General features: G+C 43.3%; 2 protein-coding genes and 1 non-coding gene across 4 annotated transcripts; all 3 read left to right on the forward strand.

Moving 5' to 3' along the window:
- The first annotated feature begins 782 nt into the window (after positions 1 to 782).
- On the forward strand, positions 783 to 859 carry LOC125401390 (small nucleolar RNA SNORD126). Its single transcript, XR_007232335.1, has one exon. It is a non-coding gene; the product is annotated as a small nucleolar RNA SNORD126 (small nucleolar RNA).
- Positions 860 to 6,414: 5,555 nt separating this feature from the next.
- Positions 6,415 to 14,672, forward strand: Ccnb1ip1 (cyclin B1 interacting protein 1). Its single transcript, XM_048435591.3, has 4 exons — positions 6,415 to 6,559; positions 7,955 to 8,276; positions 11,248 to 11,581; positions 13,963 to 14,672. The coding sequence occupies exons 2-4, from the start codon at positions 7,980 to 7,982 to the stop codon at positions 14,160 to 14,162; spliced, it is 831 nt and encodes a 276-aa protein (XP_048291548.3). The 5' UTR covers positions 6,415 to 6,559; positions 7,955 to 7,979; the 3' UTR covers positions 14,163 to 14,672.
- Positions 14,673 to 18,097: 3,425 nt separating this feature from the next.
- On the forward strand, positions 18,098 to 37,586 carry Ttc5 (tetratricopeptide repeat domain 5). Of its 2 annotated transcripts, XM_048435584.3 has the most exons (10): positions 18,098 to 18,240; positions 22,609 to 22,741; positions 26,905 to 27,116; positions 27,458 to 27,608; positions 29,322 to 29,413; positions 30,952 to 31,008; positions 32,757 to 32,903; positions 32,994 to 33,208; positions 35,095 to 35,239; positions 36,946 to 37,586. In XM_048435584.3, exons 1-10 carry the CDS (start codon positions 18,109 to 18,111, stop codon positions 37,063 to 37,065), a joined length of 1,404 nt encoding a protein of 467 aa, XP_048291541.1. In that variant the 5' UTR covers positions 18,098 to 18,108; the 3' UTR covers positions 37,066 to 37,586. The 2 variants fall into 2 exon arrangements, with proteins under 2 accessions (XP_048291541.1, XP_048291543.1); XM_048435586.3 differs by lacking the exons at positions 18,098 to 18,240; positions 22,609 to 22,741; positions 29,322 to 29,413 and having other exon boundaries at positions 26,935 to 27,116.
- The last annotated feature ends 33,762 nt before the right edge of the window (positions 37,587 to 71,348 follow it).

The following is a 71,348-nucleotide window of genomic DNA, read 5'->3' on the forward strand; positions in this document are numbered from 1 at the left end:
TGCCACTAATCTAACAACAATTTTAATGTTAATTGCTAACAATGTGAAAAATTCTAGTTCATAATTAGGTGAAGGATAGGAAGGTTGGAGGTTATTTGTGGTAATGAACTTTATTTCCGGTACAAGAAAGCTCTTATGGCAGAGGAAGTTAAAGCCTCCTTACCCCGCCATCCTGTGAGTGTGCTGCCAGAAGAGAATGGTGGACTCACTGGAGCTGGACTCACTGGGCTGCCTGATGTGAGCGTTAGGAGCAGAGCTCAGGTGATCTAACCCCATCGTAATTCTTAAAACCCTAACTTTGTATAGAGGTCCTTCCCCAATTTGATGTTGGCTTAGGGTTTTGTTGAAAAATTTATATTTTGCAGATCCTTTGTAGCCTAAGCTAACAGACCTTAAACTTGGTGTGTGGCCAAGAGTGATTTCATTATTCCATCCACTTGCTATGATGGCAAATGCGTGCCGCACATGGCCTTCAGGTAAAGATGAGCGTTATCAGTTTCCTCGCGACTTGGCACATAGAGCGTGTTGGTATGTTTTATGTAAGTGTAATGTGTAACCTTTGTGTGTTTTTATTTTCCAGGGATGATGCTAAGTAATTTTGATTTCAGCATGGATTCCTAGATTAAAGCTGAATTCATTTAATAACAGGTAAATATTACAATAATTATATTTACCATGAAAGATAAGGGATGCAATGTTATTAGAGGCTGAAATTTAGTTGCAAAGGCCTTTGAGGATTTCTGGCTTGAGCAGCATCAACAGTTTGCCTCCCTCAGTCAATCAGTTTGCCGTGATGAAGTACATGTCAAGTCCGTGTTTCAGCTGATCACACTGATTATACACATGTGCTGAGCAAACACGTAAATGAATTCAGCTATAGATTTCTTACTTGGCTTTAGCCCTTCGCTTCCAGGAAATTTATAATTTAAAGGATTTATACTGTCAACATTTTGTGTTTTGATCTTTATAATCATGTGAGATAAATCTAGTTGATCCTACCGGAATCACTACAGAAAAAGCACTGCGAGCTGGTGTGATTCTGTTAGCTAATGAGTTTGACAGTTTCATTTCAAATTTTTATTCTGTGTATACTGGTACTTTGCCTTCCCGTATGCCTGTGTGCCAAGGACAGTGCCCACAGGCCAGAAAGGGGCATTGGATCCCCTGTAACGAGTTGACAGACAGCTGTGAGCCACCGTGTGGTGCTGGGAATTGAACCTGGGCTCTGGAAGAGCAGCCGTGCTCCTCAGAGCCATCGTGTAGCTCTTGGGTCTCCCTGTCATTCAGAAGTACACACAACTTATAAACAGTATTTCTCCCCCCACCCCTGCTTCCCCCCCCAAAAAAAAAAACAAAACTAAGGGCGGGATTCAAGAAATTCAAAGAGAGAACTCTAAGCTGGTCTCCTTCGTGCTGTAAGTCATGGGTGTACAACAAATAATGAATGTCTACATTCTCTTATGGTAACGATTGAGACTGAGATTTTTTTTTTCTTAAAGATTTATTTCTTGGGCTGGAGAGATGGCTCAGTAGTGAAGAGCACTGACTGCTCTTCCAGAGGTCCTGAGTTCAATTCCCAGCAACCACATGGTGGCTCACAACCATCTGTAATGAGATGTTGCCCTTTTCTGGTGTGTGGGCATACATGGATGCAGAATGTTGTATACATAATAAATAAATCTTTAAAAAATATCACGGGCGAAAATTTAAAAAATGTATTTCTTAAAGATTTATTTATTATGTATACAGTGTTCTGCCTTCATGTATTATGCCTGCAGGCCAGAAGAGGGTACCTGATCTCATTATAGATGGTTGTGAGCCGCGATGTAGATGCTGGGAATTGAATTCATGAACTTTGAAAGAGTAGCCAGCACTCTCTGGTGTGCACAGCTCAGTCTTGCTGTACTGGGTTTGAGTATGTGTTCTGTCACTTAACAGCATGTTTCCTGGTGTCATATCTTAGATGATCATTGTATACGACAAGTAGGTATTAGCTGTAAAGGATAACCAGGCTACAGTCCACACACCCAGAGAGGCTAAGTAACAAGGGGGGCTCAAAGGGGGTCACCTGGATCTCACTGAGGGTGGACTGGGGTGAGGTGGAATGGGAATGTGGGGGTTCAGATGCGGGTGTAGAGTGAGGAGGGAGAGGACTGAAAGCCGACTGGAAAGGGATGGGGGTCATGTCAGGATCAGGTAGAAGTCCAGTGCAAGGGATTCTCAGCTGTAGCCTGAAATGGCCACCTCTGACCAGGCAAGACTCCTGGTGGAGGGACTGGGACATCAACCTTTGACCTACAGTCTGTCCTGCCAACCAGGTACTGGTTCAGCCTGAGAGCCATGAGAGCCCACCCTGCCGCTGGCTGAATGGTCCAGAAACCTAGGATAGAGCCAAACACAACAGGAGAAAAAAAATATCAATATAACGATGCCTAATGATATTCTGGTATACTTACAGACTGCTGCCTAACCCAGCTGCCGTCAGAGGTGCTTCCTCCAGCAACTGATGGAAACAGATGCAGAGACCCACAGACATACTTTAGATTGAGTGTGGGAAATCCTGCTGAAGAAAGCTAAGCTGGCTCAGAGGAGCTTACAGAGTTTGAACTGACAACCAGAAAACCTGTGGGATTGAGTTAGGCCCTCTGTGTCCATGGGACAGTTGTATAGCTTGGTCCTCTTGTGGGTGGGAGCAGGGCCTGTCTCTGACTCTTTTGCTGGCTTTTGGGACCCTACTCTCATACTGGATCACCTTGTCCCGCCTTAATACAAGGCGAGATGCTTAGTCTTACTGCAACTTGATATTCCTAAACAGAAACTGAGGAGGCAAAGGACCCATACACAAAGTTAAAATAAATTCTGTTCCCGCCAGGTGGCGTATTCAGGATTGCCACGACTATCAGGCTCACAAAGCATAATTTAATTCTAAAATTAGGCACAGCATGGAATGAGAATATATTGTGTTTCCCTATACAATTAAGTAATATTTTCTTAGTGGATTAATCTTGGTTTGACAGTAACTTGTCTGTCATAATTTTGTAAGGTAATTTAAGTTCCATGTGCCTGATCCCTGACTTATCAGAATCTTCTAAATGCTTCATAATATGGTTGCAGGCCAGCTTTGTTCCCCATTGCCGAGAGCCTAAGTCTCTTGTCTTCTCAGGGCTTCATGAGGATGGGCTGGCTGCCCACGGTAGTGCGTATTCCACAGGACTGTAGTGACTGATCCTGGGATTTAAATGATTTGCTTTCCAAATAAATTTTTTTTAAAATTTGTGTGTGTGTGTGTTGCTTGGATGTATGTCTGGTAACCAGTTACACTCCTGGTGGAGGCCAAGAGAGAGGGTGTCAGGGTAACTGAGCTGGAGTTAACAGGCAGTAGTGAGTGGCCACCTGAATGCTGGAGATCGAGCCCAGGTCCTGCAAGAGCAGCAATCTAGTGCTCTTAAACACTGAACCTTTGTCCAATTCTCTTTCCTTCCTTCTTTCAGAGATGGGTTTTCCATGTAGTCCTTGCTCTGTATGTAGACCAGGCTGTCCTACAACTCAAATCTGCTTGCCTCTGTCTCCCAAGTGCTGGGATTAAAGGGATGTGCTGCCACCATCTGGCCCAGTTGATAAATATGTTTCAAAGCAGGCTAAACTCTTGAGTGTGAAGGTAGAGCATATTCAAAGATGAAGGTTGGCTCAGCAGAACCAACCACAGAATCAACTTGCATTTCATTTGAAAAGAGCACAAAGCAAACCTTGATAGCTCTACATGCTGCTGAGTGAGCTCAGTGTCAGGGAATTCGTGGGTCAGCATATAGTTTACTTGAATTTTATGTTAATGCAGCTCCTTCGTATTCTATAGTAATTTTTTAAATGTCCAGTCAAGGAGACATACACAGGCTTAGTTTTGTCAGTAGTGTTTTAATTATAAAAGTCTAGGACCAACGTCTACTAAGAATAAGTAAGGCTGTGTACTTTTACATAAGTAAAGGGAATATGTGTATTACTGGATACATGTCCAAGAAAGGTTTGGTAAGAGCGACTCGGAAGTAAGTTCACAAAATATCCTCCAAAAGTGAGATTGTACTTTATCTGTACTCTGTTTGGGACAGTTAAAAACAGACACTCAAGGCTCAGTTATTGTAAACATACAGTAGTAGGTAGTGTATGGTTTACTCGTGACCCTCTCCCCCAAGCTAAGGCCCTAAACTGAATTCCAGGAAGCAGGAAGTTGACCCCAACCCCAGACACTCAGTGAGTAAATAAGATAGCAGGCCCTCAATTTCAAAACCAGCTTGTTTGGTTCCCTTGTCCAGTCTGTCCTTAACCTCCAGCAGCCCCATCTTGAAGCATTTAAGATGCCAGCCACTGACTGTAGTCTGAGGCTGCTACCTTCTCACCTTTTCTTCTCACAAGTTTAACATTTACTTTTCCTTCTCCAGTTTCCCCTAATTTGTCCCCGTAGGGTTAAGTTGTGGTGGGGTTGTCCAAAGGGGTAGGGGACAATGTTTTGGGCTATTTCTTTAATTGAAGGGATAAGGTTTAATGGCTGTAGCCTAGTTATTTTCCTAACATGTATAAGAACCAGGTTCTGTATCTCCAGCACACACTTCTGTTGAGGAATGTTATTTTCAGGTGTTGCTTTGTTTACGCTTCATTTGTTTTAACTCTGAAGCTGTGTTAATTACTGTGCCTGTCTAAAACACCTGATGTTCTAATAACTGAATGGCCAATAACGAAGCAGGAGCAAGGAGAAGCAGGGCTGGCAGGCAGAGGATAATAAAAGGAGAAATCTTGGGAGGAAAGAAGAGCAACAGAACAAGGAGAGGAGGATTTCAGGGGCCAGTCAGCCAGCTACTCGGAGTGTGGCAAGCCATGGAGAAAGAAGTAAAGAAGTAAAAGAAATACAGAATTAAAGAAACATAAAAGCCCAGCGGAAAAAGGTAGATGTGTTAACATAAGAAAAACTGGCCAGACACAAGCCAAGCTACGGCTGGGCATTCATAACTTAGAATAAGCCTCTGTGTGATTTATTTGGGAGCTGGGAAACAGGTCCCTCAAAAAGCCAAAAGAACAAAAACAACACACAACACACTCCCCTGATACCAGCACTTAGTCAAAGGTCAGAAGTTCAAGGTCACCTGCTATACAGAGAGTTCTCAAAAACAGAGACAGAGCTTTACTATTGGGAAAATCCACTGTTGGAGTCCATTGTGTAGATATAATTAGTTCAACAGGCTCTTCTGAGAAGGTGGCTGGGAGAGAAAGGTGTGGTTTGCATCCTAGCTACCTTCTAGCCCTCTTCCCAGCTTTAACTTTCAGTTAGAAAAAAGTATTGACAGCCACAAAAATCACCCAGGTAACCTCGGAAGGGCAAAGTGACAGCAGTATTTAGGAGCTGGAGAGATATTTCTGCAGTTGAAAGCACTGACTGCTCCTCTTCCAGAGGTCCTGAGTTCAGTTCCCAGCATCTCGTGGTGGCTCACAACCATTCCATTGGCTTCTGTGCCCTCTTATAGTGTGCAGATGTACATGCAGACGCGTACATAAATTACATAAATCTTGAAAACAAACAAAATAACCCACTTAACTATTTGAATACTACCAGCAAAGACATCTGAGGGCCGCTTCAGCAGTTACTGCTGTCTAGAGCAGCCGGCCATTCTCAGCAGCTTAAGGTCTGCAACTCCAGCTCTGGGGCATCCAGCACTCTTCTCACTACACGGGCACATGTGGCACAGATATCAATAAAATAAGAGTAACTTGAGAAGGGGCCTCAGTATGTGGTCTAGGCCCGGAACTCAATGGTCAGTGTTCCTCTCCAATGCTGGGATTGGAGAAATGCACCGCCGGGCCTGGATAAAGATCTTACATACATACATACATACATACATACATACATAATACATACACACATACATAGAAAAAAAATGGCACTTGTTCCTGCTTGATCCTGTTGCTTTTATTTATTATCATTATTTGGCTTTTGGTTTTTTGAGACAGGTTTTTCTCACACAATAGACCATGTTGGCCTCGGACTCAGAGATCTGCCTGCTTCTACCTCCCGAGGGCTGGGATTAAGGAGTTGTGTGGTTAATTGTTATGCAGATTTAAAGCAGTTACCTCACTAAACATATGTTGTGTAAAAATGGGAGGTTAAGCATCTGGCTGGTTACCTCAGCAACAAGATGCAGGTGCCACCCAGCACCCTGCCCCGTGCCTGCCTCGTGCCTCCCAGCACCCTGCCCCGTGCCTGCCTCGTGCCTCCCAGCACCCCGCCCCGTGCCTGCCTCGTGCCTCCCAGCACCCCGCCCCGTGCCTGCCTCGTGCCTCTCAGCACCCTGCCTCATGCCACCCAGCACCCCGCCCCATGCCTGCCTCGTGCCTCTCAGCTGCCTGCCTCGTGCCTCTCAGCACCCTGCCTCGTGCCTGCCTCGTGCCTCCCAGCAGCCCCCTTGCGCTACCCAGCAGGCCCTGCGGTCGCCACGCATGCGCCCTGACAGTGTGGCCTCACGCAACCCGCGTGTCTCACGGCGGAAGGCCGCCCCTTTAGTTCGCCGTGCAGCAGGTATTGTCCGTCGTTTCTCAGTGGGAATTGAGAGCTCTGTGGGTCTGCTCGGAGGAGCCAGGGCCTGAGGCTGTCTGGGAGCTGGCAGGAGTCTGTCCCTCAGAAGCCGGCCTGGGGCCCGCAGCGGCCTCGGGCGGGACAGACGTGAAGGTGTCAGCACGTCCGTTACCCAGCTTTAAGGCGACGTGTGATTGTTTGTTTGATGTTTTATTTTTGGGGAGAATTTTTTAAACTAAATTTTTAAAATTTTATTTTGCATACCAACCACAGTTTCCCATCCCCCCACCCCATCGGTTCAGAGAGGGGCAGGTCTCCCGTGGGCGTCAACAAAGCCTGGCACATCCAGCTGAGGTAGGGCCAAGCACCAACCCTGAATCCAGGCTGGGCGAGGCATCCCAGCATGGGAATATATTTTGCTTTTGAATCAGGAGCTTGCTTGTAGCACAGGCTGACCTCGAACAATGTGCACACTACTTCAGCCTCCTGAGCACTGGAATTACAGGTGTGGCTATCACTGCTAAGGAAACATCACCGCTATTATGCAATACATGACTTACTAATGCAATTACCCCCTATACTGAAAAGTAAGAATTACCAGTAAATGTGTTAAACTATAGCAATATTAATAGATATATTACTTAACTTTTATTAAGCAAACATTTTAATGTAGAGTTTCAGACTTCATCATAGATGAACTAGCTTAGTTTTTATATAATTTTATCAGGCAGCTAGTCTTTTAAAATCTAGGCAGTTCAGTTAAGGAATATGAGAAATTAAGATGTACAAAAAAAACCTAAGAATGTCAGTTAAGGTTTTTACTGCAGTCATGTGCAGCCTCGTATTTGCAAAGCAGGAAGTACTCTGACTGTCCTGGGACTCGCTGTGAGATCGGCCTGCTCCTACCTCAAGTGCTGCCTTACAAGCAGAGTGCGTCTGTTCTGGTGTTGGAAATGACACAACGGGCGATTTCGTTTTTATTTTTTTGTGATGTTTGTAGGCATTTGCCATGTTCATCGTATTCTTGGCGTTAGTAAGAGTTGGAATTATCTGTGTATAACTGAATTCTCAGCCTTTGTATAAGGAAAGAGCACAATATCGAGGCTGAGATCAATATAATTTTTTTTTTTTTTTTTTGGTTTTGGTTTTTCGAGACAGGATTTCTCAGTGTAGCCCTGGCTATCCTGGAACTTGCTCTGTAGACCAGGCTGGCCTCGAACTCACAGAGATCCACTTGCTTCTGCCTCCCAAGTGCTGGGATTAAAGGCATGTGCCACAACCGTCCAGCTAATATCATTTTAATAAATACAAAAAATGTCCACTTTTGGTCAAAATAAAAGTACATATAAAAATTTCATATTCATTACAATTTGACTTTTTTCATTTATTCCTTGTTAGGATTCTTCTTCTGGAGACTATTACCATGTCCTTGTACGAAGACATGTTGCTTTGCAATTATCGAAAATGTCGTCTCAAACTCTCTGGCTATGCTTGGGTTACTGCCTGCTCTCACATCTTCTGTGACGAGCACGGCAGTGGTGAGTTCAGTCGTTCACCAGCTCTCTGCCCTGCCTGCAACAGCACCCTTTCTGGAAAGCTAGACATTGTCCGCACAGAGCTCAGTCCGTCAGAGGAGTATAAAGCAATGGTGCTGGCGGGGCTTCGGCCAGAGGTTGTGCTGGACATCAGCTCCCGAGCATTGGCCTTCTGGACATACCAGGTTAGTGCTTAGGGGCTGGGAGATGTCTCCATGGGTAAAGTGCTGTGTCCGTGGAGAGTGGGGCTCTCACATGAGGGGAAGGTGGCTGATGGCAGGCGTCAGTCTCCATGTGCACAAACACACATGTACATTGAAGTATAATCTGAGGCCTATGTATGATCTTTTTTCCTCTTGGTGTGGGGTAGTGCCAAATCTAAGGTTTTGTACTTAAAAGGTACGTGCTTTACCATTGTGCTAAATGTCTACTCCCTTCTGAGGGATTTCCTTAAAATGTCCCTTCACTGTTATATTTGTATTTCTTATAAACACATGCATGTATAGAAAACTTTTTTTAAATATTCTCACCTAATTTTTATTGCAAGTATTTATCATGTGCTAAGTAGATATTTTTGTTTTTATATTTTGCAAGTAAACTGTCTGTACTTATACTTGAATTTTATTGTCTATACTGTGTGGCAGTTACCTACACATTTGTTCAACCCCAGCTTGAGATTATTTTTTTGTCTTTCTAGACAGGGTTTCTCTGTGTAGCTTTGGAGCCTGTCCTGGAACTCACTCTGTAGACCAGGCTGGCCTCGAACTCACAGAGATCCACCTGCCTGTGCCTCCTGAGTGCTGGGATTAAAGGCATACACCATTACCGCCAGGCGAGAATGTTTTTGTAGTGCTAACGATCAAACCCAGGGTCTTGCATATGCTAGCCAAGCACTTCTTCAGCGCTGACCCTGTTTTTTTGTAGGAAACCCAACTGTTTTCCAGAGTGCCTGCACTACAACTTTGCATTCCTGCCCAAAATGACAGATTATCATTTTGACCATTTTAATGAGGTAGAGTGGAATCACTTTACATTTTCTTGAAACATGACAGGAACCTATGCTCATTTTCTGCCTATTTTTACATTTATTAGTGTGTGTGCATGTTCCTGATCCATAGGTCAGATAACAAGTTGTGGGAATTGGGTCTGTCCATCATGTGCAGTCTTGATGTTAAACTGAGGAGGTCTTCAGGCTTTTGTTTAAATTTTGGGACAGGTCTCATGTAACTAGCTGGTCTGGAATTATCTATGTTGGCTATGCTGTAATTAAAGGCATAAGCTACCATACCCTGACTTTGCCCATTTATGTTGTGGTTTTGTTGTTATTGCCATTCAAACGATCTTTCTTATTTTGGGTAGCAGCCCTTTTTCAGATCTTTTACAAATGTGTTCTCCCAGTCTGTAATTTGTCTTTTTCTTACAACAGTGTCTTTCATGGAGTACAGATTTATATTTTATAAACATCTTAGCAGTGACTTTTTTGGTGTTGTCTTAAAGTCATTGGTGGGGCTGGAAAAATGGCTGACTGGCGAAGAGGACTTGTGGCTTTCATGGAAGACCTGGGTTTGATTCCTGACACACACAGTAACTCACAGCCGTGTCTCACAGCCATGCAGCGCTCTAGTTCCAGGGGATCAGAAGCCTCTTCTGACTGGTGCACATATGTAGGCGGAGACTGCTTGTTCGTTTCTCAGCTGCCCAGACCTGAAATAGTCACACAGAAACTATATTAATTGCAACACTGCTTGGCCAATGACTACATATTCCTAGGTTGCTCTTACATCTTAAATTAATTCATTTCTATTAAACTGTGTATTGCCACGTAGCTGTGGCTTACCAGATAAAGTTCTGGCATCTTGTCTCTTTAACTCTGTCTACTCTCTCCTCTTCTATCTGCTTGGAATTCCCACCTTGCCCTGTTCTACGCTGCAATAGACCCAAAGCAGCTTCTTAACCAGTGGTGTTCACAGCATACAGAGGGGAATACCACATCACTCATACGTTCAGGCAACAGAAAAATAGGTAATGTAAATGTCATTGCCGACTTCAAAGTCTCTAGATCTCCCTTGTGGGTTGTTTTTTGTTTGTTTATTTGAGACAGGGTTTCTCTGTTGCTTTGGAGCCTGTCCTGGAACTAGCTGTTGTAGTCCAGGCTGGCCTCGAACTCACAGAGATCCACCTGCCTCTGCCTCCCGAGTGCTGGGATTAAAGGCGTGCACCACCACCATCCGGCCAGATCTCCCTTGTGTTATCGCCTACAAGTTGATTTGCAGTTTGTATTCAGGTCTGATTCATTCTGACTTAATCTTGTGGGACTCAGTATTTTGCAATTGCTCCCATTCTAGGTTTTCCCATCAGGACTTCTTTTTCCAGTCAGCAAAGAAGGCATCTCCAAGGAAGATAGACTTTGCGGTCTTATGTACCAGAGAAGTGACCTTCTGTTTTGTTTGCTATGTTCTAGTTACAGGTTCTGCCCAACATGGGTTACATGTGTGTAAATTTTAGGAAATAAGAATATTTCCTACAAGGATATAGGGGGTCTTATTTTTATAACTCTGGATTTTTCAGAAATTGGACTTCATATGTGTGCATGTATCATGTAAACATGTATTTTTTTCTTGGCTTTGACTCCTGTTGCCCAGATGGCCTTGAACTTACCATAACTGAGATGGCTTACCTTGAACTGATCCTCCTGCACAGTTCCTATGTCTGTGACTACTACATGCATAAACCTTCACACCTAACTTGTGTTGCATTTCTTTAGAACTTTTAGGATATATGTTACTCGCAGATAAGGCATACTTATTTTGATATGATTTTTTGAGTAGCCCATTTTCTGTAATCACCTCGCTGTATGTTGTAATTATGGTTTTTTTTTGTTTGTTGTTTGTTTTTTTTTGAGACAGGGTTTCCTTGTGTAGTCCTGACTGTCCTGACTCACTCTGTAGACCAGGCTGGCCTCTAACCCACAGAGATCTACCTGCCTCTGCCTCCAAGTACTGGGATTAAAATGTGTACCATACTGCCCAGCATGATTATGTTTTTAACCTGGTTTTAAATATTGTGAAAATGGTATCCCTGTATAAGCATCCTTTCCACTTGAGCTTGAATGAGGTTTTAAAGTGTGTAATGCTGTGCTGCTTCTCTATTGCACAGGTGCACCAGGAACGTCTCTATCAAGAATATAATTTTAGCAAGGCTGAGGGCCATCTGAAGCAGATGGAAAAGATATATACACAGCAAATACAGAGCAAAGATGTAGAATTGACCTCTATGAAAGGAGAGGTCACCTCCATGAAGAAAGTTCTAGAAGAATACAAGAAAAAGTTTAGTGATATCTCTGAAAAACTTATGGAGCGCAATCGCCAGTATCAAAAGCTCCAAGGCCTTTATGATAGCCTTAGGCTACGAAATATCACTATTGCTAGCCAAGAGGGTTCCCAGGAACAAGCTACGATCACACAGTCCGGTGTCTTTGGCTTTCCATTAGGTAAGAAGGGATCTAATACCCAACACCTAGTTTTTAAACTATAATTTTGCACACTTTGAGGGTGGTGAGCCGTGGTGAGCTGTGGATTCCTTGCTTACTCTGCACACTATTGCTCTCAGTTGTATTTGCATACATTTAAATTACCTTTTTTTTTTTTTTAATTTGAGACAAGGTCTCTACACAACTCTGAATGTTCTGGAATTCACTGTGTGGATCACTGTCCTCAAACTCAGATCTGCCTGCCTCTGGCTCTCAAATCTTGGGATTAAAGCAGTGTGCTACCATATCTAGTTTAAATTATTGTCAATTTGAGCAGAATTAATTAATCTCTGTAAAACAAATGTTGAAGTTGTGCACGGCTAGCTATTTGATGGTAGTAGTTAATCCGAGCTGTAACTTTTTTGTTGGGGGCGCTAAGCACTGCTGTTTCGTGTTTTCCTGTGATTCCCTTCGCCAGCTCCTGTCATTAGCCAATAAGGCCGTGTTCTAGTTTCTTTCACATGCCAAAATGTGTTTTTATTTCATTACATTTATTTACTTTGTGTGTCTGTGTGTGCGTGTCTGTGTGTCTGTGGGGCATTGTGTATGTGCCACAATACGCATGGACAGGTCAGAGGACAACGTGCATGAATCTCCATGCACCAAGTGGTTCCTGGGGACTGAACTCAGGTTGTCAGGCTGGGTAGCAAGTGCCCTTACTCACTGAACCATCTTCGTGGTCCAGACTGCACAGTTCTTGTTTTTGCCTTTTGATCATTTAATTGCTTATTCAGTCATGACATAATTACCGAATATATTTCCTGTGCCTGACTCTTGGGCATGATTCTAAGTAGTGAGGATGCGACTGTTGTTCAAGTAGGCAATTTAAAATCTAGGCTGACTCAGGATCTTTGTCGATAGGTGGGTGACTCATTCCCACTCTTTGCCTTGATAGCAATAGAATCTAGTAGTTTTGTTCTCAATATTAATATAATTGTATAAATTGGCATACAAACATTGAAGTCTTTGGTGGTAGACTTTTCCGAGTACTCAAATTTTGACGTTAATTATAGGCTAAGAAAAAAGGTTCAGTGAGAGAAAATGATGTTCTAGAATGGGGATGAGGTGGTAAGAACAAACAAACAAAATGTCTCGTGGCCAGGTCTAGTGGTGCAAACCTTTAGTCCAGCCCATGGGAGGCAAAGGCAGATGGATCTGGAGTCCCAGGACAGCCAGAGCTACATAGTGGGACCCTGTCTAACAAAAGCAAATAAATAAGGATGTTCCTGCCTGACACTGTGCTTGTGCACCTTTAGACCCAGGACTCAGGAACCTGAGGCAAGTGGATTTCTGTGAGTTTGAGACCAGCTGGTCTGCAAACTAGTTTCAGTACTCAAGTGAGATCAATCTGAAAATGAGGTTTTCTGCTTAGCTTCTTTATGTATAAACGGCAGTTTTGTGTAGCGAGTCTTTCTCTGTATGCCAGCTCCCACGACCCAGAGACTCGTGATTAATTATGAAAGCTTGGCTATACTTTAGGCTTATCCCACTAACTCTTATAACTTAAATTAACCCAGTTATATTAATCTATGTTTTGCCTCATGGCTTTTTACCTCTCTTCCATCTTGTACTTCCTCTTTTCCCTGGGTCTCCACTCCCCGCCCCAGGCTAGATTCATCTCCTCTTTCTTTCTTTCTGCCCAGAAGTCCTACCTAACCTCTACTTGACTAGCCAATCAGAGGGCGCCTTGCCAAAGACACATCTTCACAGTGTACAAAAAGATTATTCCTCAATAATTTAGTCATTCCAAATGGCTGTTGTACACAGTTTTCTTGTCCTTGTATGTGTTTCTTTATTCTTTTTTGTACATTTTAAGAAAGATTTCTTTTTTATGTATATGTGTTGCCTGTGTGTACCACTCGTGTACTGATAATGGAAGCCAGAAGAGGGTGTTGGATCCCATGGAACTGGATGGTTGTGACCCACTCACTACGTGAGTGGTAGGAGCCAAACCTGGGTCTGCTGCAGGACCAGCACTGCTGCTAACCCCTGAGCTTCTCTCTAGCCCTGTACTTAGCTTTTGACCCCTCTTATTTTTAGGAGATACAATCAGCTTTTTCCTCCTCAGTGAAGTCCGTTAAAGCCGAGGAAGGGTCTGGTAGGATTAGCCAGATGTTTATTCAGTCTGTTTGATTTTCACAGAAGCTATTGTGTGTTCTGTGGTAGGGAAGAGCTGAGTGACATCGTCTTTTTTATCTTATCACAGGAGATGAGTTTAAGATAATTATTTTCTCCATCTCATAGGAGTTAAATTGTGTTAAATATTTATTCAATGGCTATTATTTTGTACTTAGAGATCTATTAGGAATATTCTTACATTCTTCCTTAATTCTCTCCCCTAGTGAACAGCTCAAAGTTTCCTCTGGACCGCACACCAGTTGAAAGCCGAGGTGGTGGAGACGAAGATGTTCAATTCAGACCATTTTTTGTGGATTCTCCTGCAGTCCTGGAACCCACTAACAGCTTCTTTAGTTTTGCTTCTCAGAACCAGGAAGCAGAGCAGCAGGTCTGCAGCAGGGCCTTTAAAGCCAAGAGAGTCTAGTCTAGCTCGGGTCACGTTCCAGTCATCTCTGTTTGCATACTGAGCTGGCGTGCTGTGGGTGTGTGCCTTCCGGTTTGGTTTCATCCATTTATTCCGTGAACCTCATCTCTAGTTTATCACTGCTCACTCAGTCACAACCCTGCCTATCATAGATCCCTATCAGACCAAGCTTGTTTACGCTTCTGTGAGCGCCAGTGTTGTATTTACAGAGTGCTTTGGATTCTAGTACGCATATGTTAAGTGTGTGCATTGATTTTCTCTACCTGCCAGTATATTTAGGTAAAATGATGGTCTTGGAAAATAGTGTCTTGCTCTTTGCTTGTGTTATACACAGTCATGTGTTTTCATTGTATTAGCTTGTTTTGGAGGTGTGTTTGTACCAGTGAATGAATGTGCAATTTGATACATATGTGTTCAGTTTCTATTTAAAAAGAATTTACCTTGATAAAAGCTATTTGCTGATTTAATTGGTATTTGTTTTAAAATAAAGCTGCTTCTTAGCCTTTTTAACAGTTGTTGGCATGTTTATTTGGGAATGCATTTCCTTTTTAATGAGATTTATATTTATTTGTAATTTTGTATGTCTCTGTGTGGGCATGTGCACAAGAATGCAAAGACTTAATCTCGACTGTTCTAATCACCTAATCTAAAATGCTGAACAAAGGTTGTCTTTGCTAAACTGCACAGCAAATGTGGTAATACAAAGGAATGAGGAGCTGGCTGTGGTGGTACACACCTTTAATCCCAGCGCTTGGGAGGCAGAGGCAGGTGGATCTATGAATTCTAGGCCAGTCTGGTCTACAGAGTGAGTTCCAGGACAGCCAGGGCTACAACCAGGAGCTTTTGTCTTAATCTTTTATGTGAATCTCCTAAGGGAGAAAATGGTTTTTATGGCTCTGCTGAGTAAGAACAGCACCAAAATTGCCCGTTCTGCTGAGCTTGGAGTTATGCTGGAAGTCCAGAGTACAGTAAGGTGGATCACAGTGTTTTCTTAGGTCAGTTAATTCTGCACAGAGTGGATGTAGAGTCTAGATAGAGCAGGTGCATGGTTATAAATGACCTCAAAGTGTGTTATGAACTTGATCACAGATTAGGTGAAGGTTTGATTTGTGAAGGCGAACTTGAAACAGCATTTCTCAGAAGCCATTCCCATGCCAGTGCTACCGACCTTAAGAGTTATGATATAGTAATTAACATAATTTCCAACACTTTTCCTGGGACGAATTACAGAATTATCCTAAGTGCTAAGTCAGATTGCTGTTGAGGTAGTAAGAGTCACATTGAAGTCGCTTGAGGAATTTTCATGTTTAGTCACCGTAGAAAATACTATTGCTTTACACAACAGAGTTTACTGTCTTTGGTTCTTCTCAGTCTAGCCTGTTTTGTGAACAGATTCTCCTGCTTCTACTTCCCAAGTCCTGAGGTTACACGCTTCCTTAGAACAATAGACCAGTGTGTGTGTGTGTTTAAGACTAGATTTCTTTGTGTAGCCTTGACTGTCCTAGAACTCACTCTGTACGGCAGTCTGTCCTCAAACTCACAGAGATCTGCCTGCCTCTACTGGAGTGCTGGGATCAAAGGCGTGTGTCACCATTCCACCACCACCTGGCTTAAAACTTTATTTTATTAAATCTCAAAGTAAAAATGGTGTATAGTGAAAAAAGATTAAGCATATCCAGCTTGAGAGATGTGTAGTTCAATTCCTTGTCCCCATATTAGACAGTTCATAACTGTTTGTAACTCCAGGTCCAAGGGGTCTGATCCCTTCTCCTGCTCTCTGAGGGTACCTATACTCATGGGCATGTATCTACGTGCAGACACAGACACACATATACATAATTTAAAAATAAAATTTAAAAATCCATTTTTCCAGATTTAATTCACTTTTATTTTTCTTGTATAAAAGCCCTGTATGGTTGCCACAGCTGGAGTCTTGGTCCTCTGAACAGAAACTGGTATGGACTTTCACAAGATGCTCAGTAAAGTCCTGATAAGGAGACTTGGTGAACACAATCTTTTTCCAGAGGTCAGGTCTTGGAGATGGCACCAAAGGTGGCTTGGCAAAGTTGTCCAGGGTGGCAGTGCAGCCCCTGGCTGGTGTGTAGTAGCCATCAAAGTCAGTCATCATCAGTAGTTTCTTGGGCACAGAAGCAAAGACAAAGCCAGTGCCTCTGGGGACAGAGATGAGACACCAGCACAGAGCCACAGCAGCCTGTCCACTTGCATGGAAGGAACAGTGTGGGGCTTGCCAATCTTGTTCCCCCAGCAGCCTTTCTGCACAGGGACTGTGGAAGGATGAAGATGATGCTTCTCGGATGACAGTGCCTACCTCCTTGGGGCACTTAATACCAGGACCAAAAGTAAAAAAAATCCATATTTTATAGCTAATGAAATATATTTTACAGGTTATAGTATAAAATAGAATTTTTTTTTCTAATGAGGTTTTCAATTTTGCTGGGAAAGGGTATGAGGAAATAGGTATCTTGAGCATTTTGAAATACAACAATAGTTGAAACTAAAAATATAAACTTTCAGGAATATTGTTTCTTTAAAATTGTTCAAGAGTTTAATTTGCATGGTAGGCTTTTTATTTTTATGATGTATTTCTTATTTTCTGTGCATTTGTGTTCTGTCTGCATGTGTGTCTATGTGGGGTGTCAGATACCGTAGAACTGGAGTTACAGACAGGTGTGAGGGGCAGTTTGAATGCTGGGAATTGAACCAGGGTCCTCTAGAAGTACAGCCAGTGAGTGCTCTTAACTACTGAGCCATTTCTACCGTCCCTTAGAAGGCTTTCTCTCTTTCTCTCTCTCTTTTTTTCCTTTAAAAGGTAGGAGAAAAGGAGAGGGAAATTATCCCTTCTTTGTTTCTGCTGCTCAGCCTCTTTGGAAGTAATTACTGTTGGAAGTGTCTAATACCTCTTTGCAGAGATTGTCTTTTAGCAAATGGTTAAAAAAAATTTTTTTTTCATTGCAGCTGGATGTGGTGATGCATGTTTGTAATCCCAGTATTTAGAAGGCAGAGACGGGGGTGTCCATGAGTTTGAGGACCTGGTCTACATAGACTACCAGACCAGCTGAGCCTAAATAGGTAGATCCTGTCTTAAAAATTAAAATAAATGTCAGCTATAATAATGAAAGGCTACAGTCCCAACACTTGGGAAGTGGAGGCTGGAAGATCGGGAATTCAAGGTCATTTTTGGCTACAGAGCAAGTTCCAGGTCAGTTTGAGATACCTGAGACCCTGTCTCAAAAAGGCAGAAGATTTAAAATGTTTATTTTTGAATAAACATTTTAAATAAAATTTTAATAAAAATTGGAAAATACAGTAAGAAGAGTTTTCTTGGCCCACCTGTTTCTCTCGTCAGACTGTATCTTATGTTCCCTTTCTGAAATAATGAATATGAGAACATTATAGTGGCATGCCATCCCAAATGTAGTAGACTTATTAGGATAATGCATTAAAAATGCTAAAAATTACACGTGCAGAAATCTTCAAAGTTGCGAAATATTCAGATAAGTTAGCCTTGTAGTACCTTCCCTTCCAAAACACCACCCAACGCGTGTGCTTTCACACCGCTCTCGGTTTTCAAGAGCGATAGAAGCAAGGGCAAGAATACACGAAACAAAAATTTGATTATAATTAATCTAAGAACATTTTGATTTCGGAATTTGGGAAGGAAGTTTATGAAACAAAGTGATTACAAACTCAGTATGTGCTTGTTATCCCAGCTGGGAGGCTGAGGCCAGAGGATCGGGCTGTCCAAGCCAGCCTTGACTACAAAACCACAATGAGGGTAGTCTGACCACCACCACCACCACCAAACAACAAAAACGAAGCAAAGCAAAACCCCAAAGCGGTTGTAGGACGTCTCGGAGCAGCACACTTTTGGGTTAAGTTGGCAACAGCCTCGTCTCCGGGGGCAGGTGGGCCTCCAGAGCCCTAGATGTCGCTGTTGTTTCATCGCGAGAATGGCTGGGTCTCTGTGGTTACAAAGTTGGGGGAGGAGAAGCCGAAGGTGGCTGGAATGATGGCTGATGAAGAGGAAGAAGAGAAGCGCGTCTTGCAGAAATTGCAGGTGAGGCTGTGAGTTAAAACTCTTTCCTGGTTGCTCTGGAAGCGGGGGCGCAGCGGTCAGAGCAGGCGGCGGAGAACGGGGCTCAGCGTAGGCTGCGGACTGCTCGTTGGGAGCCGGAGGAAGTCCGCCCACTCGGGATTCCTGGGTCACAAGCCGCGTGTAAATGGAGTGGCGGGTCGCCTGACTGTTAACGGAGTTGTTTTGGTCTCCACAGCAGCCATTTCTTTAGCATCTTTCTGCTTTGGACTTGGCAGCACTCGGTGATGGACTGCAGAGCAGACGTCCTGGTGTTAGCTTTAGGATTTACTCTGCTAATCTCTTAACCCCACCCCTTCCCCAGGTGGCTGTTGTAGAAAAGCTGAAAGGACTTTTCATCAAGTTTCTATCTTTACTTTTGTTTTAATCATCAGTATTTTCCTTAAACCTTAGAAACTCAGTTTGTGTTCTAAGACATCTTGAAATTTAAACTAGAACTATTCTTAAATACTTTTAACAGTTTGTTCCTTTTATTGAGACAGGGTCTTTCTTTTTTGTAACTCTAGTTCTTCTGGAACTGGCTTTGTAGGCCAGGCTGCCGTGAACCACCATGCTGGGCTATTTCTAACAAATTTTAAAGCATTGATCAGGTTTCTGTGTTTCTTGGGTGTGTTAAAATAACACTCAGCATGGACTTGATTAACCTTATTCCTTATTGTGGTTGGCAGAAATCAGATTTTTTTCTCCCGAGACAGGTTTCTGTGGGTATCCTGGGCAGTCCTGGAATTCACTGCAGACAAGGCTAGCCTAGAACTGCCCGAGATCTGTCTGCCTCTGCATCTGCTTCCTGAGTGCTGGAATTAAAGGTGTGCACCACCAACGACCGGCTAGAAATCAGATTCTTGATCCTATCCTCAGAGAGACTTTAGACACACTAAGTACATTTGCTGGTTCAGAAAAACAAAACAAAACAAAAACAAAGCTTTATGCCAAATGGTGTTTCTTGAGGCTGTTTGGAGCGGTTGTGAATCACTTCCTCTTCACGTTTCCCTGCTCGCAGGTAATGACTTATTTATATCGCTGTTGCCATCACAGGAAGCTCGTCAGTCCCCAAAACCCAAATCAGCTAAAAAACAGACAGTAAGACCTCATTCTGAATTTGCAGCCGTGCTCATTGCGTGACAGTTGGTTGTGACTTTTGCTTAGAACTCTGTTTAAAAAAAAATTCCAAAACTGTGTTCCACAGACCATTTGACCATTTTTATTCTAGAACTTGTTGAAAAGTCTGACTTTCTATATGTGTTCAGATCAGACTCTGCAGGACCTGTTTTTCCTGGGAGTTTTATATAGGAGGGTTTAAAAGCACTGCAGAAGGTGTCACTTGAACTACACACAGCAGATATGGATTCTTTAGTACCACAGTGCTGCATTAGTTAGCTTAATCGCCCTATTTAGTGAGAGCCTGTTGTGATCCAGCCCCTTGTGGAGCCCAGGGAACTAGGAGTGACCATTTGTGGGGGAGGGGAGCTCTGCTTTGGTTTAGGGAGTGTGCTGCTTTTTTTTTTTTTTTTTTTTTTTTTTGGTCAATTAGACATGAGCTGGCTCATCTGGGAAAGGGGAGCCTGAGTTGAGAAAATGTCTCATTTGGTCTGTAGGCAAGTCTGGGGGTTCACTATTGAAGTGGGAGGGACCAGCCTGCTGTGGGCCGACTCCAGTCCTGGACTGGGTCTGAAAAGCCTGTCAGTGAGCAGCTCGCCTCCAGGGTGTCTCCTTCAATTCCTGCCTCCAGGACTCGGCCTTGATTTGCTGCTGTGGCTTCCCCTGAAGGTTCACGATGATTTACAAGCTTTCCTTCCCTCCCCAAGTTGGTTTTAGTCTTTTCTATTTTCTTTTTATCATACAGATAGAAAGCAAACGGGACAGATAATTAGGGAAAGTCTTTCTGAGAACTTGGCTCCTATCCCAAGTAATGCTGAGGAATGAGTCACAGAGGAGACGGAGAAAAGGGTCCAGATGCAGGGGTAGTGAAGGCTCCAGGGGCTGGAAGACAGGCCATGGCCCGAGGAGCCTGGGGCAAGGAGGGTGAGAGGTGGAGTCTGGTGCAGTGGCTGTAGGGGGGGAGTCTGTGAGTTTGGGGGTATAGAAGCAAACTAACCAGTTGAGAAGTTCTTCAGTAGTTGGTCTCATAAGGAAGCTGGTGTAGTCTAGACTGTGCTAATAAGGCCAGGCGGTGATAGCTGATATAATTAAATGGGATTGGACTGTGTGTTGGACTGTGTGGGCTGTCTGCTATTTGGCTTCAGGGAGGAATAGTGAAACAGTTTTGCTGGCATGACAGGAGGACTTAGATGCGTTTAACGTTTACTCAATGAGAAAATGCAACAGAGGATGCCCCAAATAAACAAAATCTCCCCAAATCCTCCAAGGTCACCAAGTTCAGATTGGTTGGTTTGTGGTGGGAAGCAAGGCCGTGCACCTTCATATATCAACGTGTGAAAAAGCCGTGCATCTTCACATATCAACATATGAAAAAGCCGTGCACCTTCATATATCAACTTGTGAAAAAGCCGCGCACCTTCATATATCAACATGTGAAAAATAATGGATGATCGGTTGTTTTTAAGCAAGTGCAGTTTTATTTTGGGAGTGTTTTATGTTTCTTTTGTTTCTTCCGTCTGGGTGCGTGCGTGTGTGTCTGCATGCATGCGTGTGTGCATGCATGTGTGTGTGTTTCTGGGGATGTGTGCCATCTGTAGCCATGAGTAAATAGCGCTTAAAAGTATATTTTACTGGTACCTCCCCCCCTCGTGTTTTATTGCTGGGAAGAAGACACCATCACCACTGCAGCTCTTATAAAGGAGAGCACTTAATTGGCTTACAGTTTCAGAGGTTTAGTTCTTTATCATCCTGGCAGGGAGCATGGGCACTCAGGCAGACGTGGTGCTGGAGGTGTAGCTGAGAGTTCTGTATCTGGATCCCCAGGCAGCAGGAGGAGAGAGACTCTTTTGAAACCTAAGAGCCCACCCCCAAAGACACACTTCCCCCAACAAGACCACACCTCCCAATCCTTTCAAATGGTGACCAGGCATTCCAGTCTGAGTATGTGGCAGCCATTTTACTTGTTTTTTGACACTGTAGCCCTGTCTGTATTGGACTGCACCTCCATGACTGAGTTTTAAAACAATTAAAAATTTTTTTTTTTTATGGGGCCTGGAGAGTTGGCTCAATGGTTAAGAGGACTTACTGTTCTGGGAAAGGACCCAGGTTCAGTTCCTAGCACCCACATGGAGGCTCCCACCTCCTTAGGCACCAGACACAACTGTGGTCCACATACATGCCTGCACGCACCTGTGATGCCCGCACACACCTGTGGTTCACGTACATGCCTGCATGCACCTGTGATCCACATACATGCCTGCACACACCTGTGATGCCCGCACACACCTGTGGTTCACATACATGCCTGCATGCACCTGTGGTCCACATACATGCTTGCAGGCCAAACACTGTAGTGAGAAGGCTGCTAGTTTGTTCCCAGTTGCTCAGAACCCGAATAATCAGACAGAAACTGTATTAATTAAATCACTGCTTGGCCCATTAGCTCTAGCTTCTTATTGGCTAACACTTATATCTTAATTTAACTCATCTCTAGTAATCTGTGTATCGCCACATGGCTGTGGTTTAACGGGTAAAGTTCTGTCTGGCTCTGGCCGGGCTACATGGCTTCTCTCTGTCTCTGCCTTCCTTTTCCCAACATTCAATTTAGTTTTCCCTGCCTAGCTAGGTTCTGCCCTGCTATAGGTCCAAAGCAGTTCTTTATTTATTAATGGTAATCTCAGCACACAGAGGGAAATCCAGCATCAAAACACTCATATACAGAAATAATAAGATAATTTTTAAAAGAATTATGTATTGGGATGCATGCCAGGACACATGTGTAGCGGTCAGAGGGCAGCTTGCAGAAGCTGGCTGTCTCCCTTTACTATGTGGGTTCTGGGAGCTGAGCTCAAGTCATCAGACTGGGCAGCAGACACTTGCCTTTACCCACGAGGCCTTCTCCCTCACTCAGAAGCCCAGCTTTACTGCTAAATTGCAAAGTTTTGGGGACCAGAATAAGCTGTTGGTTTTGGTTTATTTCAGGTCTCCAGGTGTCTCTCCCTTCTGGGATATGAGCTGTGAGATCAGTACATAGGCAGTGCTGAGGGACCAGTGTGGGGTCCTGTGGTCCTGGCCCTTCCTCCTGATCTGTAGCGTTCGATCGGACTGGGAACCTTCTTGTTGTGTTGTGCCTCATTGTGAGATAAGAGGATCAGAGGCTAGGCCAGAGCTGTGCAGTTGATGTAAAATCTTTCCATTTAATGATTCTGTTTTTTCTTTTTTTCTGTTTTCCAGGAACTGGTGGATCGACTCTACTCATTTCGAGACAGCTATTTTGAGACACATAGTGTTGAGGATGCAGGACGGAAGCAGCAGGATGTGCAGGACGAGATGGAGAAGACCCTGCAGCAGATGGAGGAAGTACTGAGTATGAGCACCAGGGAGCATCCAGCCCCTGCCCTTCACTGAGTGTGATGTCCTGGGTGGGGCTGTTGTAGGTTAGCCTAAGTGCTGCTATGTTCCTGTGTGGGGTAGTGCTCTTCCACTGCAAGGGTTTGATTATAGCAAATGACATGAAAGAATATACCTTTTGTAATAATCTTAATATGCTTAACTGATTTTTCTGAGACAAGGTCTTACTATGTTGCCCTGGCTGTCTTAGAATTTGAATTTAGACCAGGCTGGCCTTGAAATCACTTTTAAGTCTACTGCCTCTGTCTCCCAGTGCTGGGATTACAGGTGTGTGGCTGCTGATTGGCTGAAGTCTAACCCTTCCCATGGCACACAGTTCCTGCTGTCTGTTTCCTAAACTCAGCTCTGAAGTTTTGTTTGCTGAGGACTTTTTTTTTCTTTTTCTCCTGAGACAGAGTTTCTCTGTGTAACAGCTTTGGCTGTCCTGGAACTCACTCTGTACACCAGGCTGGCCTTGGGCTCACAGAGATCTACCTGCCTCTGCCTCTCAACTGCTGGGATTAAAGGCGCCCACCACCTGGCTTGCTGAGGACTTTTAATTACTGCTTCTATTTAACTTTAGTAGGTGATATTTATCAAGAAATTCATCCATTTCCTTTTGGTTTTCTAGTTTGATGGAGTGTAGATTTTTAAAGTATGTCCTTACGATTATCTGGATTTCCTTGGTATCTGTTGTGATGTCCACTTATTTTTCTTTTATATTTTGGTTTCCCTGTTACATTAAAGCTTGCCCTGAAACTCACTCTGTAGCCAGGCTGGTCTTGAACTCACAGAGCTCTGCCTGCCTCTGCCTCCCAGGTGCTGGGATTAAAGGCGTGTGCCACCACTGCCCAGCTGTATTGTCCACTTTTTATCTATAATTTTATTAATTTGGATTTTCTCTTTCTGTCTTTTAGTTAATTTGACTAATGGTTAATCGGTCTTACTGATTTTTTTTCAAAGAACCAACTGTTCTTTTTATTGTAATTTATTTATTTATTTTTTTGTTTTCATTTTGTTTATTTCAGTCCTGAGTTTGATTATTTTTTGCTGTCTGTTCTCTTTGGGTATTATTTCTTCTTCTTGTTCTAGAGCTTTCAGGTTTGTTGTTGTTTCTAACATGAGATCTTTCTAACTTTTTGATAGGCATTTAGTGCTATAGCACGCCTCTTAGAACTGCCTTCATTGTGACCCACGAGCTTGAGTACGCTTGTTTTTATCTTCTCTCCGCTCTAGTGAATTGTTCATTGTCCATGGGTTTGCATACTTCCTGTTGTTTATCCAGCATTAGTCCATGGTGGTCAGATAGGCTGCAGGGTGTTATTTCAGTTTTCTTACATACATTGAGATTTGCTTTGTGTCTGAGTATGTGGTCAGTTTTGGAGAAAGTTCCATGAGATGCTGAGAAGAAGTATATTCTTTTTTTTTCTTTTTAAAGTAATTTTATTAAATTATAAAAGTTTCCATTTACGCCCCTCTTCCCAACACCCTCCCACTCCCCCCACTCCCTCTTCTCCTCCCTCTTTGTCCCTAAGGACAGTCAGGGTTTCCTGCCCTGTGGGAAGTTCAAGTTCCTCCCCCCTCCCTCCAGGTCCAGGAAGGTGAGTATCCAAACAGACTGGATCCCCAAAATCCAGTATATGCAGAGGAAACAAGTCCCAGTGTCATTGTTAATGGCTTTTCAGAAAGACTCCGGGCCAGCCACATTCAGAGAATCCGGCCACATTCAGAGAATCTGGTTGGATCACTTCCTCATTCAGTCGCAGTCCAACTGGCCTTGGTAAACTCTCATTAGATCCGTCCCCTTGTATCAGTGGGTGATAGCATCCCTCGCAGTCCTTATTTCCTTTTTCATTTTCTTCGTCCTTCTGCTCCTCATTTGGACCTTGGGGGGCTCAGTCCGGTGCTCCAATGTGGGTCTCCGTCTGTATCGTCATCCATCGCCAGATGAAGGATCTTGAACCTGGGATCCCATATATAATCAAGTCTCCTGTAAACCATAAAATGACTCCCTTAGTTGAAATATATTCTTCCCTGATCCCATATTCAACCTTCCTCCATCCCCCACATCCCGGTCCACCGAGCTTTGCCCAATCCTCCCCTACTCCCTTCTCTCTAACCCTCTCCCCTTCCGACAACCCTCCCATCCCCCCCATGCACCCGAGGTTACCTGGGACTCTTGTCTATTTCCTACCTCCTGGCGGATAGCTAAATAATCTTCATCAGGTTCATCTTCTTATTTAGCTTCTCTAGGATCACGAATAACAGGCTCAAAGACCTTTAATTATAAAGAAGGTATATTCTTAATGTTTGGGTGGAGTGTTCTGTAATTATCTGCTAGGTCCATTTGATTTATGACATTTTTTAACTCCAGAATTTCTTTATTTATTTTTTGTCTAGATGGCCTGTCTCTTGGCAAGAGTAGGGTATTGAATTTACTATCACTGTGTGCAGGTCACTATGTAATTTTTACTGTGATAGTGTTTCTTTTGTAGACTTGGGTGCCCTTATGTTTGGTGCATATGTGTTTAGGATTTCAGTGTCTTCTTGGTGGATTTTTCCTCTGATGAGTGTGTAGTGCCCCTCCCCATCTTGTCTGATTAATCTGGTTTGAAGTCTATTTTGTCAGATATTAACATGGTTATACCTGCTTGCTTTTTGGATCCATTTACTTGGAATATCAGTTTTCTATCCTTTTTTCCTGAGTGATGTCTTCTTTGATGGTAAGGTGTGCTTCTGCGATGTAGGAGAGAGATGGATCCTGTTTTCTAACCCAGTCTGTTAGTTTTTGTCTTTTTAGTAGGGAATTGGTATGAGAGTCATCAATGAGCAATGCTTTTTGATTCCTGTATTTTGTTGTTATGATGTGGGTTTTCCTCTTTTGATTTGCTGCTCTGAAATTATTTATTCCTTTCAATTTTTTGGGTATAGTTAAACACTTTACAGACTAATATTTTTTTCTTCTAGTACCTCAGTAGAACTGGATTGGTAGATAAATACTGCTTATATTTGATTTTATTGTGGAATGTTTTTCTTTTGATTGATAGTTTTATTGAGGATAGTAGTCTGGATGGGCATCTCTGGTCTTTTAGAGTTTGTAGAATATCCTCCCAGGTCCTTCTGAATTTTGGAGACTCCATTTAGAAGCCAGGTTTTGTTCTACTGGGCCTGCCTTTGTATATTACTTTGTCTTTTTCCCTCGTGGTTTTGATATTCTTTTTTATTCTGTATATTTAATGTTTTGATAATTATGTGTTTTAGTTAGGGTTTCTGTAGATGTGAAGAGGGAACATGACCATGGCAACTGTATAAAGGAAAACATTTTGATTGTGGTGGCTCACTTACAGTTCAGAGGTTTAGTCCATTATTGTTATGGTGGGAAGCAGGCAGATGCAGACAGACATGGTGCTGGAGAAGGAGCTGAGAGTTCTTACATCTTGACAGACAAACAGGCAACAGGAAGTGGTCTGATTCACTGGGCGTGGCTTGAGCATGTATGAGACCTCAAAGCCACTTCCACAGCGACACACTTCCTCCAACAAGGCCAGACCTGTTCCAACAAAGCCACACCTCCTAATAGTGCCACTCCCTATGCCAATTACATTCAAACCAGCACAGATGTGGTATGGAGAATTTCTTTTCTGGTGCACTTTATTTAGTCTTCCGTATGTTTCTTGTACTATGGTAGGCACTTCCTTTAGTTTGAGGAAATTTTCTTGTATGATTTTATACTATCTGTGCCTTTGATCTGGGTTTCTTGTCCTTCCTGTCTTCTATTATTTGTAGATTTGGTGTGGGGGAGCGAGCTGAGGGATAGATAGGTCTGCACCAGGAGTCCCCAGGGAGGTGGAAGTCTGGTAGGAGGAGGAGGAGCCCCTGAAGAGTAGGAGGAAGAGTGTCCCTGGAGAGAGGGGCTGAGAGGGCAGAGGTGGTGCACTGCGGGTCCTGGGTATAAAAAGTCTTTCTAGGTATTGGGGGCTGACACAAAGGAATGGGAATGAGCTGGAAGGCAAGAGAATTCCCAGGGGGGAGCAAGGCTGGGTCTGCACTAAGGCTAGGTAAGGTGTCTCCAGCCATGTATCTGTTAAGGAAAAACACTCCCTGGTTTTTCACCGCCTGATCTTTACCTCTTCTTCCTAGGTCCTGTCCAGGGTGAGGCCCAGGCTCTGATGCTGAAGGGGAAGGCCCTGAATGTGACTCCTGAGTACAGCCCTCAGGCTGAGCTGCTTCTGTCCAAGGCTGTGAAGCTGGAGCCTGAGCTGGTGGAAGCCTGGAACCAGCTGGGTGAGGTGCACTGGAAGAAAGGGGATGTCGCCGCTGCCCACACTTGCTTCTCGGGAGCCCTCACCCACGTGAGCCGCCAGTTCCCCATACAGCTGGGAAGTAGGGGATTGCTTTGGGTCTTTGAATTTCTCTCCAAGAAGAATAGCAGATCAGAAATGAATCTGAGTTAGGAGAATAGAATCGGAAGGGAGGATGGATGGGGAACAGAGGCCTGAGAAAGGAGACACGATGGATCAGGTTTGGCCTAGCGGTGAAGAGAAAAGCACCCAGACTTATGCACAGGCTTTAAAGGTGCAGTCAGTGGCAGGGATTAAGACAGGAAATGGGGATTAGGAGAAAACCGAGGTCAGTGTGGACTGGAAAGGGGAGGGAGATCAGGGCAGTCAAGCGTGTGTCTCTCCATTTGCAGTGCAAGAACAAAGTCTCCCTGCAGAACTTGTCAATGGTGCTTCGGCAGCTGCAGACCGACTCCGGAGATGAACATTCTCGTCATGTCATGGACAGTGTCCGGCAGGCTAAGTTGGCTGTGCAGATGGATGTCCTTGATGGCCGCTCCTGGTGTGAGTGTTAGGAAAAGATGTCCAGGCTTGTTCGGTAGCGGTTCTCAGCCATGGCTACGATCTAGAATACAGCAGTGGTTCTCAGCGTGGCTACGACCTAGAATACAGTAGTGGTTCTCAGCCATGACTATGTACTAGAATACAGTAGTGGTTCTTAGCCACGGCTATGTACTAGAATCACTGGGAGGCCAGCTGTGAAGCCCTAAGCTTGTTTTTCTTTTTTTTAAACTTTGTGTGTGTGCATGTGTGTGTGTGCACATCCATGCATGTATGAATGCCCATGTACACGTGGAGACCAGAAGATGCTGTTGTATCCCTAGGTGGAGTTACCAATGTTTGATGGGTGCCTGGCTGGAATCTAATCTCTGGCCTTAGATTCTGCAGCTTGCACTCCTAACTGCCGAGGTGGCCTTCAGCCCCTTATTTTGATGAGCTGCTGTTGGAGACTTTCATTTCCCTTTAAGCAGTGCAGGTGTGCTTGTTAACCTTCTGTTGTTGCAGTAAACGTGACCAGAAGCTACTTGGGGAGGAAAGGATTTATTTCAGCATATAGCTTATCACCGTCCGCTGTAAAGGGAGGTCAGGGCAGGAAGTCAAGGCAGGAACCTGGACAGCAATTGAAGCAGAAAGGCTGCTTACTGGTTTGCTTTCCGGGGTCATGGTTAACCACCTACCTGTCCAGGTGTGGTGCTGCCCATAGTAGGTTGGCACACCTCCCACATCAATCATTAATCAAGAAAATGGCCTGCGGACATACCTGCAGTTCAGTTGGATGGAGGCATATTATTGAAAATGAATTATTAAGATTCTCCCTCTTCTCAGATGACCGTAGCTTGTGTCAAGTGATTTCCCCCCCAAACCAAACAAACAAAAAATCAGCATAAGCACCACCCTTCCCCCAACTAAACTAGCACACAGGGTTTTTGTAAAGTCATTGGGAGTTCAAGTTTCAGTTTATCTCACTATAATTTGAACTAATCAATACAGCATAATACCTGGTTTGGGTGAGAGATAAGGCTTTTCAGAAATAGACTTCTGAGTCTCCGTGCTCAGGAGGTAGAGGCAGGTGGATCTTTGCTAGTTTGAGGCCAGCCAGGGCCACATTGATGAGATCCTGACTTGGGGGAAAATGACTGGCAACATGGCTTAGTGGTTAAGAGAGCTGGTTGGTCTTCCAGAGGATCCAGGTTCAGTTCCCAGCACCTGCATTACAACTCACAACTGTCTGTAACTCCGGGTCCACAGGATCTGATGCCTGTCCTCTTCTGACCTCCACGCATTGCGTGGTGTAGTACATTGACATACACACAGGCAAAACACGCATACACATACAGTAAAAATAAGTGAATTTTTTTTAAGGAAAAATTGGAAGCACAAAACCTTACAAGACCCTACCCTGAGGATGTATAAGTAATTAGTGGTTGTTGGCGGAGGGAGAGACATTCTCTTCTGTGTTGTGACCACTGGTAAGGTTAAAATAAGCAGATTGAAGAAGAGGTGTTGATAGAGAAGAAGGGGGAATCAGTGGACAGGAGAGCGATAATGAAGGACATATGTACAATTAAAACATATTCTGTGTGTGTATGGAAATGCAGTGGAACTCATGATTAGATGCAATAATGTATGCTAACATACACTTTACACATGCAGACTCGGGCTGCTGGCCGCGTCTGGCCTGGGCTCTGAGATGGCGTACTGCTGTTGCTCTTGCAGATATCCTGGGGAACGCATACCTCTCTCTTTATTTCAATACTGGCCAGAATCCTAAGATCTCCCAGCAAGCCCTCAGTGCCTATGCTCAAGCAGTAAGTACTTGGGATCCCCAGGGCAGACGCCGAGGCAGCGGCGGAATCAGGAGCCCGTAACCCTTCCTGGGCTCCTGCAGCAAATAGTGCTGGCAGAGATGGCTCGCAGCACATGTGTCTGCATCAGTGACGTTAGATGTTAGGGATGGTGCCTTGAGTTTCCTCGTTTTCTTATAGGCACGCGTAGTGGAATCATGGAGCCTGTTCTGGCATGCTCATCTCTTCTTAGCAGAGCAAAAAAGCTTAGTAGAATAATGCTTGTGTAATGTTAAAGGGAAGGGAAGCTCTGAAGATTAGGTAGTGGCTCCGGGTCTCCAACGGTTAGGCTTCATGTTTGCAGGGAGCCCCACAGTGGAGCTCACACATGCTCTGTGTTCTAAGCTGTGCTTATGCTGAGGGCACTCGCTTGGGGGTTGCCTCCCTGAGGCTTAGAGTGCCCTCTCTTCCCTGTTAGAAGGCTCACTCTTACTTTCAGAATGCTGTTTAATATACGAATATGTAGCCTTCATATTTGTCTCCATCCGTTGTGTTCAGGTTTCTTTACACAGTGCCTGTTTTCCTTCCTTGGCTCATTGCCCCTTCTGGCGAGTAAGAAAGCAGCTATTGTGAGTTCAGACCCGTGATGCAGAGACTGCCCAGAGGTTTACCCCAAACTGTGCATTTATTATTTTATAAACTGGGTCTCAGTGTGAAACCCTAACTGGCCTCAAACTTGAGATCCCCTGTCTCTGCCTTGTGAGGGCCGATGTTATGGATGTCCAGTCGTCTTTGCTAATTGTAAAGTTTTGTGAATGTTTACATTTTCAAGAACATGCCTTCAAAATTTTGTGTTTGTCCTCTGCTGTATTGCTGTTTTTGTTTAGTTTTTCTAGTTAGGGTTCTCTGTGTAGTCCTGGCTGTCCTGGAACTCTCTCTGTAGACCAGGGTGTTCTCAGACTCACAGAGATCCACCTGCTGTTGCCTCCCCAGAGCTAAGAATAAAGGTGTGTGCCTCCACTGCCCGGCACATAGTTGTTTCTAACTCTTAACTTCGCCTTCTGCATTTAAAAACGTCTTAGAAACAGATGTTAAGTAATCTTAGCTCGAGTTGATTTGGTTATGCTGTGTTAGAGCTTAGTCCTTCCTGTCAGAATCAGGAGTGACTTCCTGTGTCTCTGAGGGAGCTGGACAGCACCATGACTGCCTCAGAAGTCATGCCTTAGCCTTTCCTCGTTTGGACCTGTGTTATGACTTAATTTTAAAAAGTCAGAATTCTTTCATATTTTATCTTTTGTCTATTTTTGTAATACTGTGTGGTTAGTATAGCCATATTTTAAAGTTCTACACATTCAGTCAGCTTTGTATCTCTGAGGCTTTACAGAGAGAGTGGTGCTCCATACGCATAGTCACCGACGAGCTGAGGGCGACGTGGGTGGAGACAGCATTTCGACTGGGAGGAACCGCAGGTCTCTTCTGAGGAGATGAAGTCTGCAGCGTGTTGAGCTCGGGCGGCCTGAAAATTGAGTCAGGATGTCATTGATCTTTTTATCCCGTTGTAGGAGAAGGTGGACAGGAAAGCTTCTAGCAATCCTGACCTTCATCTCAACAGGGCGACGGTAAGGCCCGTGGGTGGCGCTCATCTGCAGGTAAAATACAAAGGACGGACAGGGCCTGCAGAGATGGCCGGGAGGCTCAGAGCACTGGCTGCTCCGACAGAGGACCTGGTTTGGTGCCTAGCACCCGTGCGGTTCTAACTTCAGTTCTAGGGAACCCGAGCATACCCATGGCACACACACATACATACAGGCAGAACACTTACAAAGTAAAATGCCTTAAAAAAAGACAGCCAAGCTTTAGCTTCTGAGGGTAACTAACTGAGTTACACAGGGACAGAGCTGGGCGCAGGTCGTGAGAGGAAAGCCTGATTCTGCTTAGGAAGAGCTAGCTGAGTCCGACCTCAGTGTTACCTCAGTGTGACCCCAGGAGTCACTTGAGGGAAGGAAGGGACTGAGATGGATAGGGAGATGGCTTAGGACACTTCTGGTTTTAAGTATGAATAGAATGATATGACCCAGCGTGCTTCACAGCTTCAGAGTTTGTGAGTTGTGTACTGGGAACGAGTTTGTCTTTGCACTGTCTTCACTTTAGCCCAGAAGAACGGGGTCCAGTATAGGACAGGAACATGACTGAGAGTGTACAGTTGTCCACAGACGGGAACATGACTGAGAGTGTACAGTTGTCCACAGACGGGAACATGACTGAGGGACACAGTTGTCCACAGACGGGAACATGACTGAGGGGGTACAGTTGTCCACATATGGGAACATGACTGAGGGACACAGTTGTCCACAGACGGGAACATGACTGAGGGACACAGTTGTCCACAGACGGGAACATGACTGAGGGACACAGTTGTCCACAGACGGGAACATGACTGAGGGACACAGTTGTCCACAGACGGGAACATGACTGAGGGACACAGTTGTCCACAGACGGGAACATAACTGAGGGACACAGTTGTCCACAGACGGGAACATGACTGAGGGGGTACAGTTGTCCACATACGGGAACATGACTGAGAGACACAGTTGTCCACAGACAGGAACATGACTGAGGGACACAGTTGTCCACAGACGGGAACATGACTGAGGGACACAGTTGTCCACAGACGGGAACATGACTGAGGGGGTACAGTTGTCCACAGACAGGAACATGACTGAGGGACACAGTTGTCCACAGACGGGAACATGACTGAGGGGGTACAGTTGTCCACAGACGGGAACATGACTGAGGGACACATCTGTCAACAGACGGGAACATAACTGAGGGGGTACAGTTGTCCACAGATGGGAACATGACTGAGGGACACAGTTGTCCACAGACGGGAACATGACTGAGGGGGTACAGTTGTCCACAGATGGGAACATGACTGAGGGACACAGTTGTCCACAGACGGGAACATGACTGAGAGACACAGTTGTCCACAGATGGGAACATGACTGAGGAACACAGTTGTCCACAGACGGGAACATGACTGAGGGACACAGTTGTCCACAGACGGGAACATGACTGAGGGGGTACAGTTGTCCACAGACGGGAACATGACTGAGGGACACAGTTGTCCACAGATGGGAACATGACTGAGGGACACAGTTGTCCACATACGGGAACATGACTGAGGGGCACAGCTGTCCACAGATGGGAACATGACTGAGAGACACAGTTGTCCACAGACAGGAACATGATTGAGGGGGGTACAGTTGTCCACAGACAGGAACATGACTGAGGGGGTACAGTTTTCCAGTATACTATTTCTTCATGTAGATTGTTTGTCTATCCTGAAATCTGGGTTACTTTCCTACAGTTACATAAATATGAAGAGAGTTACGGGGAGGCCCTAGAGGGTTTCTCTCAGGCGGCTGCACTGGACCCTGCATGGCCAGAGCCCCGGCAACGAGAGCAACAACTCACGGAATTCCTCACTAGGCTAACCAGCCTCCTGGAGAGCAAGGTGAACTGCCAGTCATATACAAAAGGAATATGTTTATGTGGTAGTGGGTCAGTATGCCAGCTTCCAGCTGGTCTGTTTCTCCTATTGCAGGGAAAGACAAAACCCAAAAAGCTCCAGAGCATGCTGGGAAGCTTGCGTCCAGCCCATCTGGGCCCTTGTGGTGATGGGCGTTATCAGTCAGCCACTGGGCAGAAGGTGACCTTGGAGCACAAACCTCTGAGCTCGCTGCAGCCCGGGGTGAACAGCGGTGCTGTAGTCCTGGGGAAGGTGGTGTTCAGCCTGACCTCAGAGGAGAAAGTCCCCTTGTGAGTTTCATTTCCTTTCCCATTAACTAATTGTTCTCACTTCCTGGCTGGTAAAAACATTTTACACATCATCGACTTTTACTACTAATGGGACCTTCTCCATGTGCAAGCCTGTCTAGGAGATACCAAGTGATCTCTTTTATTATTATTATTACTTGACAGTAGTACAGTTCTGGTATATTTATTTATCTCATGTATGTGTGTGACAGTGCACGTATGCCAGTCTTCATGTGACATTCAGACAAGGACTGTTTCTTCCAGCATGTGGGTCCCATCTGACGTGGCCACCAAGCTTGGCAGCAGGAGATTTAACCCAATGGCCTCCAGCAGTCTCATGGTAGAGGCATTTGTGGGTTCTGCCGCTGCCTGTTGTTTTCCCCTGAGTTCACTGCTTTGTCAATTTCTAAATTCATATCTGAAACTCACAGGTCATTTTTAAAAAATGTATATGAGTGTTTGTGTGCACGTCTATGTGCTGTGTGTGAGTGTGCATGTCTGTGTGCTGTGTGTGAGTGTGTTCATGTCTATGTGCTGTATGTGAGTGTGCATGTCTGTGTGCTGTATGTGTGTGCATGTCTGTGTGCTGTGTGTGGGTGTGCATTTATGTGTGCTGTGTGTGAGCGTGTGCATGTCTATGTGCTGTGTGTGAGTGTGTTCATGTCTATGTGCTGTGTGTGAGTGTGCATGTCTGTGTGCTGTGTGTGAGTGTGCATGTCTGTGTGCTGTGTGTGAGTGTGTTCATGTCTATGTGCTGTGTGTGAGTGTGCATGTCTGTGTGCTGTGTGTGTGTGCATGTCTGTGTGCTGTGTGTGAGTGTGCATATGTCTCTTTGTGTGTATGTTTCTTTATATGTATGTGGGGTGTTTGTGTGTGTGTGTGCCTGCATGTGTGTGCATGCATGTGTGTGAAGGGTGCTGAGGTTGGTGTTAAATGTCTTCCTCAGTTGCTAGCCCCCTTATTCACGGGGAAAGGTTTCTCATTTGAACCCTGAGCTGACTGTTGTAGCTAGTCTAGATGTTTGATCAGCCTGTTCCTTGGCTGGAGTTACAGGTGGGCAGTGTAGACTTCATGATCGTGTGATTCTGAGGCTCTGAATTCTAGTTCTCATGCTGGCGCAGCAAGCACATGAATCACCGAACCACCCAGTCTTTTTAGACAGAGTCTAACTGACCTTCAGGATCCTGCCTCCCACTCACCAATGCTGGGATCACTTATGCTACCACACCGAGTTTAGCTTTCCTGTTTTAACCAGCTGGTTTTCCGTTTTTCTCCCCATATTTCCTTATTTTCCCTTTTGTTTTTTGGAATGGGGTTTTATTACATAGTCCAGGTTGATTGTAAATTCTATATATTTCAAGCTGGCCTTGAACTTGGGATCTTCTTAGCTGAGCTTTCTGCATGCCGGAATTGTAGGTGTGTCCCAGCAGTCAAGCATCAAGCATCCTCCCACCAAGCCACTGACCAACACAAGTGGTGGTATTTTATCTGACTCCTGCTAGATTATTTGTGGGTCAACCTACATTGATAGTGACTGCAGAGGGTTTGGTTAAGTATATGTTAGTTAAATTGGTAGACCAGGAAGAATGGTCCAGCTGCAGGGTTTTGGGTCAGTTCATTATTAACATTTATTGAATGACCTTAGTACATATGTGTCCTAAGTTCATAGTAGAGTGACGTGATTGCTGAGCCTTGTTATTGTTTCCTAAAGGCATAAAACCTAACATAAATCAGGATTCAAATGTATGTAGTGGATTGTAGATTTCTAAGTAAGTGACCATGAACACATTTGTTATTTTACTCTATTTTAAAACCACAGTTTTTATTCTTTCCTGCCCACAAACCTTTAATTTTTTTCTCTCCCTCTCTAACCCACATCAACCTGGAAGCACATTTGGCCTGGTAGACTCAGACGGGCCTTGCTATGCGGTGATGGTGTATAATGTGGTGCAGAGCTGGGGCGTACTCATCGGGGACTCGGTTGCCATTCCGGAGCCCAACCTGCGGCACCACCAAATTCAGCACAAGGGAAAGGTGAGTGATGTCCAGAAGTCAGTGTAACTCACAGGCCCTGGAACTCCCTTTAAAATACAGAAGTAGAAGCCCTGTCTCCAAAAACAAAACAAAACAAAACAAAACAAAACAAAACAAAACAAAACACCCATTAGAAGTAAAAGTAATGCATGTGTATAGTTTGTATATATTATCTATACGTGTGTGATGTGCATACTTTCCGTATGTTATTTACATGTATATGATATATGCTTTACATGTATATATGTGCATATTATTTACACATATGTGTGCTTTAATGTGTATTATTTACACACATGCATGCTTGCATGTGTAATATGTATTTGTACTTACACATAAATATGTATATATAAACATGTACATCTATTTACATATATAAATATGCAAATAGATCACACACAGATATATCTGTATTTACTGTAAAGGAAACTACTCGTACTCAAAAAGGAATTAAAGAATGGGCTGAAATATCTCCTGTATATTCTAGTGATAACTAGTGAACACATCTCAGTTTATTAGTTTTTTGTTTATTTGTTTGTTTTGTTATTTTTAGTTTCAATTTTTGAGACAGGATCTCTCTACATAGCCCTGGCTTCCTATATAGTCACTGTATAGACTAAACTGAACTCACAGAGGTCCAACAGCCTCTGCCTCCAGAACGCTGGGATTAAAGGTGTGCGCCACCATGCCTGTATTTCAAATGTGGATGGATGCTTTGCCTACATGTATGTATGGAATCATGCATGTCCCTGGAACTGGAGTTGCAGACAGCATGAGCTGCCTGATGTTGGCTCCCCTGGAGGAGCAGAGAGAGCTGTGACTGCTGCACATCTCCAGCCCTGCAATCTTCTGAACACTGGAACACAGTGACAAACTGGTTGGAAGATAATAATACTAAAAATGTATCCATTTGATTTTTACTTGCATTTTACTATAAGTTTATTGGTTATGTTTACATATGAATTGCTTTTAATACCCCCCCATACTTGCCCATATTCTTGTTGGGACTTTGTAAAAAAAATAATACTTATGAGGATTTTACTGTGACTTAAAAGAGCCTGTTCCACAATGTTGATCAAGTATTTCCTGGAAGAGGCTTCTCCAGTAGGCCATGCAGCTCAGCATCTTTCTGTTATTAGGACAAGGCTTAAATTCTTTTACATAGCTGGGCGATGGTGGCACACACCTTTAACCCCTTCACTCGGGAGAAGGAGGCAGTGGATCTTGAGTTCAAGGCCAGCCTGGTCTACAGAGCGAGTTCCAGGACAGGCTCCAAAGCTACAGAGAAACCCTGTCTCAAAAAACAAAATTCCTTTACATAGTTTGTTCCTCATTAACATAAAAAGAAGTAGTCTTAATTTGTATTTGGCAGGTTAATTTGGGGCTTTACAGACTGGCAAATTCCCGTGGTTCTGGCTGGCTATTATCTCTGTCTAGAAAGAGAATGGCAGATTCTCAGAGAGCTGATGGTTCCCTTTTCTCAGGCAGTGCAAACAGTTTCCTTTTTTTAATGGGGGAACTGTCATATTCTTGTTATATTGTTGGTGCTCTGTCTCAAGCTGTGTCCTTTGTTGATTCAGTTTTCTCCACTGTAAGACAGAGATAAGGGGTACACATGCGGGCGGCGGCGTGGGCGGCGTGGGCGGCGTGGGCGGCGTGGGCGGCGTGGGCGGCCTTGCTGACCTTGCTGTGTCTGTCTTTTCCAGAACTACTCCTTCTCCAGTGTTCGTGTGGAAACACCTCTCCTGCTGGTGGTGAACGGAAAGCCACAGAACTGCAGCAGCCAAGCCACCGCCACCGTGGCTTCGAGACCACAGTGTGAATGACCTGGTAGAGGGGGTGTTGTGAACGGAGACTTCTCTTCTCTGCCCGGTCCTTTCTTCTCCCTGTGGTATTTCAGCCCTCTTCAGAGCCATTACCACCCAAGTTTATTCCCTCCCCTGCCTCTTCAATTGTGCTGACTACAGGAAGAACGAGCACTAATGGACCCTGTTAGGGGAGACTTTTCCCCAAGTCCTGAGATGTTTTGACAGTGCCCAAGATCCCTGTTCTTGCCTCCTTTCTGAGTCTCATATGTATGTATATATCTGTTTAGTATTTATTGCCGAGAAACTTAACTTTTTTATGGCTTCATTTTCGAGCTTTTTTTTTTTTAATTTTTAGATTTAAGTTCTGTTGGGTGTGGTGGGAGGCAGAGGAAGATAGATCTCTGTGAGTTCAAGGCCAGCCTGATCCTGTACAGGGAGTTCCAGGCTAGCCAGGACTACATTAGTGAGACCCTGTCTCAAAAAGTACTTTCTCTTCCTTAGGGCTGGAACAAAATTAAAATTGTTTGGAAAAAAATTTACATTATAGTTTTGTCTCCTTATTCTCTCCTTTTATAAGAGTTCTAAGGGTTCTTGGTTTTAAGATCTCTAGAGTCTGTTGGAGTAACACTGCTATTTTGGGGTATTAATACAAAACAGTTTATCTGGAATTACAGGCCACTGAGAGCTGCTCTGCTGGGGACTGAACTCAGATCCTTTATGTGAATCTTAACTGCTGAACCAACTACCCAGGCTTAAAAAATTTTTTTCTTATTTTGTGTGTGTGTACTGGTTGACATACGTGCAGCTGGACGTGCAGATGTATGTGTGACACATGATGTATGCGTGAGTGAAGAGGAAGAAGCCGGAGAAGGGTGTGGACATCTTCCCCTGCTTTATTGCCTTGAGGTAGTGTCTCTCACTGAACCCGAAGCTTGCTGTTTCGGCTACCTGGGCCATCAGACTATTCAGATCTACCCGTGTCTTCCCTTCAGTGCTGGAGTGCCAGGCTGTTACATGGATGGTGGGGATTTGAACACGGGTTCTCATGCTTGAGAGCAAGCTCTCTTAGCCACCAAACCATCTTCTTGGCACTGCTGTGTTTTCATTTGTTTGTTTATTTGTATGTTCTTTCGTCCTTCCTTCCCTCCCTTCCTCTCTTCCTTGTAAGGAGGCCTGCTTGTTTGTTCCCGGCTGCTCAGCCCTGAAATAATCACACAGAAACCATATTATTTGCAACACCGTTTGGCCAATAGTTGTAACTTCTTATTGACTAACTCTTACGTCTTAACCCATCTTCATTAATCTGTGCATCACCACGAGGTCATGGCCTACCAGCAAAGTTTTGGCATGTCTGTCTCTGGTGGTGGCCCCATGGCTTCTCCCTGACTCCACCTCCTTTCTCCCAGCATTCAGTCCAGTTTTCCCCACCTAGCTCTACTCTGCCCTATCAGCAGGCCAAGAGATTCTTTATTACCTGTAGAAGTTAGCTCGATTTGGGAAGAAATAACCAGTCTAGGTAAAAGATAAACAATTATATTTTTATTTATTATAAGGGGAAAACTTACAAAACAGGAACGAGAAGCCCAAGCTCATCCGTGCTGCGATGGAGCCACTGAGAAAGTGCATCTGGGCCATGCACCCGTTTTTCTCCGGGTCCAGAAAGCCATGCCCTAACTTGGTCCCACCTCTCAGATAATTAGTTAACAAAGCTTCCCCATCACCTCCCCATTTTGTCTAAACAAGTGCAATCCAATACAAAACTATATACAATAGGAACAGATATCAAGTATAAAATTACAACCAACATAAACAATATCAAGCAAGGAACTCATGACAGATTTTTAATGAACATTCTATTCCAAAAAGTCTTAAGTCTTGCATTGGAAATAAACTTGGCTAAATCATAAGAGAAAGGTAACTACGACTGTCTAATCTTCAACCCCATCGAAAGCCTGAGAAGGGAGATAATATTACTTAAGAGTCGAGCAGTGTATGATGGACACAAAGCCAGGCGGTGGTGGCTACCTGGGCAATCACCCAAAGTCTCATTTGCAGCATTGAAGCAACCAACTTTGGCTAAGGCCTAGAGTAACTGACAGACCTTTTTCAGAGGCAGGGAATTTTTCAGAACTGTCTTACCCTGTCTTGGCAAGGTTTGGCAGTCCTTTTCCTTGTGTCCTGCTTATCCAGTCTGGATACTATGTGCTTTGTCAGTGGTTGAGGCATGGGCAGTTCCTTGCCCAAAGGCCAATTGTGCCAAGAAAAAAAAAAAAAAAACTGAGTGCAGTGTCTTCAGTGCTCAACATTCTCTCGGGAATAGATTGGTGCTTTCAGGAGCAATTATGTCTCATGTCAACAGAACCCTAAGTTATTTAAATGCCATGTTCCACAGACCCTTGAAGTGGTTGAAGATTACCTATCTAGACAGAATACAATATTTATGTATCTAAAGAACCTAATTAATCTGACTATATGTATAACAAACATGAACAACTATTGACCTATAATATTTAATCCTGTATAACTTAAGGACTAAGACTTCATGTCAGAATATTAAATAATCTATTAAAAAAAATGTGCAGCAAATGAGGACAGTGACCTCAAAATGTAAATAATGTATAAGTATCTTGATCAGAGGTAAGAATAATAGATAATGCAATATGAAAATATATCCTAAAGTGTATCAATATACAAAATGTCCTAAACAGAGGTAGAAATATGCATGTATACAATATGACAAAATAACTTTGCATTGGTGTACAAATATTTTAAACAGAAATAACAAATATAATTTGAACTTGTATCAATATACAAAAAACTATACCAATGTAAATTATCCATAAATAATAGCTCACAAGTATTCACTCTATTACCCACTATTATTACCCCTCTTTTCTGAACCTACATAGTTTCCACCCCAACTCTCTACCTGATACAAGTACTAATCAACAAACCCTAAATGAGGACAAACTTTTTTTGGGAGCAGGGACATCGTTCTCTAGAATTGCTTCCCACTGTCATGGGGGCGATGTTCTCTTTATGGAATCCTGCAAAAGTGAAGTGATGGTTAAATTTCAAGATTACTGTCTAGTATAGTTGCAAATGATTTCTGAGCAGTTGAAAGGGTTTTTTTCCCCCCAAAGTTCTTATTTGGAGTTCTGGCCAGAATGTCGTTAGAATGTGCATTATTTCAGCAGCCGGTACCCAAAAACCAGTCTTACAATAGCGCTATCAGGATCATGATGTCATCTCAACCAGGTGGAGTTCTTGCTGTGGGGCCCCATCTTCTTCCTGGAGACTTCAGAGATTACTGCAGGAAAAGGGTCTGTAGGAAACTCTATTGTTCATCCTGGCAAACTTAAACATTATTCATATAGACATACATTCAATGAAGAATATGATATAGACAAAATAAGCATGGAGAAAGTAAAATTTTTCTGAAAGTCTTCCTTCTGTCCCATACCAGATAGCTCCTGATATGAGACAGAAACTCTTTTTTTTTTTTTGATGTACTTATCCAGGTTTTTATTTGTGATGATATTAACTGCTTATTCTTTTTTTCATTTTTTATTTTTTCAAAGTTTATTAAATTATAAAAGTTTCCATTTCCGCTCCCCTCCCAACACCCTCCCACTTCCCCCACTCCCTCTCCTCCTCCCTCTCCATCCCTAAGAGCAGTCAGGGTTTCCTGCCCTGTGGGAAGTTCAAGTTCCTCCCCGCTCCCTCCAGGTCCAGGAAGGTGAGTATCCAAACAGACTGGATCCCAAAAAAATCCAGTATATGCAGAGGAAACAAGTCCCAGTGTCATTGTCAATGGCTTTTCAGAAAGACTCCGGGCCAGCCACATTCAGAGAATCCGGCCACATTCAGAAAATCTGGTTGGATCACATGCTCATTCAGTCCCAGTCCAACTGGCCTTGGTGAACTCTCATTAGATCAGTCCCCTTGTATCAATGGGTGATCGCACCCTTCGCGGTCCTGATTTCCTTTTTCATGTTCTTCCTCCTTCTGCTCCTCATTTGGACCTTGGGGGGCTCAGTCCGGTGCTCCAATGTGGGTCTCTGTCTGTATCGCCATCCATCGTCGGATGAAGGTTCCCTCTGGTCTTGCCGTCTCTGCTCACGTTCTCTTTCCTTCTGCTTCGAGATAGAAACTCTTAATGTTCCTTTTAACAACACACTTGGATTTAGAGAAGTACAGAGCCATTGTCCAACTCCAAAACCAGTTCTATATAAATATATATTTAAATGTATTTATTTTGATCACTTGTCCTCATAAGTCATATTCCTTTTTCTGAATGATCCTTAGTGAGTAGTTATTTTTTCCTTCTGTCAGCATCCAAACATCCAGGGTCTCTTGAATTTTTGAAGATGTGAATTTGCCTGTAAAGACAAGAGCAGAATCCTGCCACAACCCTATATGCTTTCCTTACCACCCGTATGGTTGTAACCATTGTGGATGAGCTGTCATTTCTCTTTCTCAAGAGGTATCTCTTTTTCAAAACGAATCTTTATTAATTTTGATGGTATCCATAGTTTTTCTTCTCCTGTGGAAATGAGCAAAACACCTTCCCCTACGTAGCACATCTGGTTTCCATTGTGAGGTCAACACATCCTTGAAATATACTGGTTGATTCACTTCAGAGTTTTTTTTTTTTCCATTATCCAATGTCTCTGATGCTGTTGTTCCTTTCTCATTAGCGTTAAGAAAATTAAGATTAATAAAGCACTATGCAATCTATTTCTGGGAATATTTTCTGTCCCTTTCTGTTTGTTTAGCATATCTTTTATAGTTCGATTTGACCTTTCTATAACTCTCTGACCTATAAGATTATTTATTTGGTATACCTGTAATATGCTTTATATTATAATACACAAAAAATTTTATTTTCTTAGATATATATGCTGGACCATTGTCTGTATTTGTGCAGGTATACCCATGATGCCATAACTTCTAATACATGTGTGATTACTGGATCAGCCTTTTCTGAGCTTAAAGCAGTTGCCCATTGAAAGCCTGAATACATGTCTATGGTATGGTGCACATATTTTAATTTTCCAAATTCTGTAAAGTAGAACACATCCATTTGCCAGATCTCATTTCTTTGAGTACCCGTTGGGTTACTTCCTGTAGGTAGCAGTGTTTGGTTATAGAAAGAGCAAGTAGGACACCGCTTTATAATCTTAGCTTGTAGCCATGTAGTAGAAAACTCTTTCTTTAAACTTTTGCTAATGACATGATTATTTTTTATGAAATTCTGAGACCTGAAACACACTTCCAACCAATAATTGATCAATTTCTGCATTATCTTGTGCTAGAGGACCTGGTAGACCTGTATGGGATCAGATGTGTGTTATGTATATAGGACAAAACCTATTCCTGCTTATGTCTTAACACCTGGATAAATAGTGAAGTAAATTCTGTATCATCTGGTATAAATTCAGCAGTTTCAATATGCAAGACAACTCTTTTTGCATATTGTGAATTAGTAACTATATTGAGAGGTTCTTTAAAATCCATTAGTACCATAAAAATAACACATAATTCTGCCTTCTGGCCAGAATTATAAGAGCTTTGTTCTACCTTACTTAATTTTTCTGATTTGTAGCCTTCCCTGATTTATTTGCATCAGTATAAAATGTATGAGCTCCAGTTATTGGTGCATCATGTACAATTCAGGGAAGAATCCAAGAAGTTCTCTTTATGAGGTTAATTCTATCACTTTTGGGGCAATTGCTATTAATGTCTCCCCCCAAATTAGCACAAGCTCTTTGCCATGGTTCATTGTTTTCCCATAACTTTTTTATTTATCAGTAGTAAAAGGCATTATAATGCTAATTGACAAAGTCTCAATTTATCTTTTATAATTAATTCAGAGACTTTTTCCACATAAGTTTTTAGTTTTTTATTTGGTTTATGTGGTAAAAATATCCATTTTAAGGTAATATTATTCCTCTGCATTAAAATTCCTGTAAAAGAAATTCTGGAAGCAGTATGACTAGAATACAATTAAGATTTGGATTCACCCTATCCACATGTGCCTACTGTAATTTCTCCCCAACAATTGTCAATTCCTTTTCTGCTTCAGCTGTTAATTCTCTGGGACTATTCATTATTAGATCAGGTGTTATCCCAACAGCCAGTTGTAGACTGGAAATGTCTCCTAACAATCTTTGAAAGTCATTAAGCAACTGGTTTCTCCTAATTTATGCCTTTTTGTGTTATAGTTTTCTGTAAACCTATTCTGTAGCCTAGATAATTAACAGAATCTCCCCTTTGAATCTTTTCAGGAGCAATTTGTAGTCCCCATTTAGGCAAAACTTTCTCTACTTCTTCAAACATTCTTTCTAAAGTATCTGCATTTGAATCAGAAAACAAAATGTCATCCATGTAATGGTAGATTATAGATTTAGGAAATTGCTTATGTATTATTTCCAATGGCTGACTGACAAAGTATTGGTACAGGGTGCAACTATTGAGCATTACCTGTGGGAGGATGGCCCATTGATATTTCCTAGTAGGCTGAGAATTATTATAAGTAGGAATTGTGAAGACAAATTTTTCTCTATCCTTTTATTGTAAAGGTATATTGAAGAAACAATCTCTTAAATCAATAACAATGAGAGGCCATGCTTTTGGTAACAGAGAAGGCAGAGAAATTCCAGATTGTAGAGGGCCTATAGGTTGAATAACCTTGTTGATAGCTGTAAGATCAGTCACCATTCTCCATTTTCCAGATTTTTTTTAACAACAAATACAGGAGGATTCCAAGGGCTGACAGATTCTTTAATATGGTGAGCATCTAGCGGTTCTAAAGCCTGCAGCTTTTCTTCTGTTACAGGTCATTGTTTAACCCATTTTCTCAGTTAACCATTTTTAAGACAGGGCCATTACTGCCTCTGAAGGTTTGCCAATTGCTTTGTGTTCTTGTACAGCCTGAAAGGCTGGTGACCTTTGTTTATAATGTCTTCTAATATTTTCCGCAGAAACATAAGTTTTTGGGGCTGCAGGAATGTTAATCTGGGTATTCCATTGCTGTAATAGGTCACAACCCCACAAATTCACTGCAATATTAGTTACATATGGCCTCAGCCTCCCTTTCTGTCCTTCTGGCCCCATGCATTCAACCCATCCCATACATTGTTTCACTTGAGATAGGGTTCCAACTCCTAGGAACTGAACAACTATCTCTTGAAGAGGCCAATTTGGATGCCAAGATTCTGGAGTAACAATACTTACATCTGCACTCGTGTCTATTAAGACTTCAATAAAAAATGCCATTTATATACACTTTTAGCTTTGGTCTTTGATCATTTATAGAAGTCTGCCAGAACATACATTTCCTTTGTCCTACTGGAGTGTTTGATTTGTCCTCCACATCTATTCTATCATCCAGACCAGTATGTTTTTTCACGGTAGGCACTGGATTTTTTAATTCTCCTGGTGAGACATGTTCAAATGTGGGAATGATTGGACCACATTTGTCATGGAGGCCTGTGAGAGGCCCCCCAAGGAGTTTCTTCATGATATTGGGTTGCCTTGTCTCTCTTTTGTTGACCTATATTCATTGGTTCAATGTCAGTCTTTGCCACACCTCCTCATAGACCTGAAGGCTGAGTCTTCCTATTCTTGCCATTCCCAGAGGAGACATTATTCCTAGGAATTCCTGTGTACAATCCCTTCTCAGATGTCCTATTCTACCACAATTAAAACATTTGGTATTTTGATGTCTCCTCATATCATTGGAAATTGCTTCTACCTAAGCTTCAGTACTACAGTAAGTGTCTCAACATTCATTGTATGCAAGATCCACTCATCCATTGGTGCTGATCTGATGGCCGACGTATCTTTTAGCATTCTAAGTTGGCATTCTCAAAAGCCCAAGATTCAATTAGTATATGTCTAGCTTCTGGGTCTGTTACTCCTATTTGTATAGCCACTGAACTGTATCTCTAGCTGCCATATCCCATGTATTCTCTCTCCTCCCCATTCAGATTCCTCTTGCAGTTCCTTTCTAGTATTGATAGCTACATCCATACCTCTCCCCATGTATGCATGTGAGGTAAAATACAGGATATGCATGTGAGGCAAGATGGTGCCTGCTGTTCGCCAGTCTCCTTGAAAGTTCCGCTGAGAAAACTCAAGACTGCAGCAGGAGTCTGCTGCTTGCCTGTCTCTCCTGGGGCTCCCTGTCTCCCAGCCTCTTGGAAGAAAAGGACCTAATTTGATAAGTGCCAGTTAGTCGTGGGCCAGCGGGCCAGCTTTCTTCCTGCTCTTTGTTTTCCCTCACTGCTGGGCAAGCTAAAGTTTACAATGTTTGAGTCATACTGCAATAGCACATTACTTATTAGAAATATATCCTTGCCACTTTAACTAGTGTACTAGATGTCTATACAAGAAAGCCCACAGGCTGGAGATGTGGAGCAATGGTAGTGTACTCCCTTAGTGAATGTGAAGACCTGGGTCCAACCCCCATCAACTGCAACAAAACAAAAGTCCAAGCCTTTGGAACAGTTAAGGCTGCAGAGCCTGGCTTTGCTGCTCATTCGTGTACAACAGATAATGCTCATCATTGTTAAAAAGGAGAATCTGGGTTGGTTACGACTTGTTCTGCGCTTGCAGACCCCAGAATCTGGTTCTTGGCAGCATCCACCTGTAACTCCAGCTCCGGGGCACCCGACTCCAGATCCTCATCCACCTGTAACTCCAGCTCCGGGGCACCCGACTCCAGATCCTCATCCACCTGTAACTCCAGCTCCGGGGCACCCGACTCCAGATCCTCACATCGACCTGTAACTCCAGCTCCGGGACACCAGACTCCCTCTTCTGGCCTCCACAGCACAGGCATACACAGGAACACAGATCCATACATAAATAAGAAGAAATCTTTAAAAAATCGGAGAAAGTTTTAGCTACAGGGAAAGGACGGGAAATGCTGAGCCACTGCGCCAAGAATGGAAGGGAGTCCACGAGGTGTTTAGGGGACAGAATCAGTGGCTGCAGACGTGGCTCAACTGTTTAAGGTTGGATTCACAGTCAGAGATATAGGAGATGAAATCAGTGTGTCTGACAGCAGACTTGGTGTTGGTGCTGAAGCAATCATCCCAGGCGGCTTCCCCGTTTCCAGCTGGGACAGTATGGGACGATGGCTGCTAACATGGTGGAGTCCTTGCTGGAGATCTTGATGCCGCTCCATCCCCTTGGAGCTCCAGTAACCAACATTTTAATCATCTGCTTGCTCCCTTGGGCTATGGGTCTTTTTAAAGTATTCTCATCTTTGGAGTCATAGTTCCTGGGTGCCTATATGACAGAAGTTCTCAATAAATTTACATGGAACCAATGAAAAACATCTCGCTTATTACATGATGGAGTTTTCTTTATGACTGCCCTAGGTTGGTGTTTGACAATTTAACAGAAATGTATCATTGAGAAAATGCCTCTATAAGATTGTCCTGTAGGCAAGTCTTTGGGGGCATTTTCTTGATTAATGTTTGATGTGAGAGGACCCAGCTCATTGGGGGTAGCACCACCCCTGGACATGTGATCCTGGATGGCATAAGAAAGCGGGCTGAGCAAGTTAGGGGAGCAAGCCTGTGAGCAGTGTCCCTCCATGGCTTCTGCTCAGTGATGGGGTTGGCCTGAGAGTTACGGAAGTAGACCCTGCCCTCTGCACATCGCATTTGGCTACTGTGTTCACCACGGCAATAGGAAACTGAGACTCTGGCTAGTCATTTTCATCTTAATTGTGAAATGTGGCTTCACTTGGAAGAGGAATTGGAAGCTTGCCAAAGTATCCCCCCCCACTGCTTTCCCTTCTGTTCAGGGAGTCAATACTGATGCAACCGTGTGAGTCACTGTTCCTCAGTGCTGTGGGATCCAATGTACTTTTAATTGGGAGTTACTATAATCACTTTATTCTCTCCACCCTCATTTCCTTCTCTAATTAGTTCTCAGGGGTCCCCCACTCCTGTGTGAAGCAAGCAGAGCTGCTGCAGGGAGCTCCAGACTTGTGCCTGGGGACCCTGGGTTCTTCTGATGCCACTCTCTGCATTAAGTTTCTTTTCTAATTTGTTAAAACAACTTTGGATTGGGCCTGGGAGAAGAGGCTTCCTTTGGGGTTTGTCTTCAGGGGCAGCTTGAATGCTGCCAGGCTCTTTCAGGGATTGCCAACTGCTGTATTCTGCACATGTGGTTTTGTTCTTGTTAGCAGAGAGGGGAGACGGTATCCGACTGAGGTGTTCACAGTGAGCCAGTTAAATGGCGGGAGAAATGAGTAGGTGAAAAGGCAAACCACTGAGCCTTGGCATTGTGATTCACACAAAGACCTTGTGAGGAACTTTACTGACTTGTTTGTCATTGCCCAGAGCAGAGTGAATAGGAGTTTTGAAGCTTTGGCCAATAATTTGGTTATATTAAAATATATTTTTAAAAAATATTTATTTATTCATTCATTATGTACACAGTGTTCTGCCTGCATGTATGTCTGCAGGCCAGAAGAGGACACCAGACCCCATTACAGATGGTTGTGAGCCACCATGTGGTTGCTGGGAATTGAACTCAGCACCTCTGGAAGAGCAGCCAGTGCTCTTAACCTCTGAGCCATCTCTCCAGCCCCATATTAAAATATTTTTTAAATAAACTTTATGTTTTAGAGCAGGGTTTAGAGTCACTGCAACATGGAATGGGATGTAGCATTCCCGTGTGTCCACCTTCCTGATGAATTCCTAGCCTCTCTGATTGGTATCCAGTACCAGAGTGGATCATTTTTAATAATACTGACAGAGCTTGGTCACTTCAAGTCTGCAACTTATGTCCTTCATGGACATTTTATGGGCTTTATTAATGTGTGCAGAGGGGCTGGAGAGATGACTCAGAGGTTAAGAGCATTGCCTGCTCTTCCAAAGGTCCTGAGTTCAATTTCCAGCAAGCTCATGGTGGCTCACAACCATCTGTAATGGGGTCTGGTGCCCTCTTATGGCCTGCAAGCATACACACAGATAGAATATTGTATACTAAATAAATAAATATTATTTTTTTAAAAAATAAATGTGTGCAGGAAGGTTTTATGACTGCAGCGGCACAAAGCATGGTTTCACTGTCTAAATCTTTTGCATCCCACCTGCTTAGCCATTTCTCCTTCCCAATCCCTCACCACTTCATATCCTCATAGAATATGAAGTTGCAGTTGCAGTTCCAGAGTACAGAATATTTGCTGGTTGATTCTTGAGTTAAAAGACACAAACTTCTATTATGACTGTCTCTCTCTCTCTCTGGTTTTTCAAGACAGGTTTTCTCTGTGTAACAGCCCTGGCTGTCCTGGAACTTGCTTTGTAGACCAGGCTGGCCTTGAACAGATCTGCCAGTCTCTGTACAGTTTCATCAATGTTCAATGGTCATTCTAGATTAGCAGTTCTCAACCCGTGATTCCTGACCCCTTTGGGGGTCAAACAACCTTTTCACTTGGGTCACCTGAGACCATCGGAAAACCAATACTTACAATACGATTTATGACAGTAGAAAAACCACAGCTATGAAGCAGCAGTAAAAAGATTTCCTGGCTGGGGTCACCACAGCGTGAGAAACTGTATTAGAGGGTCACAGCATTGGGAAGGCTGAGAACCACTGTTCTAGAGGCTGTTGTAGGGAAGGTGTAAGGAGGGTACAGATACACTGTAATAGGGTTGTTACAGATTTCTTTAAAGTTAATCCCCTTAGATAGTTTGTGTTTTGGTCACAAAAGATGTCAAATACCTGATGTGTGATTCCCCTCTGTATGCTGTGAATACCATTGGTTAATAATAAAAAAAAAACTGTCTTAGGCCTGTGATAGGGTAGAATAGAGGTAGGTAAGGAAAACTAAACTGAATGCTGGGAGAAAGAAGGTGGAGTTAGAGAGAAGTCATGTAGCCCTGATGGAGACAGACACCAGAACTTTACCTGGTAAGCCACAGCCTCGTGGTAATACACAGATTACTAGAAATGGGTTAAATTAATATGTAAGAGCTAGCTAAAAAATATGCTTAAACTATTGGCCATGCAGTGATTCAAATGATTTAGTTTCTGAGTGATTATTTTGGGTCTGGGAAACTAGGAACAAACAAAAGGCCTCTCATACAGCAGCATAACCAGGTATGTAATGGCTTAGTACCTGTGACTTTTTTATATTACATATTTTTTTAAGAATAAAATAAGTTTTTATTTATATTCTTTTTTAAAATATTTATTTATTATGTATACAATATTCTGCAGGCCAGAAGAATGCACCTCATTACAGATGGTTGTGAGCCACCATGTGGTTGCCGGGAATTGAACTCAGGACCTTTGGAAGAGCAGGCAATGCTCTTAACCACTGAGCCATCTCTCCAGCCCCCTTTATTTATATTCTTATAGTAAAGGGGGAAGCCTTAACTTGCAAGACAATTTTTGGGAAGTATGTACAACATACTTTTTATTCCCATGAAATGAAATCAAATACTGACTGAGACTACAGAGTATATACTAGAAATCAGCAAATGCTGGCAACAGAGTTGGCAAAAGACATGGAACCCTTCACTGGGCTCTGTTGACCACAGCCAGAGCCAGGGCTGGATCACACAGTGGTGACAGGTTCTAGGACTGGAGGCAGGAGGGCAGGGAGGTTGTAGTGGGCTCTTGGTATTTACATATAAAATAGTTGGCTCTATTTCCTAGAAATACACACAGAAAGAAATGAAGGTTTGATCATTACTTTATGAATCTGTCGCTTTACCGTATCGACATTATCAGAAATAGGGGCATTTCATTCAGATTCAAATTTCAGTAGCAGGAAATGAATATTAAAGCCTCCACCCCACCTACGACTCCCTCCCTCCCTGTCCCACCCCTACCGCTCACTGTGGCCAACTCCTACACGCACCAGCGTCACGTGACCTGTAAGGCTGGCTCCGCAGACTTAAACAACTGCCGTGTGGAACATGCCAAGGATTCTGCAAATCTGTCCCTGCTTCCCTTCTCCAGCATAGACTTCTTCCAGATTCTGCTCTTTCAACAGGAGCAACAGCGTTTCCAAAAACAATCCTCACTACAGCACCGGATTTTTTTTTTTTTTTTCATTTTACTTACCAATCCCAGTTCCCACTCCCTCTCCTCCTCCCATTCCCTCCATCTATCCTCCACCCCCAGCCATTCCACAGAGAGGGTAAGGCACACTGCTTTGGGGAAGGTCCAAGGCACTCCCTACTATATCTAGGCGAGCAAGGTATCCATCCAAAAAGAATAGGATCCCAAACATCCGGTACAAGTAGGGATAAATCCTGGTGCCACTGCTAGGGGCCCCTCCATCTGCCCCAGCCATGCAACTGTCAACCACATTCAGAGGGTCTAGTTTGATCCTATGCTGGTTCCTTCCCTGTCCGGCTGGAGTTGGTGAGATCCCATTAGCTTAGGTAGACTGTTTCAGTGGGTGTCCCCACCATGGTCTTGACCTCCTTGCTCACATTCTCACTCCTCCCACTCTTCAACTGGACTTTGGGAGCTCAGCCCAGTGCTCCACTGTAGATCTCTGTCTCTGCTTCCATCTGTTGTTGGATGAAGGTTCTATGGTGATATTTAAGATATTCATCAATCTGACTACAGGCAAGGCCAGATAGGGCACCCTCTCCTCTATTGCTTAAGGTCTTAGCTGTGGTCATCCTTGTGGATTCTAGTGCCAGGTTTCTGGTTAGAGTTTTAACAACATGGATGCAGCTTGATGTTTAAAAGTAGATGCAACACAGAAGTATCATATTCGCTATCAAAACAGCAAACTATGTTTTAAAGAAGCAAAGGCAGCAGATTGAGGAGATAGGTGCTCTAGTTCATATCAGAAGGGTTTAAGTTTGAATCCCTGCAAGTCAATATTGATGAATCCGGGGTCTGAGAAAACGTACCAGAAATACCTAATATTATCTTCACCTATATTCTTTCTTGTTTGGCAGGGTTTCTCTGTGTAGCCCTGACTGTCCTCAAACTCTCTCTGTGGACCAGACTGGCCTCAAACTCATGATCCACCTGCCTCTGCCTTCCCAGTGCTGGGACTAAAGGTGTGAGCCACCTCTGCCCAGCCTTTACTTGTAGTCTTATCAGAACTAGGAGTAGCCATTTGATCACTGAGGAATAACCCAGCAAAATTTTAAACATTCTGCAAATACATCATGATATAAAGAATATAGAAGTGCAGACTGTAGGGAGCCACCATTTATTAGTGACATTAAAAATTTTAATTATTAATCTAGATGACTGAAGACCATGGTAATGATGAAACTCTGTATAATGGGCCAAATTTAAAGAAAGGTTTATTATTTTTTTTCTAGTGAAATAAAGCCCATAGCCACATGTAATTTGCACATTGGTAAAACAAGCAAACAGTATTTGGAGAAATCTAACTTCAGGTTTTTAAATGTCTCATTTACTAGAAGGATAAGGAAAAATCTTTGTTTTTTTTTTAAGGCTAGTTTTTGTGAACCATTACTAAGATTTTGTAAATGTTACCTTGAGCCGACTTTATTGTTGTAAAGAGAATGAGGCATAAATTTGATTTGGATGTAGCAGAATCTTGACCACAGGGGTTATTATTAATTGCTATATAGTCATTACTTACACTGTTATATCAAAATCTTTTTTATTTTTCACAGGATTTATTTATTTGAGATAGGGCCCCGCTATGTAGCCATGGCTGAGGTCTTGAACTCACTATGTAGACAAGGTTGACCTTGAACTCATAGAGATCCACTGGCTTCTGCTTCCTGAGTGTTAGGATTAAACGCATGTGCCACCAAGCTTGGCTTATAAAACTCTTTTAATGAAGAATTATTCTCATTTCTTTAATATTTTAATCAACTATATACTTCGTATTTTTAAATCTTTTAAAATTTAATGAGCTAATTGTGTATATAAAACTTAAAACCAATTATACTTTATCAAGCCATATTTGAAACACCGGAAAATATCTTAAATATTTAACAATTACAAATATAAGCAGAATATGGTAATTAATTTTACCTTTACACTTAAAATTATGCTTTATTTTTCATGAAGAGGAACTGTTACTGAACTTGCAATCCCAACCTGTGCCCTAAGCCAGGTCTGTCCACCCATCCTCAGTAAACTAAGAGCCAAATTAATAGTGGGGAGCAGAAAAGGATGCTCAACGTAGCCATGTGAGGACGTTGATGGCGAGAGCCAGAGAACCCTTCAAATCCAGTTTTGTGGCGCTGAAGTGAGATTGAAGTTTAAATCAAGAGCTAAGGATAGGCGCATCTAAGCAGCCCAGGCACGTTCCTGCCCACATTGGCCGCCATTGTCTGGGTAGGCGCGCCTAAGCAGTCCAGGCATGTTCCCGCCCACGTTAGCCGCCATTGTCTGGCTTCAGTTTTCATGCTCTGGGGTTTTCTGACAAATTGTCAGAACCGTGTGACTTCTCTTTCCCTCTCTGGCCCTTTCTGGTCCCTGGAGAGATTCTCGTTTCTTTGTCAGATTGAAAGACAGTGTCTCTTTAGCAGATCTTGCTTTCTGCCAGGCCCATTACAGAACTCGTTTTTTGAGACAGGGTTTCACTATGTCGCCTTGGCTTGCTTCAAACTCACAGATTTGACTGTTTTTCTTCTACTACAGTCATTTAAAGTCTGCTGAAAAAGAGAATTGTATATGTAGTTAAAAAACAAATCACCTTAGAAAATTCTCTCTCTCATCCATCTATCTATCTATCTATCTATCTATCTATCTATCTATCTATCTATCTATCTATCTATCATCTATCTATCTCCTTTCTACTCACAGGCACACATCTTTTTTTTTTTTAAAGTTTATTAAATTATGAAAGTTTTCATTTCCGCCCCTCCTCCCAACACCCTCCCACTTCCCCCTCCCCCTCCTCCTCCCTCTTCATCCCTAAGAGCAGTCAGGACTTCCAGCCCTGTGGGAAGTTCAAGTTCCTCCCCACTCCTTCCAGGTCCCTGAAGGTGAGCATCCGAACAGACTGGATCCCAAAAATCCAGCATATGCAGAGGAAACAAGTCCCAGTGTCATTGTCAGTGGCTTTTCAGAAAGTCTCCGGACCAGCCACATTCAGAGAATCCGGCCACATTCAGAAAATCTGGTTGGATCACATGCTCGTTCAGTCCCAGTCCAACTGGCCTTGGTGAACTCTCATTAGATCAGTCCCCTTGTATCAGTGGGTGATCGCACCCCTCGCGGTCCTGAGTTTTTTTCATGTTCTTCCTTTTTCTGCCCCTCATTTGGACCATGGGGGGCTCAGTCCGGTGCTCCAATGTGGGTCTCCATCTGTATCGCCATCCATCGTCAGATGAAGGATCTATGGTGATAAGCAAAATCTTCATCAGTATGGTTATAGGCCAAGGCCGGTTCAGGCACCTTCTCCTCTGTCTAGAGAACAGTCTGGGGATCTCTCCTTGGACCTGGGATCCCATTTATAATCAAGTCTCCTGTAAACCCTAAAATGACTCCCTTAGTTGAGATATATTCTTCCCTGATCTCATATCCATCCTTCCTCCCTCCCCCCATCCCAGTCCACCTAGCTTTCCCCATTCCTCCACTACTCCCTTCTCTCTAACCCTCTCCCCTTCCAACAACCCTCCCACCCCCCCATGTACCCGAGGTTACCTGGGACTCTTGTCTATTTCCAATCTCCAGGCAGATAGCTACATGATTTTCAACAGGTTCACCTTCTTATTTAGCTTCTCTAGGATCACGAATAATAGGCTCAAAGACCTTTAATTATGGTTAGAATCCACATATGAGTGAATACATACCATATTCCTCTTTTTGGGTCTGGCTTACCTCACTCAGTAAGGCGTTTTCTATTTCCATCCATTTGCATGCAAAATTCAAGATGTCATTGTTTTTTACCGCTGAGTAGAACTCTAATGTGTATATGTTCCACACCTTTATTAACCATTCTTCTATTGAGGGGCACCTAGGTTGTTTCCAGGTTCTGGCTATTACAAATAGTGCTGCTATGAGCATAGTTGAACAAATGCTTTTGTGGTATGATAAGGCATCTCTTGGGTATATTCCCAAGAGTGGAACTGCTGGGTCCTGAGGGAGGTTGACTCCCAGTTTCCTGAGAAACCGCCACACTGATTTCCACAGTGGCTGCACAAGTTTGCATTCCCACCAACAATGGATGAGTGTTCCCCTCATTCCACATCCTCTCCAGCATAGGCTGTCATTGGTGTTTTTGAGTTTGGCTATTCTGACAGGTGTAAGATGATATCTCAAAGTTGTTTTGATTTGCATTTCCCTGATCGCTAAGGAGGTTGAGCATGACCTTAAGTGCCTTTTGGCCATTCGGAGTTCATCTGTTGTGAATTCTCTGTTCAGTTCAGTACCCCATTTTTTAATTGGGTTAGTTAGAGTTTTAGCGTCTAGTTTCTTGAGTTCTTTGTATATTTTGGGGATCAGACCTTTGTCTGATGAGGGATTTGTGAAGATCTTCTCCCAGTCGGAAGGTAGCCTTTTGGTCTTACTGACAGTGTCCTTTGCTTTACAGAAGCTTCTCAGTTTCAGGAGGTCCCATTTATTCATTGCTTCTCTTATTGTCTGAGCTCCTGGGGTTCTGCTTAGGAACTGGTCTCCTGCACAGGCACACATCTTAAAATCAAGTATATAGCACTTTATAATTTTAATGGTGGTCAAATGTATTTTGCTACATAAGGGCAATTTACATACAGCTGTAACACATAAGGAAGATAGCAGCATATTCACACACGATCACATTTAACCACTGAGGAACAAATGACAGTGGGAAATATATCTGGACAGGTGGTGGGTCTTTGGGAAGAGTCTCCCTGTGAAAGGGAGTTGTGGCTGAGTTTGATCAGTTTAGCTCCCACAGAACACAATAGCGTGTCAGAATGCCCTGGGCTGGGGGTCTACAGTTGTGAGCTGCTGTGTGGGCGCTGGAATTGGACCCAGGTCCTGTGGGAGAACAAGCAGTGCTTACACACTAAACCTTCTTTCTAACCTCTAAAGATATAGTTTTAAAAACAAAGAACTTAAAGTTCTCTTTTATATTTATCACTTGTCAACTTTTTATAGATAATCCTGCAATTATATTTGAAATTCTTATTTATTTATTTATTTATTCATTCATTTATTCATTTTTGTCTTTTTGAGACAGGGTTTTCGTTGTGCAGACTTGGCTGGCCTTGAACCCATAGAGATCCGCCTGCCTTTGCCTCCTGAGTGCTGGAATTAAAGGCGTGCGCCATCACTGCCTGGGCAATGTTTTTATTATTATTTTTAGATTATAATATAATTACATCATTTGCCTCTTCCCTTCTCTCCCTCCAAGCCCTCCCTCCAAATTTATGCCTTTTTCTATAATTGTTATTGTTGTGTGTGTATATATATACTCATATATATAACTAGACCTAGACAGCCTGTATAGTGTTATTTGCGTGTGTGTGTGTGTGTGTGTGTGTTTTCGGGGCTGACTGCTTGGTATTGTGTAGTCACTTGCATGCTCTTCCCCGGGAAGATGATTTTGTCTGTTCTTAGCATTCCTTAGCTGCCTGCACTTCTTTGTCTAGGGTGAGGCTCTTCCTTCCATGTTAGCATGTCTGTTGGTGCCACCTTTGGGCAGATCATGTTCAGGCATCTATTTTGGTGAGATTTCACGGGGTGGGTTAGTTCTCACTGTACTAAACAATTATCAGTCTCAAATATTTACTTTAAAATATGACTCTGTATTAATGAAATTTCAGACCTTTGATTTTAAAGATACAGAGCCTAATCTGATTATTAACTTTAAATAGGTTGAATAGGCACCAACAGCTTGGTTTTAAAATGACCTTTAAAAAAATTTAAGTCAGATAAAAAACTCAACTAATTTAGGTTTTGAAGGGTGCTGTTTGTTAGGATTCTATCTTCTATGACTCCCACTGTGAAAAGGAGTCTAACACAAAGATTTTTGGAAAACATGGGTGGTTTTATTTATTTTTTTACCCATGAGTATTACATAAATGAAATAAAATTTTAATCAATTTTAAGTGTGAAATATATTTCAAAGGACATTTTTTGTCAAAAATCTATGTATATGGTCTAATTTTTATAGCTTAATTGTCAGATGGTAGCTAATGGGTAAGAGTTGCCTTTCTTTGGTGGTGTGACTTCTGTTAGGTTCCACGTGCCCAAGCGGATGATGGCCCTATACTCATCTGTATATGAGCACCACAAACTAGACTTGGTGGATTAAAAATCATCTATTCATCTGTCCATTCATCCTTCCACATGTCCATTCAACCGTCCATCCGTCCATCCCTCTGTCCATCCACCCACTCACCCCCACATCCATCTGTCCATCCATCCACCCACCCACCCACCCCCGTCTGTCCGTCCGTCCGTCCATCCATCCATCCATTCGTCTGTCCATTCGTTCATCTGTCTGTCCATTCATCCATCCACCCACCCACTCACCCACCCGTCCATCCGTCCGTCCATCCATCCACCTGTCCGTCTATCCATTCGTCCATCCATTCATCACACATACATACATGCACACATACATATATACAGATATGCAAAGGGACATGACGTTGGAAGGGCACTGAGGGGTGAATAGGATAAAGGTATGTTGTATATGTGTATAAAGACTTCAAAGAAGAAAAGATTTTAATAACTTAATGACAGCTTTATCTTATAACACTAGGAATTTACATATTTGTATAAATAAATAGCGTTTTAAGGTTTTATGAGACACTAGACACAAACATATCGTTGCAACAGGTTTTAAGAACTTCAGAGTACCCGTGTTTATAATGCACTTTGTACTTATCCAGCCGTTTAACATATCGTGAAAATGCATTTTCAGATATGCACATGTGTACTCTAACTTATCGTGAAAATGCATTTACAAATATGCGCATGTGCACACTAATTCCAAACACCCTTCCAAAACCATGAAAACAATGGTACATAATAAAAAAGTCTGAGCTGGCTGTAAGTTTGGACACAAAACAACATGTGGGGAAAACTGTCATAAGAAGCAGGAAGAAGAGGCGTGCCTTTACTGGTGAAAACGTCTTCCTAACTGTGACTTTAGACCAAAACTTTCATCCTTTTCATTGATACTTAGACTAAGTTGTGTTTTCCATTTTTTTTCTAAAGGAATAAGAAAAGGAAAGAAATAAAAAAATATAGATTTCCTGGTCAGGCACTATCTGCCTGCCCAGCACCAGCATAAGGTTTAAAGGCATAGATATGTACAGCAACTGAGGTTGGCTTTCACCTATTCTGGTCTTAAAAGTGATAGAAGTCAGCTTCTTCCTCAGAGCATTCTAGAAACAGGAGCTGGCAGAATTCGTCTCTATGGAGAGCGGAGAAGACAGGCAGGGAAGGAAGCTCTTCTTTAAGTTTTTATTTTATGTGAGTGGTGTTTTGCCTGCATGTATGCTGTGAACCACTTTTGGGTCAGGTGTCCGTGGAGGCCAGAAAGGGGCATTAGGTCCCCTGGGACTGGAGTTACGGATGGTCGGTAGCTGCCAGGCGGATACTGCGAGCTGAATCTGGGTCCTGTGAGAGAGCAACCAGGGCTCTTCACTGCTAAGCCAGCCCAAGAGAGAGAACTTTTAAGATTTTAGATTGAGAGAAGCTGCTGAGGCGCTTATTTCCAGATTATTGCTTTTGGATCCTGAATGTGCTGCTATGGAGGTATAACTTTCTCGCTGTGTCTCAGTTCTCTCTGGGAGGTAAGAGAATGACTTAGGCCATCTGGAGATCAATCCTTCTGACCCAGGAACATGGCATGGCTGAGTCTAGGGGGTCTCTATCTTCAGTACCAGTGGCATTTATCAAGTATTAAGTATATCTGCTCAGAAAACAAAAACAAAAAACAAAACAGAAGCAGAAGAACAGAGGTAGGATGTAAGCTCTTCTAGCAAGTGATAAGCAACTCATCAACTCTGCAGGACAGATCCAGGTATGAGTAACCCCAGAAATGTTAGTGTCAGGGGAACAGAGATGTGGCCCCACATGGTTGTCCTTAAGACCCCGGAAGAATTCCCTAGACTTTTAGATACTTCAGCTCAGAACAAGCCAGGATTGGTGACTCTAATGACGAAACCACAGTCATAGGTTCCCACTGTGGTCTATGGCCTCATATAGTCCCAGGGATGAGCATCCTCCTGCGGGGCAGGCTTCAGTTAGCAATGGTTGGTTACCCCTAACATTCATATCATGGCTGTGCTCACAGGAACATCTTGCTTGGCAGGTTAGTATTGTGGCATGGAAGATTCAGCATTTGATAACACCCTTGATGCCTGTGCTGACTGGTTTCTTCGCCAACTTGATACAGGCTAGGGTCATTTGGGAAGAGAGGACATCAATGGAGAAATGCCCCTGCTAGACTGACCCACGGGACAATTTGAAGGAACATTTTCTTAATTAGTGATTGAGTGGAATTGACGCTTGGTCCATTGTAGGTATTGCTACCCCTGAGTAGGTGGCTCTGGGGTTGTATAAGGAAGCTATGGGGACCAAGACAGTAAGCATCATTTCAATGACCTCTCTTCTCTTACCTCTAGGTGCCTGCCTTGAGTTTCTGCCCTAATGTCCCTTCATTATGGATGGTAAGTTGTATGCTGAAATAAACCCTTTCCTCCTCAAATTTCTTTTGGTCACAGTGTAATAGAAACCCTAATTAAGTCAGTTGGCACTAGGTTGTAGGTTATAGTTAGGACAGACCTGACTGATCATGTGTTTATGGGAGGATTGTGGTAGTATTTGAAAAGCCACTGAGTGCTCAGATCTCAATAGATTCTTCTTTGGGACCCTGAAAGATAAGCATATTGAGAGCAATGTAGGCGTGGCTTGTGAAGTTTTTGTGGGAAGCAAAGACTCTACTGGGGTGTTGTGTGTGGAGTTTGTATTGAGAATTTGTGGTGTCTGGTCAGCTAGAGCTGAAGAGTTGACTGTGTTTAACAAGAGACCAGAGACCAAAACCGTTAAAGTAAAATCTTTGCTTTGCTGGGACAATTGATGCTGGTTATCAGGAGTTGAAAAGTTAGCATTGATTAAGAGGCCAGTATCTGGTGCATGTACACCTTTAGTACCAGAACTTGGGAGGCAGAGGCAGGTGGACCTCTGAGTTTGAGGCCAGCCTGGTCTACAGAGTAAGTTCTAGGACAGCCAGGGCTACACAGAAACTCTGTCTTGGAAAAAAAAAAACCCTACAGAACAAAACAAATAGACAAGTATCATCGAGGGAAAGCCTCCTTCTGGGAAGTGTTCTCTTCAGGTCAGCATGCAGAGGCTGTGGTCTAGCAGCAGCCAAGGCTGTATCTCTTACTGGCAGTGAACTTGGTACTGTGTAAGAATCTCCCAAGTATTGATTTTGAAGGCATTAGGAGAGGCAGGGAGAGGTCATTGATGAGGGTTCAGTCACAGTAGCAGTGACAGTACCAGAATTAAAGAGTGACTGAGAGAAGCTGAGGTTTGACACAGTGTGTCAGGGCCAGAGTTTCATGAGAGCCTAGGAGAAGCCAATGATAAAGGTTCAGCCCAAATGCAGCGAAGACCCCAAAATTCTGGGGATCCCAGTACGCCAGTAGCAAGTGTGGGGTAAAGCTGGCCTGGGTCTGGGAGACAAACTGCCTGTGCTTCAGAGAGATGAGCTAGCTGACAAGGCCGTTCGCAACCCAGAGGATCATGAGTCTAATCTTGTTAGTAACACACAAACCTAAAACTTTACTGTCCACTTATGAGAAATAAGACTCAGAATTTGTCTTTTGGAGTCTAGGTTATCCTACTTAGTATAGATTTCTCTGATTCATTTCTAAAAATATTTATTTTTAATTGTGTATGTGTGTGTGTGTTAGTGTGTGTACATGCATTCAGATGCCAGAAGTGTTAGATATCTCTGGAGCAGGAGTTATTACCACATGTAAGCCATACAACATGGGTGCTGGGAACTGAATTCAGGGCCTCTGCAAGATCAGGATAGAAATAGTAATAAAAATAAAGTGGTATTGTCACCAAAAGACATATAGGCTAGTGGGACAAAATCGGAACACCCAAATATTAGCATATGTAGCAACACCATCTGATAGTTGACAAGCAAGCTGTGGTAGTTTGAATAAAAATGCCTCCCTCTCATAGGATCATAAGGACTGGCGTTTTTTTTTTTTTTTTTTTTTTTTTTTTTTTTTTAGGAGGTGTGACCTTGTTAGAGGAAGTGTGTCACTGGGGGTGGGCTTTGAGGTTTCAAATGCTCAAGTCAGGCCCAGTGTCTCTCTCTCTCTTCCTGCTGCCTGCCAATCCAGATGTAGAACTCTCAGTTATCTCTCCAGCACCATGTCTGCCTGCATGCCACCACGTTTCCCACCTTGATGACAATGGGCTAAACCTCTGAACCTGTCAGCAAGCTCCAATTAAATGCTTTCCTTTATGAGAATCATGGTGTCTCTTCTCAGGACTAAGACACTGACTGTGACAGAAGTTAGAAAACACACACTGGAGGAAAGGCGACATCTTCAACAGACGGCGCCAGGACAACTGGATGGCTGCGTGCAGAAGAATGCGATTGGATCACTGTGTATTATCCTGCACAGAAGCTAACTCCAAGTTTGTCAAAGACCTAAACCTGAAATCACTAGAAGAAAACATGGGCAGTACACTATTTGATACAGGTGAGGCAAAGTATGTTCTAAGTAACTCTTCATTTTTCCAGGAATTGAGACCAAAAATCGGCAAGTAGAACCTCACAAAGCTAAAAATATTCTGCATACTTAAGGAAACATTCAACCCAGTGAAGAGGCAGCCCACAGAATGGGAGGAAATTTTTGTCAAACTATTTTTTTATTAATTAGATTTATTCATTTACTTTGCATCCCCCACTACAGTTTCCACCCCTCCGCCCATTCCCTCATCCTGCCTCCCTTTTGTCTCCTCCCCTCCAGTTCTTTTCTATTTCTGTTCAGAAAGTGGGCAGGCCTCCCATGGGTGTCAATGAAGCATGGCATATCCAGTTGAGGTAGGACTAAGCTCCTCCCTTTGTGTTAAGGCTGGGCAAGGATACTCAGTACTGGGAATAGGTTCCCAAAAGCCAGTCAAAGAGTTAGGAACAGGCCCTATTCCTGTTGCTAGAAGGCCCACAAGTAGACCAAGCTACACAACTGTCACACATATAGGGCTTAGGTCTGTCCCATGCAGGCTCCCTGGCTGTTGGTTTGGAGTCTCTGAGCTTTTATGAACACAGGTTAAATGCTTTCTGTGGGTTCCCTTGTGATGACCTTGAACCCTCTGACTTGTTCAATATTTCCTCCCTTTCTTCAACAGGATTCCCTGAGCTCAGCTCAGTGTTTGGCTGTGGATCTCTGCATTTGTTTCCATTGGTTACTGGGTGAAGACTCTCTGATGACAATTGGGGTAGTCACCAATCTGATCACAGGAGAAGGCTGGTTCAGGCTACCTGTCCGCTACCCAGGAGTCTTAGCTAGGTCATCCTTGTGGATTCATGGGAGTTTCCCTTGCATCAGGTTTCTTCATGACTCTGAAGTGTCTCCCTATCAAGACGATCCCTCATGCTCCCATCACCCAGCAGATCTCTTATTTCCCCCAATCCATGTGTCCCCCTTTGGAGTCTCCTTATTACTTAAGCTCTCTGGGGCTGCGAATTGTAGCGCATTTATCCTTTACTTGCCAAGTACTCTTATGACAGAAGATTAACATCCAAAATATATAAACAAATAAAAAGTCAAGAAATTAATGACCCAATTAAAATGGGTTATGAATCTGAATAAACTGCCTTAAATAGAAACAAAAATGTGCAGGGCAGTGGTGGTGCACACCGTTAGTTCCAGCACTCAGGAGGCAGAGGCTGGCAGGTCTCTGAATTCAAGGCCAACCTGGTCTACAGAATGAGTTCCAGCACAGCCAGAGATAAACTCAAACAACCTTAAAAAAAAAAAAGCAAAGAAAAAAAAAAGAAGCTAAGAAACATCTCAAAAAGTGTTCATTATTTCATCATTTTTTAGGAATTAGGGAAATGTAAATCAAAACAACTTTAAGATTTCATCCAGTCAGAATGACAAAGACCAACATGGTGAAGATGTGGAGAAAGAGAAACATTTGCTCTTGGTGAGATTACAAACATTCTATTGTATTATCTAGATATCCCACTCCTTGGCAGATGACAAGAAGAACCTATGTTTTACTCCACACAGACTTGCTCATTGCCATCTATTCAAAGTAGCTGGGAAGTGGAACAATGTTCCACCCAGAATTGCGCTCCCTCCCACCTGACGCGGATCGCGTGCCTTCTGCACCTACCACAAGCTTGGGGCGAGGTTCTGTGGGTTAAACACAAGACACACACACACACACACACACACACACACACACACACACACACACAGAGAGAGAGAGAGAGAGAGAGATCTGGGTCATTTGCCAAAAGGTAAATGCCAAGTTTATTTAGTTTTCTCCGCCAGGTTAAATACTCTTTCCTCTAGAGTATGGACCCCCTCCCAGCTAGGAGTGAGATCACAGCGTTGAGAGCCAGCCACCTAGTGGCAGGTACTTCCAGGCAGGGGGTACTGAGCTGGGAGCAGTGACAGACAGTTTAGAGAAGATTTAGGCACCGTGGAAACCCTCCTTAGCAGGTGAAATTACCATATCAAAGACGAAACAAGGCTCTGTGCTAATCCCCCAGGCTAGCACAGGAAGCTAGGCTGGTTAGCATAAACAGTTCTTGCATCCTGTGCTTTGGCCTCTAGGAGCAGGGGGAAGACCCTGGGATCCAACAGAACAACATACATGTTCTTCACCAGAAGAATGGACAATGAAAGTGTGGGAGCTTATACATGCTAGAAGACTACTCAGGTGCAAAGGAAAATAAAATCGTGGAATCCGCAGGTAAATGGATAGAAACAGAAAATATTATATGGAGTGGGGTAGCCCAGATCCAGAAAGGCAAACACTGTATGTTCTCTCTCATCTGTGGCTCCAATTTCCAGATCCTTAGATGTTAGTATATAACCTGGAGCAACAGCAGAAACCAGGAAGTAAATAGGAACTTGGTGCAGGGAGGAGCACTAGAGAGGGGATAGCAGGATAGAGGTGAAAGGAATAAAGAAATAGAAAAATGGGGGGGGGTTTATTTGGGTATGAGGGAGAGAGGTCAGTATAGAAGGAGAGGAAGTGGACAGGGAAAATGCTAGAATGTTTGAGAACCTAATTTGGGCCTATGGCAGGGCACAATAAAGCCAGGTGGGAAATCTGAACAGAGATGTACATAGAGAGTAGGCAGAGTCAAGGAGATGCCATGCAGTTGCCAAAGGAGAACGATGCCAACCAGAATCTTATGCAGTAAGTCACAGCTTCGTGGTGATGCACAGATTAATAGAAATGGGTTAATTCAAGATGTAAGAGCTAGTTAGGAATATGCCTAAACTATTGGCTACACAGATTGAATCTGTCTGAGAGAGAAACAGAGTTCACACAAAGGTGATCCCAGCACTTAGGATCCCACACCTTTAATCCCAGCACTAGGGAGGGAGGTGGAGACAGGAGTGATGTGGCTGGGTGGAGAGAGGAATAAAAGGTGGAAGGAGACAGGAGCTCAGAGGCAGTCTGACGTTTGGTGGAGACGAAGTCTGAAGACAGGATCGCCCCTTCAGTCTGAGCATTGGTAGAGGTGAGGTAACCCAGACCCAAAAAGATAAATATGGTATGTACTCACTCATTAGTGGATTCTAGCCATAATTAAAGGACATTGAGCCCATAATTCATGATCCTAGAGAAGCTAAATAAGAAGGTGAACCTGAAGAAAATCATATAGTTATCCTCCTGAATATTGGAAGTAGACAAGATTGCCAGATAAAATTTGGGAGATTGGGGGTGGGGGTGGGATGGGGGTAAGGGGAGATGGGGAGAGAGAAGTGAGAAAGGGAGGATGGGAAGAGCTTGGGGGAATGGGATGGTTGGGAAGGGGGAAGGGTGGATATGGGAGCAGGGAAGTATATATCTTAATTAAGGGAGCCATTTTAGGGTTGGCAAGAGACTTGACTCTAGAGGGGTTCCCAGGTGTCCAAGGAGAGGTCCCCAGTTTTTCCTTGGGCAGCTAAGGAGAGAGCACCTGAACTGGCCCTGTCCTATAGCCACACTGATGAATATCTTGTATATCACAATAGAATCCTCATCTGACGATGGATGGAGATAGAGACAGAGACCCACATTAGAGCACTGGACTTAGCTCCCAAGGTCCAAATGAGGAGCAGAAGGAGGGAGAACATGAGCAAGGAAATCAGGACTGCGAGGGGTGCGTCCTTCCACTGAGACGGTGGGACTGATCTAATAAGAACTCACCAAGGCCAGGTGGACAGGGACTGATGGAGCATGTGATCAAACCGGACTCTCTGAACGTGGCTGACCATGAGGGCTGACTGAGAAGCCAAGGACAATGACACTGGGTTTTGACTCTACTGCATGGACTGGCTTTTTGGGATCCTGGTCTGTTTGGATGTTCACCTTCCTAGACCTGGATGGAGGGGGGAGGACCTTGGACTTCCCACAGGGCAGGGAACCCTGACTGCTCTTAGGAATGGAGAGGGAGGAGGAGAGGGAGTGGGGGGGAGGAGAGGGAGTGGGGGGAATGGGAGGGTATGGGGAGGAGGGGAGGAAGTGGAAATTTTTATAAACAAATAAATAAATAAATTTGAAAAAAAAAAAAAGAAACCTCTTCTCAACAGAATTCCAATAGTCCCTTTACCTGGAATGAAACAGCAACAACAATGGCTTTGAACTCAGGGTCATAGATTTTGAGCCCAGGTCAAAATATATAAGTCTGAGCTGCATGTGTGTCAGTTATAGATTACTTTGTTGACATTAAAAATGAGTGTTGATGAGGATTAAGAATTCACGTAGAATTGGACTGGAGAGGGAGGGGGAGGGGGAGTGGGGAGAGAGGGAGGGAAATGGGAGGAGGTGGAAATTTTTAATAAAAGAAAAGAAAAAGTCTGTACAGATAGTGTAAGCAAAATAATTCTGTTTGAAAAATAAAGATAAATGCAGGGGGAAAAAAGAGAACTCTCTAGTGGCTGGTCGCTCTGCTTCTCTCATCTTCAGCATTAACCTCTATATCTGACTCTGGGTTTTTATCATTAAGACCAACTAGAATTCCTGCTACACCCATGAAATCTCAACAATAGGGCTGCTCAAACAAGATCTGAACAATTATAAGTCTAGTTGACATGCCAATATAGATGGGGAAATTATCACTAGGCCCCAACCCTCAATGAAGAACTAGAGTCAATTAAAAACTACTAAAAGGGGGAGAATGTCTTCCTGAGAAAGGAGTACTCTAAGCAGCTATCCAGTCTCAAGTGATTGGTCCTAAAACTATGCATGCAAGGAACACCAAGACTCAGCGGGTTGCATTTACAAATTTATTCACATATGTTGCAAATATAAAACAATAATTAAAGAATAAGTAGTCATGAATTTGAAAGGGAGTAGGTGGGGAGACATGAGAGAGCTGAAGGGAGGAGGGGGAAACAATATAATTACATTTCCATTAAATTTAAAAAGTAAAACTATGGGACCGGAGAGATGGCTCAGTGGTTAAGAACACTGGCTGCTCTTCCAGAGGACCTGGGTTCAATTCTCAGCACCCACATAGCAGCTCACAACTGCGTATAACTCCAGTTTCAGGGGATCTGAACACCTTCTTAATAATATACATAAAATAAATAAAAAACTGTATTTCCACAAAAAACCCTCAAAAAGAAGTGACAAATTCTAGTGGGCATGTGCTAGGAGTGTGAACCAGTACAACCATTACAGAAATGAGCGAGAGAGTTTCTCAAAAAGTTAAAAATAGGGGAACCTCATGGCCCAGCTACAGGTATAGAGCCGAAGGACTGCCCATCCTGGCACTGAGATGTCTACACATCTGCACTACTCACAATGGCAAAAAAGAAAAGGAAAACATTCAGTCCTATGCATGTGTACCAAGAGATAAATGGGTAATAAAAATATTGTACACATATACAATGGAATTTTATTCAGCTATGAAGGAAAATGAAACTCGGAAGAAAACAGGTTCAGAAAGTGTTCTTTTCAAGCCAGGTCACCTGGGTTCAGAAAGACAAAAGCAACATCCTCTCTCTGTGTGCTTCCCAACCTTACTGTTTATGTTCAATGAGTGTGAGAGCGGCTATAGACTGTGAAACCAGACAGGAGACCACAAGAGGGAGAAAAGAGGAACCGAGGGAGGAGAAGAAGGGGAAGGCAAAAAGAGATGTAAAGAAAAAACAAGGCCATGAGAAGCCGAAGGAGGGCAGGAGTGTCATGGCGAGAGCGAGCAGATCTTGGGGTAAATTTTTTCTCGTTTACACAATAACTCCGGATCCTCCTCCCTCCCTTCCTTATACCCCCACCTCCCCCATATCCCACTCAGTCCACTCCTCTCCCTTGGGGAGCCAGTGAAATCTGGCATACCAACTTGAGGCAGGATCAAGTCCCCCCCCCCCCCCCCCCCCATCAAGGCCGAGCAAGGAATCCCACCATAGGGAATGGGCTCCAGAAAACAAGCTCATGCATTCAGGATAAATCCTGGTTCCACTGCCAGGGTTTCCTCAACAGATCAAGCTATGAAACTGTCACCCACATTCAGAGGGCCTAGTTTGGTTCCATGCAGGTTCCCCAGCTGTCAGTCTGGAGTCCGTGAGCTCCCACTAGCTTGGATCAGTTGTCTCTGTAGTTTTTGCAACCACGATTTTGGGGGATATGCAAAAAATTTATCAGACCAAAATTAGTATAAAAGTTTTAATAAAGAATAGATACTATGAACAGGAATACAGAGGGCAAAATCTCAGAGAGCTAGGAAGAGACTGAACCCCTGGAAGGAATAGGGTCCTTTAATAGCAGATAGGCCATTTGTCGGAGTGAAGTTAGTTTTGAAGAGAGTTAAGCAGAACAGGCCAAGGTGGGTGTGGTGTTACACACTTGTCACTTAATCCTAGCACTCAGGAGACAGAGGCAGGTGCATCTCTGTGAGTTCAAGAACAGCCTGGCCTACTTTGCGTGTTCCAGGACAGCCAGGGTTACAAGATAAGACTCTGTATCAACATGAAGAGGAAGAGGCAGCTCCTCAACCCCCTGTAGGTAGTTTTGTAATGATACCTGTCCTCCCCGATGCTGACCCTATGGGAGGAGGCACTAGGGTACCAGGAATTAGACTCTACTTTTTTGCATAGGGCAACATAAGTCACTGGGCCAGGCACCAAGCTGTTGGAGAATGGGGTGTGCCTTTTATTTTCTTTCCCCTTTCCCCCCTCTTTTTGGCCTTTGCAGGGAGGAGAATAAAAAAATATGAAAAATATCATAATAGAAACTAACCAGAAAAATGTAAAAGTTACTAATATTTACGTTTCTATGTATTAGCATACCAGAACTTTATTTTTTATGTTTTATGTCTTATTTTTATGTTTTTAAATTATATCGATGAAGTTATGGATTCATGGGCAATGGGCTCCAGCGGCTCAGTCTCCCTCCCTCCCTCCCTCCCTTCCTCTGTGTTGATGTATTTTATTTTTACTAGAAGGGAAGGATTTGCTCATCAACATGTCTCAGCTTCAGAACTAGAGTCATAGGTGAAACTAGCCCTTGTCTCACCGTGTCCCAGAGGAAGATTCCTTAACAGGGTACACTTGGAAGTCTCCCAAAATTTAGGCAGTGTTTTCCACAGTTCCTTTCTTCCCTTAACTCTAGAGTATCTAACACATAAAGAAGCAAATGTACTAAACTCCAGGTGAATCCCAAGGGTTGGAAAAAGAATGCTCTTCGGGGAAATGAGGAAGCCTCTGAGGCCACCTGGGGAAGGAGGGGGTGATGGTTACAGTAATCCCTGAGAGGACCTAAGAGAAATCTCAGTCTCAGGAGTCTCTGGAAGTGAAATGAACTCACCTATGGATCAGCTCCCCTTGGTGAGTTTACTTCACAGAGCCATCAAGGAGATGTCGGATGCTGAGGTGAGGTTCTATGGTACCCATTCCTTTCTCCTGGCTCATCCAGTATGGCTAGCCTGTATGGAAGAGAAATAGGTGGGCGGTCCAGATTACAGCTAGCTCTGTGACATTATAGGGTACCTTTATTTATTAAATTTAATTACTTGGGGTTTTTCAGGAAAGGCTTAAAGGAGATCGGGAAGAATAGCATAGGGTAAAAGTTTCAAATGTGGACCAAGCATACATCTTTAATCTTGCACACAAGCAGCAGAATCAGGGTGCTCTCAGTGAATATGAGGATAGTCCAGGGAGCAAGTTCTGGGCCAGAAAGATTTACATAGTGACACCCTGTCTCAAAAGCAACCAACCAGACGAAACCCCCAAACTTTCATGTGTGAATGCAGGAAAAATATTCATTCGGTGAAGTTTTGAACTCTCTCTGAGCCACAACTATAAAATAAGCAGGGAGTACAGGCGGTTACACTGTCCACAGCCCCAAATATGCGATTGTTGTGATGATTAGAGCTTCATTCAGAAACAGTCTCACTTTCCAGGACTCATCCAGAGGCAGATTCCCTTCCTCAGGCTGGCTGGAGAGACAAAGTGCTGCGTGCGCAGGTGGGAAAGGAGGACGTTCAGTCACCACACTGGGACGGGTAGGTTTACCAGTTGCTCGATTAGCTCCTTACACCGAAACAGAACATAAAGAAGTCGATCCCCTAGCACTATAGATGAAAAATTGCTTTACAAATTCCAAATGCACGAGGAACAGCATAAAGTGGGAGAAATTCCACTCTACTAAACTGTACTTGAAAGTAACTTCAGGAAGCCTAGTCACTGGGGTAAAGGCTCACAGCTCAGTTAAGTGTTGGGAGAGGGAGAATCACTTTTCTCCAATGGCGTGACAGTGGGTACACCAACCACTCCTGGACAGGCCCCAGGAGCTGACCAACAAACTGACTCCACAGGATTTTTATGTGTTTTTATTTGGTTACAGTTTGGTATTTTCTTTTTTGGCATGGTTTTATTTTATTTTCTTGGTTTTGGGGGATTTTTTTTTTTTTTTTTTTTCCGAGACAAGGTTTCTCTGTAGCTTTGGTGCCTGTTCTGGAACTAGCTTTTGTAGACCAGGCTGACCTTGAACTCAGAGATCTGCCTGCCTCTGCCTCCTGAGTGCTGGGATTAAAGATGTGCACCACCACCACCTGGCTTGCTTTTTTTTTTTTTTTTAATTTGGTGTTTGTTTTTGAGAAAGAACTTGAAGCTGGGTGACTAGGGAGGGGGAAAGGATCCAGAAGGACTCAGGAGAGGGGAAGAATATGATTAAATATATTTAAATTTAAAGTTGGTTTTAAATAATGAAGATATAACATAATAAAAAGGTGGTTCTAAAAGATGGGACTGCGGGATTCTGCTGAGTCAGTCAGTCTACGCCATTAACGTGAAAACAGATCGCTCATTTTCAGTCAAGCTTCTCCTCTTTAATCATTCCATTTCTTTCCTACACTTTCCTCAAAGACTTTAGAAAAAAATGTTGTTGCTGTTAATAAATCTCTTATAGGATACAGCGGTAGGAAGGCTAAATTGCGGTGTGCTGTCAGTGTATATGGGATGTGTCCCTGCTACTATCCATGTGAAATAGGTGTGACCTGTTTCTCAAAGCAAAAATCAGGAAACTATGAGAGGCAGAGGCAGAGGCAGAGGCAGGTGGATCTCCGTGAGTTTGATGCCAGCCTGGTCACCTACAAAGCGAGTTTCAGGACAGCCAGGGCTTTTACACTGAGAAACCCTGTCTCGAAAAACCAAACCAAAACAAACATCCTCCTCCCCAACCCCCAAAAATCAGGAAACTCAGATCTCATGGTTCTAGTTCCTTGTTAAAAAATATGTAAGTCCTTCACCTGTCATCTGTAGGCTGTTTTACAAACACCTGGAGCTCACTGAGTTCCTCCAAGGAAGGTGCTAAAACATATCTTCTGGGTTCACCATTGATCAGGAAGCTGGGCGTCAAAGCTTGAATTCTAGACCTTTCCATGCTTCCTCAGAAACCATGAACAAGGACTGGGGAGATGGCTCAGTGGTTAAGAGCGCTGGCTGCTCTTCCAGAGGGCCTGATCTGTGTTCCAGCACCAACATGGCAGCTCATTCGTCCTAGCGATCCAATGTTTTTTTCTGTTCTTCCCAACCCCAGACACAAGCAGTGCACATACGTACAAGCAGGCAAGATGCCCATACACATAAAACTAAATAATAATAATAATAATAATAATAATAATAATAATAATAATAATAAATAATATAACCACAACCAAGGGACTAGAAGTAGTGTAGCCCAAATCTTTGTTTTGTTCTCAGGGATCACAAATGATCCTTCCTTCCTTTAAATCTTGTGTTCTCTGCTACTATGCAACTTCTTTCTCTTCCTTTCCTGGTAACCTCTAATATCCAAAACAGGAGATCTAAAATTAACAAAAATCTCAATATATAAACTATTATTTTTGTTAAAACTCTTTAAAAAATGGTGTATTTTAGTTACTTTTAAAATCCTGTGTGTTGTGGTGGCGCTCGCCTGTAGGATTTGTTGAAGGAGGCAGAGGCAGGAGGATCACGAGTTCGAGGCCAGCCTGGGCTACACATTAAAAAAATATCCTGTGTATGTGATGAGGGAGTGGCATTTATACGAATGTAGGTGCTTGTGGAGGCCAGAGCTGCCAGATACCTCTGGACTAGGGTTACAGGCACTTGTGAGCTGCCCAGTTTGGGTGCTGAGAACCGAACTCAGATACTCTACAAGAGCAATATGGCCTCCTAACCACTGCGTGTCTCAAGCCCTCTTAGGACTTTTCGCCAGATCATTTGAAGTATTAACCAATTTGCAAAGCACCTATTGTTTAAGCGCATAGTTGTACATTTTATTTGTTCAATTAATAAGTACATTATTTTTTGTCATTGATACACAACTTGTGTTCCAATATTTGAAAATGGTCTCTTTCTTTTCCCCAACAAAATTAATTCCACCAGATAAAATGGGGGGAAACCCCATCCATTTTAAATCAAATCCCATTATAAAGTTATCTTCATTTTCTTCATCCTTACAGTTCAACAAGAAGGGGCTGGAAAATGCACTTACAGTTCTTCCAGAGGCGCCAGGTTTGAGCTCCGAGGGGACCTGCACAAACCCACACAGGAACACAAACACACACGGGACTAAGAGTGAAAATAAATCTCAAAAGGAATAAATCGTCTCCTCTCGGTGGCTTTGTAAGTATGAAAGGATAACTTTTCCATTTGTTGGCTAGACAGTACTACAGCCTAGGG

This window comes from Myodes glareolus, chromosome 12 (assembly GCF_982192425.1).
Source record: "Myodes glareolus chromosome 12, mMyoGla1.1, whole genome shotgun sequence".
NCBI classification, from domain to species: domain Eukaryota; kingdom Metazoa; phylum Chordata; class Mammalia; order Rodentia; family Cricetidae; genus Myodes; species Myodes glareolus.

Coding starts and splice junctions, on each gene's coding strand:
- Ccnb1ip1 (XM_048435591.3), top strand. CDS start 7,980: ATGTCCTTGTACGAAGACATGTTGCTTTGCAATTATCGAAAATGTCGT. Junction 8,277..11,247: donor TGGCCTTCTGGACATACCAG/GTTAGTGCTTAG, acceptor TCTATTGCACAG/GTGCACCAGGAACGTCTCTA. Junction 11,582..13,962: donor TGTCTTTGGCTTTCCATTAG/GTAAGAAGGGAT, acceptor TCTCTCCCCTAG/TGAACAGCTCAAAGTTTCCT.
- Ttc5 (XM_048435584.3), top strand. CDS start 18,109: ATGTCGCTGTTGTTTCATCGCGAGAATGGCTGGGTCTCTGTGGTTACA. Junction 22,742..26,904: donor GCAGATGGAGGAAGTACTGA/GTATGAGCACCA, acceptor TCTTCTTCCTAG/GTCCTGTCCAGGGTGAGGCC. Junction 29,414..30,951: donor TCAGTGCCTATGCTCAAGCA/GTAAGTACTTGG, acceptor ATCCCGTTGTAG/GAGAAGGTGGACAGGAAAGC.